The sequence below is a fragment of the Prinia subflava genome, chromosome Z (assembly GCF_021018805.1).
Source record: "Prinia subflava isolate CZ2003 ecotype Zambia chromosome Z, Cam_Psub_1.2, whole genome shotgun sequence".
NCBI lineage: Eukaryota > Metazoa > Chordata > Aves > Passeriformes > Cisticolidae > Prinia > Prinia subflava.
This window is the reverse complement of record NC_086283.1, coordinates 16,122,608-16,194,696: the sequence shown is the minus strand read 5'-3', so window position 1 is coordinate 16,194,696 and position 72,089 is coordinate 16,122,608.

Here is a 72,089-nt window from a genome sequence, read left to right as displayed (position 1 = left end):
GCCTTAAGCAGCAACAAACTCACAGTGATCTGCTCCTCTGAAAGGCAGCATGAGTCGTGTTCAGATGCAGAGAAGCAGGGGGACTTGCTCATGCTGTTTCTTGATACACTGAGACCAGGGACAGGGAATTCTGACCTTTACAAAGGAAAGTGAGGGTGGATTCTCAATACCAGCAAAGCAGTGGTGATCAAGATTCAAAGTTGAGTCTAATAAAACCCAAGGCCCTTGAAACTATGCACAAGGAAGGAAGGAAAAGCTGAGAAGGACAGGGGACCCTGAGTCTGAAATGGTGACATCTCTGCCAGAGGTGACATCTCTCCCGTATTCCTATAAGAGTTTATATTATGGGACCAAAATTGGGTGGCAATTGCTTCAGCTCTTCTGAAAAAAGATCTGATAGGGAGCACATGAGGTTTTCGTCACCATTTCACGAATTCAGCCCTTAGAATGTCCAGACAGGAACAGGCAGTGCAGAAAGATGTGGGTAATGGGTGACGGGTTGCCATTCCAGAGAAGACTTGGAGTGAGACCACAAACTTGTTCCTGGAATTAGCTCTCAAACCGTGATTGCTTCTGCTTTGACCTCAAGTCTATCTGTGGGTCCCACTAACCCAGCTTTGACTTCCCAGTCCAACTCCATTCATTCCCTGGAACTCACAGAAATTTATCTAAAATCCAGTTGTGGAGCAGAAGCATCTCACAATGAGACAGGCAAATCTTTGGTACAGGGTCACACTGAGTTCCAGACTCAAAGAGAATATGAAGCTTTCACAGGAACCTGAGTCAGAGCCTTTGCTCTACTTTGGTACTACTCAGTAGTAGCAGGGAGTTTGGGAAAGGGCAGGAAAATCTTGTTTAAGTCATAAACTATTCCCTCAGTACAGCAATGAAGTGTGTTCTCTGAGAATATAGGCAGGGTCTCTTTAAATAACCTCTGCAGTGGATCAAATTAGTTGTCAGGCAGCTGGACTAGAACTTTATTGTGGGTCCCTTCCAACCTATTCTATTCTATTCTATTCTATTCTATTCTATTCTATTCTATTCTATTCTATTCTATTCTATTCTATTCTATTCTATTCTATTCTATTCTATTCTATTCTATTCTATTCTATTCAAATTCAAGACCCAGGTGAGGCATTGTCCTAGCTAAACAACATGTCCAAATACAGCAATGTGTTACTGTTAGGCATTTGGATTTCAAACTCCAATCTGAAATAAAGATGTGGACAACAAAAAAGTAGAGTGAAACTAGCAATCCAAATCTTTGGCTCTGGACCATTTGCATAATCAAGAAGGATGAGTTGGAACTACTCTATTTATTGTAACAGGTTATTTGGAAAAATATGCTAAAATATCAGGCCTCCAACAATAGCTGCATTTTCAGCAGAGCTGGGGGGGGATAATCTGTGCTGTATGTAAAGTACATGGGTAGATTTTGAGATCAGATGGCTTTGTAAGTACTAGCTGCTACTATTTTTATAGCTTGGATAAACCATCATCATGTCACTTTTTTAACTCCATTGTGCCATCAGTTTTTCTGAACAATCCCAGAAGCTCATTTTCAGTACTAGAAGTTGCTTGCCATTGTATCTGACTTTACCTGAAAGTGCAAAAGTCAGGGCATCACTGAGCGTATGAAAGTCACCTGAGGTTTCACCTGAATGCCAAATATACACAAACAGGCTGCTCACAGACCAACAGGCAGGCTGAATTGCTGGCAACATCCCCCTGCTTTGTTAGCAGCCGATGGTTGTTTCCGTGCTGGAGAACTATACAACTTTCTTCTGCAAGTTCCAGCTTCCCTGGGAGGCCTGGGCTGAAAAGTTCAGCTGCTTTCACTTGGTTAAATGAACCAGAAAGGAAGCTGGAATGCTCAAGAGAGCCGTGTGGCACAGCTAAACCCAGTCCACACTGCCTGAGCATTGTCTATACCAGCGTTCCAGCAGTTTCAGCATTAGCTGAATCAGTGGGGATGAATTTAGTAATTTCCTTGGGCTCTTGTGAACTGTAAAATCAAAAATAGGGACTGAAGCAGCCAAGGGTACTGTAGACTTTCTGCATCTGTCTGGTGCAGGCCTGAAAAATTACTTCAACTGAGAAATTATAAGGTTATCTACCACAGAATTTTTGTGCAGTAGAAAATAAGGGGCATATTACTGTTGTCTTTAGAAGCATCCACCAATTTCAGGAGAGGAGGATCAGGTCTAGTTAATACCTCTGTGGTTGTGTTGTGAGTAGAGTCAAGTAGTCTTCATATCTCACTTGAGCTGAAACAATCCCATTTAATTCCTGAGAAGATCTTCCAACATGTAAACAACAAAGAAAATGCTAGTTGGATATGCTAATCCATTCTTCCACATGGATTAGACCACACGTACGAGTAAACTTTCTGGAGAGACCAGCGAGAGGGAGTGTTTAGTCATAAGATAATTATTTGAGTATTCTGCAATTTTCAGGCATTTCAGGTTCCTTCTCCCATCATACTTATGAATAATAATAAAGAACATATTTTCCATTATCTTCCCATGTCTTTGCTATAAAAGAAAAATTGCAGATATTCTCACCACTCTACCACAGATCTAGAATTGGTGAAAAACTGAGAGGCAAGACTGAGGAAGCAGTGACTGGACTCCTGATCCATCTAGGCATTGTGCATCCTCTCCATTGTCAGCTGAACCTGAGGTACAAACCAAGCACTGTTGTTCTCAGAGAGATCCAGCCTCACTTACAATGTCATTCCTATGGATTTCCATCATGCCTAGAAGTAATATAACCTTCATCAGGAAGGTCTCACAAAGTTACTTTAGTACACTACTGACTAAGCCATGTCAGTTCCTACTCTCTTTTGTCTCTAAGAGTTAGTTCCTAATGAAAGCTTAAAGTATATGGTAGTGTTAATTCTTTTCTTTTTCTTGCTCTCCCTGACCAGCATTTGCCACTATGTACTTCACTTGATCAATATCATGTGTAAAGGTATATCATGAATAAATTTTTCCATAAGAGACAAAAGGTTATTTGTTTAAGCATGCAAAATTCAGATGCACACAGTTATTCGACCTCATGTAAGACATAGAGCTGTTAAACCCAATTCCATATAATGGCTGATGTAATTTGACAGGGTTCTGGTTCATTACAAAGATCAGCCTTTCAAATTCACTTCTCCAGCTCTGCTCAAACCATGACATTCTCATTAAGTAAATGCAGAGCCTTCTCTCCTAGTTCTCATTAACGATAACAATAATGAAGAGCATTCCCCTTAGAATTAACTCCAGCAACATCACTGGGCATGGAACTGAAACTAAGTGACCAAACTCTCATCAATATCTCCAGCACAGGTGATTAGGTGGGTTGGTGGTATAGAACAGCCATTCCTTGGCATACTAATCCAACACAAGCTATTTCTGTATGAAAAGTCTGGATCACATTTAATATGAGGAGATCTCAGATAAAACCAACACATTAGGAATGGCAGAAGTTTACCCATTAAACACCAACTCACACTGTTACCCAGACTTTTTCACTTGATGGTAACACAGATTTTATAATTTAGAAAGATCAAAGCACAGCATCTCCTAAGGGGTTTACTTTTGTCTGTAAATTTTATCCTAGTTATAGAACAACTACAAAATAAATCTGGTCATATTTGCCATTTGCAACAGATAACCATTTTTAGTCATCTTTAAATATAACATCACAAAAAACTGGAACCAGAAGAGACAAAAAAGGAAGGCTAGAAAAATAGATTAATTAAAAAATGAAAAATAGATTAATCAAAAAATATAAAATAGTATTTTCCCAGAGTAAAAAGCAAATGCTGTAAGCTATAAATTTAATCATAGAGTCTAATATTGATACCTAACTGATGGAGGAAATTAATATTATAGGCAGACATTTAATAAGGAAGAAGTTCTCTCAGCATAATAAATAGCCAAGTATTTGTAAATCTCCGGTCACAAGTTACACAATAAACAAAAAACAACAAAAGAGAAAAGGATATTAGTTACCATCTGAGAGAAAAGGAGTCACTGTAACTCATCCTTGAAAGTGTATATGTGAAATTTAATAAGCAACTGCTTTTCTAGCTATCTGCATTTTAAACAAACCTAAAAAAGATAGGCATGGATGCATATTTTTGCATGCATAAAATATTTGGATGTAAATGTGGTTGTTGAATAAACAGTAATACTCTAAATGTCTTTGTTTCTCTCTGTTACTGGGTGCTTTGATTTTAGAGGGTTTTCTCTGAAAAATTCAAATGCTCTTCTCTATATGAACTCAGGAAATTTTAAAACACAGGTTAAGTGTGTGATGGCAAAATTGCAAGATTATTGATGGATTTCTGTGCCTGTTTGCTGCCATGTGAAGTTCTAGCGTAAAAGCCAGTAAGTGCAATGATATGCAGCTCCTCATGCATTTCAAATACTATAAGAAAGACTGATATTGTTTTCAAATAGGGATAATGAGACACAGGAAGAAGAAAACAATTCTCTAAGGTTTCCCGTCAGCCTGTACAGAGATGGGCACAAAAGGCTGGCAGGCTTCCTGAATCTCCAATTATGCTCAACCTTGGCTGCTTCCAAAATCCCCAAATCAGTCTATTTTTTGAGCTGCAACTTTTCTCCAGTAGAAGCAAAGCAGACACTAACTGGCTTTGATGATATGCTCTGACCATGTGTAGAGCTTTTTAACCTGATGGCTTTTGTCCTGACAGGAGCAGCCACGCTCACTCCCCTGATTTAACAGAGATCTCTATGACTTTTCAAAATGAAGGAGATCTGACCTGATATTTAAGTTTAGCTTAGCACAGAATGAGGATCCAAGCACGGGCAGTGCTGACCAGAGGAAAGCCCATGGTAGGATATCTGGCTTAAATGAAGCATGATAAATTCAGGCTGCAAAACACAGAATCATAGAATGGTTTGGGTTGGAAGGCATCTAAAAGACCAGCTGGTTTCAACCTCCACCACCATGGGCAGGGACACCTCCCCATGGATCAGGATGCTCAAAGTGCCATCCAACCTGGCCTTGAACGCTTCTAGGAAAGAGGCATCCACAACTTCTCTGGGCAGCCTGTTCCAGGGTCTCACCACCACCACAGTAAATTTCTTCCTAATATCTAGTCTAAACCTACTTTCTTTGGGCCAGTGGCCTCTGTGCTCTCCACCACTCAAACCACACCTTCCTCAGCAAAGCCTGACTGGCTCCCACCTGCTGCAAATCTAGCCTGGGCATCTGCCAGCCTAGAGATGTAACCCCTATTGAAAATCTTATGCTGACAGACTGTGTAGACTTGTCCCTTCACTTTGAAACAATGAAAACAAACTGTATTTTTCACAGAGAGAACCATCCATTAATGTTTCATTGTTCCTTGATCTCCACAGTGCTCCAGACTTACTGGAGAACTGGCATTTGACAGCAAAGCCTCTGAAGAGATAGAAGCTGACCACTGATCATCATGGACAAGCAAGCTGAACAACTTGCCAAGTTATTAGTTGTAATGATGGTGATTCCAATTAGGGAAAAGGCAATCACTGTTACAAATTCCCTGCCAATTTCCGTCATTTCTGTCACTGTGGTAAACGGGCCTTAAAGAGGACTTTTACATCTTCAGCTGGAAGCGCAGAGCTGAATCCAGCAGAAGGCAGTTGCAGCAATGCTCTGCAGCAATGCTCTGCTACTTAACTCAGACAAGAGGGAAAAAAGAGAAATTGATTCTTCTCAGCAGAGAGGGGTGATTAGTCTAATGAGGGATGTACAGCTGTGGGTATCAGATACAAGTAATGGCCTCCCTCCGACATGGAAAGCGTGCCTGCAATTCTCTCCATCTCCCGGTATGAAAAGGTTCTACAAGGAATGACTCTGGGATAATTGAGCAACAGACCACCTTTAAATTATCCCCCAGTCCTGTTTTCACCATAAAACCCTGTGACATTTGAATCTGTTGCAGATCTGGCCCTTTTTGCTAGGCACTGTAGGGAAAGCGGTCCAAGACTTTTTCACCCCAAAGAACATGCAGCTTCAAAAAATGAGAAAAAAGCATGAGAAAAGACAGGCGCAATAGACAAATGAGGGCATACATGTGGACAGAGAAAGGGAAATTGGTAAAATGTGAATGAGTCTAGTGGATCTCATCCTGTAGGCTGGTTGGAAAAGTTGTTACTCTTCACAATAATTTTGCACAATACTGAGCACAAGTGGTGTTGAAGCCATTCAAGCTGTAATGTTAATACCACTATTAATGAAATTAAATTAATATCACTATTAATAAAATTAGTAAAAACAGTCTCGAAAAATAGAATACTGCATAGTAACTCCAACTGGATTACATGTTAACTTTTATATTTTGGCTAGCATATAGCCCAAGGATTCATCCAGTTCCACAAGCCACTGGATTTTCCTGTATCCTTTCAGAAACTATTTATTTTCAGAGGCATACAGAGCATTTTTCTGGCAGTTTTTATGAGTATGTGGACCTTTCTGCTGCAAATTTCCCCTGAAGTTCTCCAGCAGTTGGCCAACATGGTCCTGTATGAGTGTTTAAGGAGAAGTGAAGAACAGAGAAAATACAATTTTTGTGTAGTGCTGAGAGATGTTTAATGAAATACATTGCTTCTTAAAAAGGCTAGTGCTGGCTGCTATAAAGACAGGACGAAAAAGTCCTATAAAAATTCATGGAGTACCCTGCCTATAAAGTGATGTTTCCTTCTGTCTCCAGATTACTTATAGACAATTTAAACTGTTTTCAGCAGGTTGAAGTCTACTTATTATTTTTGTGCCCTATCTGCAATCATTGTGAATATATTAAACTCTCACAAAACATCAAATCCTAATGGTTTTGGTTCAATCATTTCTTTTGTAAAGTTGACGGTCACTCTGCATGCTTTTAATATGAACCTTCCCACAAAGACATTAAAACGGAGCTGATTCTGCCCCATGATGTGGCACAGACTACATGACCTTCCATTCTGAGGGGTGAAATCTCCGCCTTGCTGAAATTGATGTCAAATGAAAGCAAGAGCTGGTCCACTGAGCTCAGCTCTTTCCTGACTCTCTTCAACAAGGCTTTCATGTAGGCTCTTTTATTTTTTTCTTAGTAGATACTAACTTCTCTACTTCTCAAAGAAAGCTGAGGCTTTCAGGGTACGGAAAACTGGATCTTCCCCTCCGGTTTCAACAAACACTAACTTTGACCTGCTTACTGTTGTTTACTTCTCCATGAACTCTGTGGCCATGTCAAATTCACCTGCAAGATTCGAAAGTGTTTTGTTTGTAGACAGGAAGTAGCATTCTTCAGTTGAGCTCTTTTTTCCTAACTTCTGAGAATGTCAAATATGAGAGATCTTTCCCTTAGTGGAAGAAAAGGACAAAGGAATGAGAAAACCAGCAAGCCAAAGGGAGAGACAGCACACTTAAATAAATGAACAAGATACTCTGTAACAGACTGCAGCCCCTGCTTCACAAGCTCACTGCTGAGTGAGATTAGTGGGATCCACTAATTTGACCTAGCCTGGGGGAAGCAAAAGGGTCTCATTCAGCACAACACGCTAGGAGAAAGGCAGATTAAATGCTGAAAAACTGGAGTGGAAAATTTCCATTCTCCCTATGATGGAATCCTTCATACTCTGTTCTTCAGAATAACCATTCATCTGTATCTCACGCTCTGTCTGGACCAAGGCAGGAATGAGTCTCCAGTGAATGGAGATCCTGACGGCAAAAATTACCACATGATCACGATTTAAGCCCATGCATTGAGTTCTCTGCATTTTCCAAAGTCCTGTAACTCAGCAGATCCCAGCAGCCTGACTCCTGAGCTAGGTGGGTTTAAGGACAAAATCATGTCCATAATCTGTTGGTTTTTTTTTTTTGGGGGGGGGATGTTTGTTTGGTTTTTTTTGGTTTTTTTGTTTTTCGTTTTTGTTTGTTTGTTTGTTTTTTGTTTTGGTTTGGGGGTTTTTGGGGGTTTTTGGTTTGGTTTGGTTTGGGTTTTTTTGGGTTTTTTGGTTTGGGTTGGGAGTTTTTTTGTTTTTTGTTTCATCCTTTGTAATGACCTTCAGGCATTCTGTTCCCATAGTGCTTGAGACTGTCTTGGGGCACAAAGAGAGGATGTTTGCAGTGGAAGGAATTTAAATCTAAAATTGCTTTCCATTGAAAACTGACAGAGTTGAAATCTCTTGGTGTGGGAGATGTTCCAAAAGCCATTCTTTCGCAGGAACACTTGTAAGACATTGGTATTTGAGGAAGATAAAGCTATTTTCTCATATGCAGCTCAGCTTTGTTAGCATGACAGTAAAGCCAGAAGAAGCAAAATCCAAGAGAAAAACACAGTTATGTTAATACTCTTTAAAAAAAAAATCACATACAATCTTACAGTTTATTCCTTAGTATTCATGGGATAAATCACTACAGATTTGTTTGATGAGAGTAGACAGGATGCTAGCTACTGTTTGAATAGTCCTACAGTAAACTGTTATTAAAAGAAAATCGCAGAAGAAAAAAATCAAAATCTCATAAACTAATTCAATAGATTTATTCAAGGAGAAGGAAAGGGCCTTGATCTCAAAAATATTTAAGGATGCATTCTTAAGCCTGCTGAGCATTCAGCCTCAGAAAGCTGCTCTAAATATTCCTCTATTGATTCTTATACAATACATCGAAATTTTAATGACCTTGCCAGCAAAGGACTTTCTTTCTCAGACGTCATTGACATAAGTACTGAACTAGGAGTGCTTGCAAAGGAGTCAGGCTGAAATATGCTGGTTACCAAGGAAATGCCAGTACTCCCCATTTCCCACTGTTTTTCCAGGATGAACTGGGAAAAAAGACTGACAACCACCTCACTGCAACATCCTTTAAGGTAGATGTAGAGAGCAATAACGTCTCTCCAATACGTTTGCAGAAAAAAAAAAAAACCCAAACAAAATATTTAAATGCTCCAAAAGGTGAGGAAGCAACATACCTTGGATAGAAGAATTTAAAAAAAAAGTGCAGCAAGTTTACCTTAAGATCAGGCAAATGTTGTTTTCTGTAATAAGGGAGTATCCTTGCAAGCAGCTCAATTATCTCCTGCTTTAGTGAAGTTTTGGGTGGCTGTAACTCAGATCTGTGGAAATCAATGGGATCACAGAAACAGTAAAGTTGAGAAGCACAATGACTGATGTTACTGCAGTTCTAGAAAACTACTCTTCTTCACATCTTGGAGATTTGGCATGGAAAAGAAAGATTCTAATTCCACGATGTAAAAGGCAGCATTGCCTTTCTAAAGTTTATGGTCTCATATTGCTGTTGCATCTAAATATATAGAAGGGAAAATTCAGATAAGGTTCAGAAGCAAACGTGCTGTATTGAACAGACTGGTAAATGCCCTGTATTTCACCAGTGAAATCTATATTTCCAGCCCTCGAAAGAATTCCTATTGATTCCTTTGGCTCTCACGCTGTGTGTGTTGTGGGTGGTTAGTATGTGGAAAGCCAGGTATGCACAACAAAGTGAAGCGGGCATTTTGTTCATTTTGCAAAAAGTGCCCACTCCTGAATAGTCTCTGGCTGTGTGGGTTGACACCATCAGGCTGCTGGAACAACCACAGACTTCTGGCTAGAATGCAAAAAGAAATTTATTTCCACTACCTTGCTAATTGGGGGATCCCCAAAGAATGCCTGGGCAGCGGTACAAAATTAGAGATGTAGGCCCATTAAACTCAGTCCATGCTAAAGAATTACTGGCCTGCTATTCACACAGGCTTATTAAGAATTATTCCCAGCTGCAAGGTCACCTGAGCAATATATAATCCTCCTCCCCACTCTTCTGTTTTTTAACCCAGCCCCTCAGGTACATGTTACAATGGGGAGGACCACAGAAATCCTCACATCACAACTTGAACAGGAACTTTTCTTCCCCCTTTATTAGCAATTTCACCACTATGTCCGAGGGAATAATTAAAAAAAGGATTGAATCTATGTATTTCATACCTGAACATATAAGCCTTAAATCTCACCCATGGATTTATCTTAAGTTTCAAAAGAAAACACAAGTAAGTTGCAATGAAGAACTTATTTAAGATGCCACTGGAGGTCTTTAGGGATGCATGTCTCATAAATAAGGTGCCCAGTACCCCTACACTTCTTACTCTTAAGAATAGACTACAGGCTCATTTGTTTCAATCATTCCCTAACTTAATCTGTTACTTTTTGATTCCGTTCGACCTTTTACTGCCTAATTCCTTCACTCCATAAGCGCAGGAGGTGCACGGTTAATGTGAATGGCAAACATAGCAAAAATAGCAACCCTAATAAGAAAACTCTAATATGAAAGAGCTGTAATGAAAAACTGCGATGGCTCTACCCCTTGGAATCAGACTTTTCAACACCACATACAAAATATGTGACTTTAGACCATGTGCTGCAGGGACCCAAATCCCTGTGCTCAAATCTGCCCCTCTTGTTTCTTCGGTTGTGAAGAGTAAACTCAGCTCCTGGCTTCCCCTTTCCATCTTCCTGTGAAGCAGCCCTGCTGCTGTCGTGAATTATTTCTTACTGCCCGGAGTGCCTGGGAAAAAGGACTGATTCACCACAGTGCATTAGAGGAGTAATTAGACGCAACCCAATACTTGGCTCTGGGCAGCAGCTACACTGCCAAAATATCCCCCAGCAACACTGCTTAAAGGACAGCGTAAAACAAACGAGACAGTGAGTGAACAAGAGAAAAGTGAAGATGTAGACTTTAAGAGAGTGCTGGGAAGAGGGTCAAGTATCCCTCTAATCAATAGCTACATAGAGCAGGAGACTAATGGCACAGCAGGAGGAAACCAAGGCAGTTGAATCAGCATGAAGGATTAAATGTGCTGTGCTGAACATCTCCGGTGCCTGTGCCATGGCTGATCCCCAAGGTAACAATCAGCCTAGAGCTGACCATGCAAAAGAAAGGACCTGACTTCTCAGTGTGACAGCGTGGGGTCAGGGCCACCTGCCTTGCACTTCCTGGCAGTTTGGAAAAATAATTCAACTGAGACAGAGAAAAGAAAAGAATGCCAAGCTGATTTTCTGCTCCCCTTTCCTTTCTGGTATGAGGGGGTTTGTCCACTGGTTCAAGGAAAATACACCAAAGAGCTGAGGGAAAACCAAAGGTTTTGTTTGCAGAGGTTGCTACAGTTTGTGGGATTTGTAATTAAGCTTTTTTTTTCCCTCCCTTTTTTTTAATGTCACTCTCAAAAGTGCATCCAACATTAGAAACAAGGCCCTTCAATGAAGTTCAGCATCTTTTGTCTGAAAACTGAAATGTACCTTTTCAGCAAAGAAAGTCTTGAGTATCTTAATACAATAATACAAAACCCACTGTGTTTCACAAATACAGATCAAACATGATGGGCCAGCTAAAATTTTACACAACTGCCCAACCCTGCGTTACTTCAGCTCTTGATCTGCCTTCCCTCAGAATACTCCACTAGAAAGGGATGTATGCCCTCAGCAGGCTATCATGTCTGCTAGTCCTGCCTACTCCTTAATTAACCTCCTCCTGGGATCCTTATTCACATCTCTGACACACTGAAGGATCTGACAAAGAATAAGGGAAAATATCAAGTTCTGAGTAACCACTTGATTTGCCTCAGTAACAATGTTCTTGCTCAGTGCCCTCTTATGTCTCAATCTGCGAAGATCGTAAATTACAGCTACAGTTGATAAGGGGATGAATTACAAAATAGTGTACTTAAGGCTTTATCTTTACATACTTATTCAAAGTAAGTAAATGGGATGTCTACAAAGAATTCAAACTAAGATTCTTCTGCATAGACTGCTTGAATATTTAAAATTCCAGAAAATATCTCTGGGTACTCTTTTGTTTTTGCCTTTCCTTCAACAGATTTCACGTCTTGCTGGGCATTAAATCCTACCTTCTCCTGACAGGGCAGATATTAACTGTGCATTAAGAACTGGTCTCCTGCTGCATTCCAGTGAGATTTTTTACTTGGAGTAGATAACACAGATCTTTACTTCCTTTGTCTCTTTTCCATGCTTGAATAAACAGGTAAGCAATTAATGGTGATGATTGGAAGTCATCAGTGGTGTCTGAGTTAAAGCTGAAAGGAGCTGTTCTTGTTTTTAGTGCTTCAAGCTCTTGGCATACTTGAACATAACTGCATCGAGTACCTTCAGATCATATTTTCAAGGATTTGCTTACAATTACGGCAGCTAGAGAAACCTCATGTCAAACAAAAATATATAACACAACAAAATATTTGGAAAACCAAGGAACTGACTCTTTAAACACACATGTTCCCTTTACAAGCTGTATAAAAGGCACTTTCTAGTAAAATTCAAGTATGAGAACCATCCAACCATGTACAACTATTTTCATTATGTATACTTTTTTTTTTCTTTTTAATTATTTTCTTAAATGATATACAAAACTTTTAATTGTATGGGATAGTTCACTAGCATTTTCTCATCTTCTTAGGGAAGGTCTCAGTCTGGAGAACTCCTTTCATTCAATCCTTATGAAAACGCTTTGACACAGAGTCAAACCACAAAAATGAGAAGTCATATTAAGGCATCACTACTTATGTCAGAAGACGTAAGTGAACTCTTTAATCTGAAAGAACTTCATGATCTTATAAGAGACCAAGTTCTACACAGAGAGCTTACTTTAATTAACTTTGCTTGGTTAGAAGGAATAATCTAGGTGGCTAAAGTAAAAAATATAAATCCTAAGGCAAGTTTTATGTTGTGTCTGTCAGCTTGCATAAATTCCGTCTCTGTGTGAGGTCTTGCTTTAAAGACAGTCAGTTATAAAAAATAAATTGACTTGATGTGACGTGTTAAAAGATATTGCTTTTTCATTTTTTACATTAAACAAATTTAGAAATCATACCATATAAAAAGGTGGTAAATATGTCTAGACTAAAGGTCGTATTTTCCAATGAGAGGCTCCTTTTTCATGCTTATAATCACAAAATGCATCCCACTTAGAAGAGGCTTCATAAAGAATCCCAAATGACATTACAGATCCTCACTTTTTCTTGACCTATCCAGAGGATCACAGCACTGGAAGGAGCACTGTGGGCAGTATACTACTGTGTCTCTGAAGCATCCTATTTAGAATGTTGAAATAAACACCTTGAATTTTCAGCAGGGCTGCACATGTGGAAGTACACAACTTGGGGACTTGAGCAAGTTCTCCTGCTTGCATCTTGCAACCTGTGTAATGTTTTATCTGAATTGCATTTTGACCATGTATCCCAAGGCCAACCTAAATAGGACATTTGCTCATTTTGGTTAAAAATTGAGTGGCAGGTTAATACACTGCATTTCACTACTTTAAAAATTTGGGTCTGGCGATCTTAAGCTTTCTGCCCTCACCATTTGGAGGTTTGACTCTATGAATTCTGCTTTCATGCAGGGCCTGTTTTATAAAATTTTAAATTCTCTAATTTGAACACCACCCAGCATCTCTGGTATAAAGAAGAACACAAAATCAGTGTACTGGAGAGAATTAAAAAAAGTAATTTTATCATCTCACTTTTTATGAAATATATCAAAAAGAAGTGGTACTGAATGCAGAGATCTCTTTTTCCTTTGCAGCAGCTCTTAGGCATCCATTTAAAGCCCTTTACAAGCTTTTATAGGAGAAAGTTTCAAAAAGGACCTGGCAGACCAGGACAGAACTGCAGACAGGAAAAACTGCAGAAATGTTTGAATTTCTAAGAGTCTTCTAAAGCAAAGTTTGAGAGTTCAATTACATTACTGAAGTGGACAGAGGCCCTACTGTCACTCAAAAAACTTGGAGTTGGAATGGCTTTTTTCTTGCTATCCATGTGTCCTGGGAGTGCTGGGAAACTCTTCTTCCCCAGGCTGGTGTGCACCTGATGATGTGCTGAATGAGGACCAGTGCTGCAAGTCCCTTCTAGGTTCTCCTTGTGCAATTTTTCAAACCATTTGGATACAAGGGAAAATGTATTCTCCCTCATTTTAGCCATGTAAAAAATGAAGCATCTCATCTAAGCTGCTACTCTAACTTCTCCAATATCATAACATGGGTGTCAATCCACCCTCACTGCACTAGGCCAGTGTATGTCTGCAACGTGAAAGACTGATCAACAATGTAGCAGACTTCCCCGTATTACTCATTGTTTGTTTGCTTGCTTGCTTGTTCTCCCGTAACCTCATTAAATGTGACATTTTACAGAAAAAAAAAAAAGTTTATTTGATCACATTGAATGTGGAACTGTGTCATCAATTTTTGAACTTAATAGTCCTTAAACCATAAAATAATCATGTGCATCTCTGCATTCTGTCACTGCCTTTGCTGCTGGATATATAAAACCTATCAGGTTTTTTTTTGGATGCTTTCAGCTTTATGACCTAGAGTTGCAAATTACCAGTAAAAATGTATGAGACATGAGATATTTTAACTTTTATTTTTCTCTTCCATATCTGAGGTATTTTCCCACTCAAGAAACTCAGTGGAAGAAATAAATGAGACATGAATCTGGCAACAAGACCCAATACTAATTCTCACAGGGAGGATCTTGATTTTTTTTTCTTTCTGCCATGCTCAAGAGTCAACAAAAATAACAATATATTCTCTAGTAAAAACATTACTTTCCCATCTAAACTTCTACTATTTCTTTCAGCAAAAGAAAAAGGAGTTACAGAACTATACCAAACCCTCATCCACAAACTGAACGTCCGCTTGCAGGTCCCCACAGCACAATCTGCACTCAAAGCTGTATTTGTTGCACATCCCCAGCTGGAGATGTAATAGTCAGACATTTATGAAAAGCAAATGTGGCAATAAATATTTCAGGTGGAGAAAAGTGCAAGGGCATTCCCTTGTCTCATTCTTGGCTTATAACTGACCACAGTATCACAGACTACAATGTTGAGCTTGCCCCTGATGCTTGCATATTAGCACCATAAAAGATATCTGGATAAAGTGTTTGTAGGTTTATTTGAAACATTAATGCTGATGCCTGACAGCATTATCTGTACTGTTTATATGACTATAAAATAGCTTTATAGTGATACAATTAGAAATGCTGAATTTAGATAGCATAAATGGTAGTACTGATTGTACCACTATAAACTTATCTTTATAGTGACATAAATGAGCAATATTTGTGTCATCATGTTTTATGACATCAGGTAATCTCATGCCTAAGAGGATAACACAAGGTCTTGCACACTTTAGTTTCACATCTAAAGTACAATGCAAAAAAACATTCTCATTCACTCTTAGAACATCAGCTCTACATTAATTCTCATTTACTTTAAGATGCAGGGACAAGTTTTCTTCTTCATCTATAAAACAACTGCAAGAACCCCTTTTCCAAACCTATGTTCCTACAGCATTGCTGGGTTATGAGTGGTCTCAGTGATGGGGCGAGTAGATGAGGGCTGATAGATGTCACAAGCCAGGGTAAACTCTTTGCTTAGACTTCTTTAATTGTCTCCCTCCTTCGCTATTTCACTCCATGCGTTTTATCCCAAAGGGAGACATGGTAAATGAAAGACTGATCAGCCGCAAAACAAGTTTTAATTAATTTCACAGTTTTGTCTTATTTGATTCATAGCTGACATAAAAATGCCTTTGAAAGACTGCTTGCCTGCTGTTCCCAGAGTAGCACCCACCAGCAAAAGGCAGGAAAAAAGATTTCTGATTTTACATTGTTTTCTTTGAAAAATGATTTGTGACTAGTCATTACTGGAGTGGATATCTGTGCTGAGTTAAGGTTTTATGCACATTGCTTAACGATGCAGTGGAAATGTCCTCTTTTGGGCTTTTTATATAAATTGCATTTGTAACACAGAAGTCATAATCTACAGAATTCATGACACCAACTCCTTCTCTGTTCCTTCCCCTTCGGCTACAGTTAGCTTCACAGGAAAACACCTCAGGAATTTCATCTACTACCCCGATTCTCCATTACATCTTTACTCCTGGACTCTGCATTTTTGCCCATGTAGATAATGTCACTCAAGCCTTCAGGAGGAATCCCAATTCCTCAGTTAACAATGAACTTGGTATCGTAAACACAGATCTCCATGTAAGAAGACTTCATTATGTAGGCAGCACCCTATAGCAGCCTGAACACCAGTGTAGTCTAAAAGCTGAACAATCCTGGGACTAAAAACCTAGGAGCAAAAAGCACATCTTCTTTTGTTCTTTCTTTCAACTTCAGTGCAACTCCATCATACATCCATACTCTTTTCTTGAAAAAAAAAATGGTACAACCGTAGTATGCTGGTGGCAAAATACACAAAGGCAACCTCTAAGAAGCCCTGAGGGAATTTACTCACCCATTTATAAGCCTGGGGCTCTAATTTATTTATACCACTCTGTTCTGTGTAACCAGTGCACTGCACAGTATTTAAGACTGTGCCGTGGGTTCACTCAGTCTCTCCTCTTTCAGCATTAAGGACAAGGACATATGATTACAGTTAGGAAGATGGGATCAAATACAGCATCACATACAAAACAAAAAATGTTTTCTTCTACTCAAAAATGAGGAATTCCACAGTGGTACCATAGGGGCACTCTGAATTTAATGAAGAAAGACCTGCTTTCTTCATTACCTTACCTTCTGAAATACCCTGGATTCTTTTGGGTTTGCCCAGAGCCATTTCATTACAGTTTCCTGCCAGTTCTTTGGCTATTTTGTACAGCAACAAGAACCACTAGTGGAGATGCCTGTATTTTGGAAGCAGTTAAGATTTTTGTCAACACATAGAGAACTAAAAGATGACTTCTAGTATCATGAACTGATTCAATGGACATGCCAAAACCTGAAAAGAACTTCCTGAAATTATGAGGACACTTTGTTCTCCTCATCCAGCTCACGCATGGTGCACCTTTATGTAACTTTAGCATCCTGAGAACATCTTTTCACTGTTCCAATCTTCTCCAACACATTGCATGAAAAAGGATCAAAAAAGGGACTTATCCATGTTAACTACAAGGAAAAAGAGTGAGATGGCAGAGCAACCATACAGATGGAGGCTGACAGAAATGATATGGCATCTTCACTGGTCCAGTTTCTAAAAATTCCCTTCTGCTGATCATTAAAGAAGATTTAATTATGTAGTTCTATATGGCCATCTCCGGAGGTCTTACCAATCCAGCACTGTTGTTAAAAACAATTTCAGATCCTCATGGACTGACCAACCAGGAGAGTCCTTCCTCATTCTCACACAGATTAATTTGGGCAATCAATCCTACCTGATGTTCCCTACACAGCAATATCTCACACTGCTCTTTGATTTTTCCCTTCATGCTTCTTGTAGGAAATAACCAGGAAGGTCACATAAAGCTGACTGATATTACCACGTATCTGTCATGCACACAGCTCTCAAATGTGGAGCAAGTTCCTTCTGAATCTCATTACTAGGAAAATATATGAAGTCTGAAGAAAAGGTAATTTTTTGAGGTCTATTATCTTCAAGGTCCTTTAGGCTAGCTTAGGGAGAAAGAGCATGGCCATGATGAAAGACTGAGCAAATCCTAGGTTAAGTAGAACAAAACAAAATCAAATCTCCTATCTGAATTAGACATTGGAGACACTCATCACGTGTGTAAACAAAATGTAAATAACTTTTAAGATAACCCTTTTTAACATTTGTGAGGCGTCTTGGCAATTTTTGTGGAAAGCAGCTTCACCTTGTAACATTCAAGTATGATCAGTGGCACTTTTCATGCAATACACTATGCATTCCATGAAAAGGAAATTTCGTCCAGTTGCTAATATTCCCTGACATATGTAATTCTGGAAACTCCACTTTTAGGAGTATGCTGGTCACATATTCAATGTTTTTGTGGTGGTCTCTGAATTTATTCTTCTTTTTATGAGAGCTATTAAAAGCTTTTAAATATTTTTTGTCTGCTGGAGGGTAATTAATTATCTGTGCTTCCAAACTAATCAAGTATATTAGTCTTTCTAGAACACTTAGGCAAACCATACAGAGGTAACTGGGGAAATCCAGATGGTTGCTGCCACACTAACATGCACTTTACTGATAATGGCTACCCAGATTTCCAGAGCTTCTCAGTATATTCTCATTACACTAATATGGTTCCATTACGCAAATAATAGTGAGAATTAATTGCTTCTAATTGAAGTTGGTGATATTAAATCAAATTAGTGTCCACAGCATAGTACAAACTGTGAACAACACTGGCTCTGTTACAGCAACTAAATAGAAACTAAATACAAGTGTTCAAAATTGCATCCTTTAGTGATCTTCTGTGAGTTAAATTCTGGGCATTAAAGAAGAATGATGTTTTACAAGAACATCCCTTAGGAGCTTCGCCATCTCCCCTACATAACATGAGCTGAACCAAATTAACCCAAATTTTGAAGATTCAGGTAAGGGTGAAAGAACCAGTATGCACAATTCATGCTGCTGAAAGATGTCTGATAACATCCATGATGGCAAGAAAGCTTGTCTTTTTTCCCTCCTAGGGTAAAACTTTCAAAACATGTTAAATACCTGAGAAAGACATCCAATGACATCTGTAAAATAGCAAAGTCTTGATATATCTGTTCTTTTCAAGCCCCATTTCCACTGCTGCTAACTGCAGAACTTCAAATGGGGTAAGTATCTCTGGCTAGAGTGTCCAGAGAAGCTCCAGTGATCTCAGTGGATAGTTTGGCAATTCTTTTTATTTCTGCTGTCCTAAGATGGAATTTATGACTCTCACACATGACAATGACCACAATGATTTTTTAGTTACTTAGAGTGACACTGACACAGCTGAACTGATATAAAAAATGATTTTAACCTGGACTTAACTACTGAGAATCAAGCTTACTTTTACTATCTGCTGTAGTTTCAAGCAGGTGTGTTCATCACTTTCCATGACTTTGCCACTTCTCCTGAGTTGTCAAAAATGAGCCCCCACCCTAAACATGTGATGGCAGAGCTGTGGTTAATTACTTACAGTGCCTTTCAGTGGCTCATCCCATAATGACCCATTTGGGTGCGATAAAAGTGATGTAGACACTTGTCTTTCAGGTGATAAAATAGAGAAAGCTCTGAAGGCTCAACCCTGAATAGATAAATTTAAAAGGAGGGGTTGGGTTTTTTTGAAAGAGGGGTAAAATTTATTTCTTCTGAACTTCTACCCCAAGCTGGAGCAATTATGTGGAAAAATACTGGTAAATATCTTGTCAAGGTTAGCTCCATTACCTATGGGGAGACTTCAAATATCCACCTGTATCCTAGGGAAATTCCACTAAATCTGCTGAATGTTATTTCTGCCCTGAGGAAATCCTCCAAGCATTGCATTGAACTAAATATTGATAACCTGACCTGCTGCTTGCAGAAATTTCTTTGTTGATAGCAATCAAATAGAAACTGTGCAATATTAAGGGCTTACTCTGACCAAGCTCAGGACACTTCCAGGTGTGGAAGGCAGCCCCCACAGAGCACTAATAGCACAGACAAGTGAAAAGAACAGACCTTGGGTTTAATTCTGATTTTCCAGTCATAAAACCACATGAAAAACAAAAAAGACCAGATGAGCTGCCCAGATGTTACCTAAACCATCCTTTGGCCAAGACCAAGGCTATATCAATCATTTGTACTGATGTCACAAAGAAACTGATAGGAAGAAATCTATTGAGTAAGCACACAGCATCAGATTGTCAAATAGATGCCACAACCATCCCTTTGCTCTTGGGTAACAGAGCTGGATGAAGGGCAGCTTAGGGTACAAAGAAGCTTTGGGACTGAGGTTTTGTGTCCCAAGTTGGGCAAATTCTCTGTCCCAGCGAAGTCACACATTACTCTTGAAAAGAAATGAACAAATGGTCAAAGAAATAAAATGGCTGGACCTCATTGTTTAAAGGATTTTTTCCTATTTAATTTTATTCAGTTTCATGGTATTAGGTTTGTTAATTTTGCTACAGCTGCTGACTTTCTAAAGTGATTTTGTTAGACGTCAAGGCTACACTAGCACCTGAAATGCTATTAAACACAGCTGTGAGTTTTTCTATGCCTGAAATATCTCCTAAAATTCCAATAGTTTGGCAGTGTGGTGAGCATGGAAAGACATTCACACCTGATTTCCCTGTGGTCAATTAAGGTGTTTTTCTGTGTGTGCAAAATATCAACATCTTATAATATTTATGTGTAAAGTAGACAAAGATGTTTCATATTGAGCTGCTGGAAATGTCCTGAAGTATATCTTTAAATATTGATGTTTCCCAGTGTAGCCCTTAGACATTCTGTTTGCAGTGACATTTCCGCTTGCTATAATTTTGCTGTAATTAAACCCCTCTATTTTTTTCCCCCTAGATAATTTGTGCATATAGACAACTGCATTTTTCTGTTACAACTAATTTCGTATTTCACCAGCTTCTCTTATGAGCAGGAAGAATTCAAAGTTACTTAGCACATTTTAAGCAATTTTTTCTTCTGTTTGTAATTATACATTGCACCTGCTTAAAATCCAGTGGAAAAAATGACTAGACATAAAAAAGAACATAAGAGTCATACTTCAAACTGATGTGCAGAACACACTATTCACAGAGGTAGAAACTGTTCACTTCGCATCCCAGTCACCTGTTGTGCCCAAGGACCAAATTGCCAATATGAACCGAGGTTATTTTTCCAAAATCGAGATTGGCAGATGTTAATGTATCTCACAAAATTAGTTTGATTTCAGATTCTGGAACTTCAGGAACTCCAAAAAATTACACAATCTTAACTTTGAAAGCTGAATTAGAAGTGCTGTAAGTAGGGGTGAGTTTGAAACCTTCGTTAAACTCCACTTGAGATACAAGTTAAGATATTCAAGACTCATTGTTCTAGTCTTCTCAAAGAACGTACTGTATAAGATATATTGAGCACAGTATTTTAATCTGTAATGTAATGAATGGTACTTCAATATGTGGTGTATAGCCAAAAGCAGTTCGTCAGAACTTTCATTTGTCCTGAGAGGCTGGTCAAATCAGTACTCTTGCAAACACTGCTAGGGTGTGGGTCTGACTGCACAGACATTTTTCCTTTCTGATACTTGACTGTGTTGCCCTTCTCTGCAAACAGCACACAGAGCCTATAAATCAAGCCCTTCTCATCTTCTCTCTTTTTCCTTTGAGCTGTAAATTTTTGCAAGACTAGGTAAAGTCACTGCTCACTTGCCCCTTGGTCCAAGAGAGAAATAATTTCCATTCATGCAAGTCCACACCAGTGTAACAGCTTATACATCTTCTTTCTGTCTCAAAGTACCATGAAAGATGACTCCTCCAGCACTGACATCGACCTCCTTATCAGGCATTACAGGCAGTTGCTGCACCTCAAGTGCAGTTATCTCAGAGATATAACAGGAGATATGGTACACAAAAGAAGTGGGCTGTCAGGATTTTGTGCTGAGTTAAAAGAAAAGAACTACTTAAAAAGTCTTACATGCTAAAATGCACTCATACATTTTTATCCCCAAGAGGGCATGGTTTTGTAGTCAGCCATTTTTTAAGCCATTTTAAAATGGTAGGTGTGACAAGAGCTAACCCTGAGAACAAATGTGCCAGCTATGCTACCATGAGTCATGACTGGCTTCATTTTCTTAGTCAATTTAGGCATATTTCACAGACATTATCAATGGCTTTTGATAAACATGAGATGGAAATGTATACATTATCTCTACATCCTGGATAGCAGTTAATGGCCACAATATTTCGGAACAATGGAGTTTCCTTATAATTTTGGCAACAAAATCCATGTATTTCCTTAAAACCCCTCTGGTTTTCAAAATCTCCACCTGGCCATCAAAAAGAATCACACAACCCAGAAATATCTTGAAAACATCATACCTGAAGTGAAAACCAACAAGTCCTATGAAGAAAGGCTGAGACAGTTTGGGTTGTTCAGTCTGCAGAACAGAAGGCTCTGGAGCCTCCTTGTTGTGTCCATTCAATACTTAAAGGGAGCTTATAAGAAATACAGACATTTACCAGGGCCTGTAGTGACAGAACAAGGAGCAATGGACTTAAACTGAAAGAGAGCAGGTTTACATTGGCTGTAACATGGAAATTATCTACAAGACACTGGTGAGATACTGGAAGAGGTTGCCCAGGGTAGCTGTGGATGTTCTATCATTGAAAATCGAGGGTCTGGCAACTTTGGTCATGCATGCATTATACCACACATATTTTTCTTTATTTGCATCCCTAGGGGTGTGCAAATTAATATATTAATGCTGCTTAGGGACAGTCTCTGCAACTTTGGGTCATAATTCACAGCTGACAAAAGATGTAGAATAAACACTTTGGTCCTCCTCCACGAACTGAGGCAACAGTAATGGCTGATGAGAAATCTCATAATTTGTGAGCTGTTTCAAGCGTTTAACTTCTCAGTTTGCAATAAAAAAAAATCTTCTTTGGATTTAAAATATGTTTAAATACTTTCACATAAGAAGTTTAATAATTATATATTTAGCAGTTTTACATAATTTGTTATTACCAAGGCTAAAGGACAGATTTGCTAAAGAAGCATTTTAGCAAGTATTATAGATGAAAAAGACAAGGCAGAGAGAAAAAAATACTTGCAAAAACATCAATAAGAAGTTGTACCACCCAGCTTAGTGGTTTACTTATTTATTTCTGGTGATGCATTGAAATAATCAGCACAATTTAATCTCACTTGGGCACAACATTTTTACACATGGATCCATGTCCTTTTATTCATTACTGTACATTTTCTTTATAATTTCTGCTATCATTTGCAGGGTGTAAACAGCTTCTAATGCTTCCTTTCTGCACTGCACTTGAACAATAGCTTAAGTAATCAAGTAGAAAATTAATGAGAAGCAAAAGCTTATTTATAATTACACTGAGACCAAATTGCTATTTAAAGTATGAACGGTGCATGAACTGTTATTCTACAAATCTCCTCTAATTCCTCACAGATGCTAATTAGAGTTTGTCATACCCATATCCCAGAACTGCTTGTTTTCTAAACTAACCCTAAAATTAGACTTTCCTTTGTAACCTACTTATCAGCTAGAAAACTTTCTCTGCCATTTTTGATCCCTGTGGAGCAATGGTTTAATTCACATGCTAAAAACTATGCATGTGCTTAAAGTGTCTTAACTCCTCCTGTACCTGCTGATTTGGGCAGGATTTTAACAGTGTCCAATGTCCACTATTAAGGATGTCAGTTGAGATATATGTTAAAACTTCAGCAAATGTGGGCATTATATGAGTAACAGCAAGCAGATAACACAGAGCTGCAAGTAATGTGTGCTCGGGCATTATATATTAGTGAGAAGACTGCTCTAATGGGCAAAGGATTCTTTTCAAAGGTCAAATTGCTTTTAAAAACCTGTATTTAGGACTGTTCAGAGGGAGAAAAAATGGAATAGTTGAATTCACTTGTCCATACTGCTTCTTCTCCCACTTAGCCTTCTCTATGTTCCTGCCATTTTCTCCTTACTCTTAAAAGGGATCAAAAAAGATAAATTCCAGATGCCAGATTTGTTTCTGGATGATCTGAGGGCTGATTTATTCAAACAGAAGATGATGTAATATAGTGCTGATGCATTACAGAATGTATCCAATGATATGCAGTGTGTTCCCAGGAAAGAAACAAAGCCTGTGCTTTGAAATGGATGCAAATGATCAGTCATTTAGAGTCTGGGTAATGGCATTCTAAATAGGATGCTATGAAAAGAAGAGTGAGAGTCAAAAATGCCAGACCAGAAGAGCCAGACCAGACATCAATAATCAATAATTGTCAAGAGGACAAGCCCTATCTGTAGAGAGAATATCAATAATACTTCAGGCTCACACCTAAAGGCAGAGCCCTAGTAGATCAAGAGCTAAAATAACGTGCGTCTACACTAATATGGTTCTAAGCACGTAATCTGATTTATTTTGTGAGATAGTGAGTTAAATACAGACAGAATAGTTTACAAGAACAAGTGCATTCTGATAAGCAGTGAGAATACAGAAATATGTAAGCTATTGTAGTTTAAAGTAGCCACTGTGTCTTCCCAATAACTGTTCTATGTTAGTAACACTACTACTTTAATACATTCTCAGTAGTAGATAAGTTTATCTGCTACTACGTATGCTAAACGTACTGAGGCCTGCTAGACCAGGCCTGAGGCCTGGTCTGAGGCCTAGTTTAAAGCCCAAGTGTGGATAGCTCTACCTTATGATACAAGCTATCTTCCTACACACACCATCCTCTCATACAGGGCACTGCAAACATTTTCTGAACACTATTTTGCACATATCTGCTATGAGGTAACAGAGTTTTATTTTGGGTAGAACTCCTCAGGCAAGTCTTGACAATAGCAACCAATGCTAGGTTCAAAATGTCTAAGGGTCCTTTTAAGGAAAATCACACAAGAAACAGCTCAAGGCCATAGTCAGAAACTATTTGATATCACCTCTGAGAAGTATAAAATAACTTTCTTTGAACCCTCTAACAGGTATTTCTTTCCCAATTGCAAAGCTGCCTGAGTCCAAAATGTGGCAAGCACATGTCAAAGCAAAAACTCAAGATAGGAGACCACTCCTAACCACTGCTGTTGTTCACACAATCCCAGTGGTGACTACTTTGCTGGTCATTACTGTCCCTTCTGAAGTGCTGCTCCCATTTGGGTTAGAGAACTACTGAGATATCCAGCTGCAAAGTAATCCTTTACTTGTCTGAAGTTTTCCTCAAAGTTATTCTCCTCCTGAGGGACTACCTTCTGGAGCTCACTTTGACTGCGTTGGTATGGCTGTACTAAAGAACTCAGAAACACCATGTAAAAATACACACTTACAATTATGTCCTTTCTTAAAAATAATGTTTATTCTTCTTTCACCTTCATTTGTTTCTACTCTGCTTCACTCAATACAAAGAGATTTTCCCCCTACCCTTTATGCAAATCGTTTTTCCTTTCATTTTTCATCTACATGACATTTCCAGAAATGTCTCCTAAACAACTTTACTATCTCTCTCATTTTTTTGTCTTTTTTGCCTTTTTTTTTGTAGCTTGCATCTGATTACATCTTACAATGCGTATATGCTTTAAGAATTCTATTTTGATAAACAGAAATATTTCTCAGATTTTAATATGTACACAAGGACAGTCAAACACATTCAGTGTGATTTTGTGGTCTTCATTATCACATGTAAAGGAACACATTTTTCAAACATGCTCCATACATCTGGCCTCAAATGATCAAGTCTCTCCATGAGAAAGATGAGACATTTGAAAGCAGCAATAAAATAGTAATTTCCACTCTGTCTGTCATGCAGTTGATGTGTCTTTGATAATGTGAAGCCAAAAGAACCTGAAAACTCATAATTCTGCACATAATCTTTTAGTATTCTTGAAGGATCATCCAGGTAATACGTCATTTTAAGAAAAGCCATAAAACTGTGCAGAGTATTACATTTTTCCTTCTGGGACAATATTGTACAGTACTTTCCCCCCTCTCTCGCCTCTCGATTAAAGCATCTCGCCTCCTAGGAATGGTGACAATAATTATATCTGCCTCAAGAGGTTGTCTCACCCCCTTATGGTGATAGCCTTGTCTATTCAGCAATGCCTTTAATTACTGGAAATTTCAGTCTATCTCACATTGAGTTAAACTCCTAAACTCCAAGAGAAAAAAAAGTGTAAACCGAAGGCTGAAGGCAGCAATGGAGCCCACTTTGGTCAGAGCTGCACTACCAGAGAGTGGCTACATGTGGAGCCCAGCTCCAAGTGGAAACTTGTTGGGTTTGCCTGTTTGGTTTGGAAGAAATGAGGTGAGTAGAGCCTTACTCAGGTCCCCATCAGGCTGAGTTCCCATTGAGGTCCAAGTATAGAGCCACAGCACCACAGAATGGCCTAGGTTGGAAAGGACCTTAAAGATCATCCAGTACCACTCCCACTACCATGGGCAGAAACTCCTCCCACTAGACCAGGTTGCTCAGGATTCCACCCAACATGACCTTAACCACTTCCAGAGATGCAGCATGAACAGATTTTCTGGGCAACCTGTTCCAGTGCTTCACCACCCTCACAGCAAAGAATTTTTTCCAAATATCTAACCTAAACTTACTCTTTTTCAGTCTGAAGCCGTTCCCCCATGTCTTACCACTGCATGCCCTCGTAACAATTCCTTCTCCTTCTTCCTTGTAGGCACCCTGATGTATTGGAAGGTCACAATTAGGTCCCCCCAAAGCCTTCTCTTCTCCAGACTCAACAAACTAAATTCTCTCAGCCTTTTGGGAGAGAGGTTCCATTCCTCAAATCATGTTGGTGTCTCTCCTCTGGACTTGCTCTGACAGGTCCTTTCTGTGCTGGGGAGCCCAGAGCTGGATGCAGACCTGCAGGTGGGGTCTAACCAGAGCAGCACAGAGGGGCAGAAAGAACTTTATCAATACCATGAGAAGCTCTGAAGCAGATTCCACTGAAGGTGACATATGGCATCTGACATGAAAGTTGAAATAAGTGCCAGGTTGTTTGTAGTGGTACGGTTTGTATTCGTTTAATGTCTGTATGAGTTGTATAAGTTCTCTGTAATGGTTGGTTCCATGTACCCCTGTTCTATCCGATAAGTGCTTTGCCCCTGGAAATCCCCTGCCTTCTGTTAACTGTCAATCCCTTTCCCCTCCTCGCTTGGAGCCTGCCTGTCACCTCGGGGCCCTGCTTTAGGACTAGAAAGTTCTGTGGAGGGTGTTGTGTGATAGGCTAGGTCCAGGGAGTCCCTCCCTCTTTACCCTGAGATTGGTCCCTGTGTCTGCCCCTTACTCCCTAGTTAATGCCAAGGCTGAATCCCATTGGTCATTCCCTTCTTACCACCCCCCCCCCCGTACCACCCCCCAATAAAACAGGCTGTCACAGGGCTGAGATTGGCTTAGGCTGACCAGTCTCTATGTGGTGAGGACGTCCTGGTTGGTTCTCAGTAAAATCCCTTTGGATCTACTCTGCTGGCTCCTCTCTTCATTCCTCTGCCACTGTCTGCTATCCTCCAACCGTGTCCTCAAAGCGCTTTGGAACCAAGACCTATGGGATTGGCTGGCTTGTGCTGCTCACATGGCTGTACCCACTGCATGCCGTGGTGCCTGAGCTAGCCCAGCAAGCAGAACAGTGTTCCTATAGGCACTGCGACAGTTGTTTGCCTGGAAATCTCTGTCAGCCAGTGTGACAGACAAAAAGCCAGCAGAGAAGTCTGGCAGATTCTTAGCAAACATTCGCAACTTGAAGCCATCGTGTTCAGACCAACATCTGCCCTTTCCTTAATGCCACAGAGCACAAGAACTCTTTACCTGTCAGGTCACTGCAGTAGTACTGGCAAACATGCTGCTGACTCCCAAGAACAAAGGAATTAAAGTGAGTGCTCCCTAAGAGACAAGAGAGGAGTATTGATACAAATTCCATTGAGCACACCAAAATGACCCACTCAGAAGTGTCCTGTAGAGGTTTCTGTTCTATATCAATATAGTCTCTTCTCCTCAGGCCTCTGGATCATTTCTTGCTCTTCTTCCCATATGTATTCATCCCATCTTAGACTTTATCTAAAGCCCAAGAATGCAGCCAGCTGAAGTTTGCCAAGCAGCTCAGCCTGGTTTTAAATTCACATCAGGGCAATTGTGCCACTTCTGTATCACTCTGTGTCATGCAGAAGACATATGTAAGGGCCTGCTTACAGTACTATTATCATCTGTACTCTCTGGTAATGGAGGTAATTCAAATTTCAGTCTGCCACTGATAAAAATTCAACCCATCTTTCCGGGTTATTAATGACAAAGAGACCTAAATGTAATTTTACTACTTTACAAAAGCTGTCATCACATTCAAATTTACCTAAAAAAAATTATTGTAGACTGTCTCTTACATCTTGACACTAAAATTTGCCCATTCTAATTGCCACTGCTTCATAAATAAAAAATAAAAATTTTCTCATATAACTTATAGTCAAGTGACTGCTTTTTAAGAGTAAGTTTAAATTTTTTAAATTATTTATCTTGCTTACTAATGTAAATGCCATTTTAAGTATTAATACACTTTAATAATTAACCAACTGATATAACCATGTATTATGCAAAAAACCCCTTTACTTCTCCACCCATGTATAAAAATAACCTCTTCTGGACCTGGAGAAGTGGGACATACATCCTTGTGTGAATGAGCAAAGGGTGAAAAGCTTAATAAGAGACTCTTTTAACAGTCTGTGCTATTAAGACTGTAAGTGAACTTAATGATGCTTAAAGATCCTTTCGAGGTCTCATTTCTCCACCCGGAAGAGAGAGGATGCTATCGTGCCATACTTATAGCTCAGCAGGATAATTATACCTTTTTAGGACTGACCATTTTAAACACTGAGCTTTGGTCACCACATGTTGATTAAATGTCTGGCAGGGCACTGTTAGTAAACCCTGTTCAGGACACTCTGCAATAAAAGGAGGTAATTTGAATTATCTACATGACATCCCTCCAGTGGGTGTGTATTAGCCCAGAGAAAACCTCAGTGATACTTCACACAACAGCATCTGTCAAAACATTGAGAGTGAATTAGCCACGCTATCGTGCTTAGCATGGAATCCATTCTCTTTCTAATTCATTAAGCTTAGCATCTATTTTCAGGGTAAATTATCAGAAACAAATCAGGACTTGCCTGGAGTTGTGTAGTGGTCTGATCTGTCTGATAAACACTGGCTTGCAAACAACCTGCAGCCTGTCCTCTTTGACAAGGTGTTTACTCACCAGTTGCAGAGCCACTCGTAAGATGTGAAGTCATGCTGTGCTGGTCCTGTCTCCTGACAAGGTGACTCAAGTGTTATTCACAAGGAATTCACGCAGCAGTTTGAACTTGGATGATTTTTGGAGGAGAGAGGTATTTGATGAAGGAAAAGGATCTGAGGTATGTACAGCACAGCCAGAATATTTTGGGAATGACTAAACAAGTGTGTAATGTAGTTTTGATGATTTTAAGTATCCAGATGTCTTCAGAAGTCTGCAGATGGATTTCAAGAAGACCTGAAGACTCTGAAGAGGGTGTTTGCAGTCCTTCAGAATGTGAATGGCAGAATTAATAATCACCTGTTTGTGTTTAGGAGAACTATGTGACATGTATTTCACACTAATATTTATTAGAATTGACGTAGACAATGTCAGGTTGTATAAATAATCCAATATTTTAATTTTTTTTTCCAAGTTTTCATGCAGCTATGCACAGAATATTTCTCAAGGCATCTTTTTTTTTTCCATGACATACTGGATTGTATTCAAGTGTTCTTCTAAGTGAAATGCCAAACAAACTAACAAAAATAGCCAAAGTAACACACTTGTGCACCTTTCTCAAGTGTGACACTTTATCTCTTCTCACATTTAAAAATCTTTCCTGTCTCTTCAAAGGCACTATTTGATCAAATACCTATGAGCAAACATATTTATTAAGACGGTCTTCCAGATAAGATGGCCTAGAGTGAAAGCTCAATGGGGAGAGCATTAGATTGTCACCATTAGTTTTCAGAATAAATTACAAAAGAGAAATTGAGGTAATTTACAATTTCATGGATTGCACAGCAAAGCTGTAACTACCAGAAAAACACTGAAGTCCTCCTTAATAGGAGGAAAGACAATAAAACCTGTCTCTAGCTGAAAAGAAAATTGCTCCCACTTGGATTCTAGGGAACTAGCCTCACCCTTTACCTCAACTTCTGTTATTCTTCAAATCTTTCATCTAGTATGTGCCTCAGCTCCTTGGCTATCATGTGTGCACATTACTCCTTTCTTTGCAAAGAGTTTACACTTACTCAGTTCTTAAACGCTAAACTGGTGAAGAGCATACGGATACCTAGTCAGACTGCAATCCTTTTGCTCATGATACAGAGAAATCCCAGTGGAAGGAGCAGGTTCTTGAAAAATACATTCAGAAAAACACGCTTACATTTTATTTTTGTATCATGGAATCAGTAGCAGCAAACCATTTCCCAGTGTAACTATGGTGAAGCATACAAACACATAAACACAGCAAAGCACTAATACAGCTTTGAGGACATTGGCTCATATCAAGTTGTACCTTAATTTGCAAAGAGCCCCACTTGTCAGATAACGGCTACTAGTAGAATCAAGTATTACTTGTCATGACTAAGGATGGCAGAACTGGTCCCGAAGATTGTCAAAATTGTTAAAAATTACCTCTTCAAATAACTTTGCAAGCCCTCAGAGTATGCTATCATGTAATTTTATGGTCTTTTGGTTAATCCTAGACTTAATGGTCAATTATTGAGTCTTCAAAGCACTGTTTGCAATCAAGCACGGGTTTTTGCCTGTTTCAGCAAATTGTATGAAAGCACACTGCAGTCTGAAGGATCAATTCCTGTGTTACAGGTACTATAAATACATGTGGATATATGTAATACTCAGATACCCAAACTCAGAGGCATTAAGCTGAAGAGTTGTTGGCATCTCAAGGGAAAAAAACATTTTATTTAGAGACCCTTTATATAAATTATGATTTTCTTCTTCATTCGTTATTGCTAGAAACATTTTCATGAAAACAGGATCCATATTCTTCGGAGTTAATTTGCTGCTTCTGCAGCTGCCTTCTCTTCACCTGCTTTGTACCTTTCACTTGGTGCTGTATATTTAGATTGGAGGTTAATATTAAAAGATTTCCTGTTCCTGCTGGGAGTAGATCTACTACAGGGGAAAGAGGAGTGCCACAATTCTCCTAATGTTATCTGAGAAAAGTCATAGAAGAGAGATAGAAAATAATGTCTCTGTGCTGCATTCTCCCAAAACACTGGTTTTCAGTTTCACATAAACCCAGACAGCTTCAAATAGGTTTTAATGACAATATCTATTTGCAATCTGATAGGGAGAAATGGAATGACTTTACAATTCATGTTTCACTTTATCCAGAAGTCAGGGTTGCAAGGTTAGGCCTCACATCATAGTGTAACACCTCATTTTCTCTCACTCCTCATTAAATGTTTATTTGTGAAATAAAATTGCCAGAGGTTATGTGATTCAATAAGCTTATGCTTCACCTGTACACAGTGTGTTTTGGTCACAGAAGAAGGAATCATTCTCAGTTGTAATCCCAACTCTTGTAAATAGTGAACATGTACATTCATGTAGCAAAATATGCAGATATAAGAATTTATCCTTATAGTGCAGAGGTCAAACTTTACATTTTATTGACCCACAAATACAAACTGCTACCCAGGTGTGAGTTGTATATTATATGGTATATTCTCAGGCTTTAGTAGGATGTGGTATCAAGCAATCTAAATTTGACCATAGAAAAAAATACTATAAGGTAATATTCAAGATTCTGTCTGATTTTCAATATATCAAAGAGAAGGCAGTCCTACATGTGTTCATGTAAGGTCGAACATCACAAAGCCATCAGCTGATGGCTGGATAAAACAATCTGAGGGGAAAAGATTATTGAATGAAAGATTATTGAGACAGGTTTGTGAACTCAGCTACAATGATACATACCACCAGTTTGCATAAAAGGGTGGAGGAGATCACTTTGTCTTCAACGCAGATGAATTTATCATGAGCAATGAAGACTTTCAATCAAAGATGAACAAAGTCTCTAGTAGTTTTTCTCATCACACACCTACACAAGTTCTTCACAAATTTTTATTCTGTTGATGTTGGGCAACTAGAAAGCAGAGAGTGTGTACTGTTTTCTAGGATCACTATGGAATTTTTAAAATCCACATCTATCTTTTCTTTAACATGAGCACAGTTTATTTTTCTTTGGTGCTACACTTCATCTATTTTATCAAACAGCAGATTGGTGAGCACAATATTATATAATGCCTATAAATTTTTTTCTGACACGGAGAAATGTATGATCAAAAGTTATAAAATACCAAATGGATGATAAGCCCTATAATTTACTTGATAAAAGCTGACTCCACAGGAGATATTTTAATGAATGTAATGACAGCATATTCCGAGGGAAAAGCTTTAAAATGCTCAGATCACATTCAGTCTGTAAATCCTGTCCAGACATAAAAAGCAAATTGATTACTATAAGATGATCATTGCACTTAATCTCCACATTCAAGAAGCTTTATAATTGCCAGGAAAAAGTTGGAAAGATATATTGAAAAGCAGCTATCTGTAACTGCAAACATTGATATTTTGTGATTTAGCAGTGCAGGTCTCATTGCAGTTTAGAAGTTTGTGCTCTGGTCTCTCAGCCCTGTTTCCCCAGAAGGAGAGTTGTCCATCATCTAACCGTACTCACAGATATTTCTAATTGTCATCATGCATATTAATTCATCTCTCTCCTCAGGCAGGGATTTTTTGTAGACTTTTTGTAGAACTATCTTCCAAAAACATATACATACGAGTGTGTGTCTTGTCTACCTTCACATTCAAACCATGCCAGAAAGGGAGTAACATCTACATTTAAGACTGGGACAAGTAGTTATAGATTGGCCATAAGTCTGTTATACAGACCTATCACAAGATCATGACAAACACCATGCTGAATTAGCATGGATTAAACTTCTTGTTTAAAATCTCATTAGGATTCACTAGAGATTAACTATGAAAAAGGCTTCAGCTGCAACACAGGCTTCTATTAAAAATGCCCACATTCATTTCCTGGTTAATAAGGTAAACATGTTTGAAGTAAAGAGTGTGACATATATTCGAGTTGCTTGAGATTTCAAGCAATCGTGGTTGGAGTAAGTCTGTACCATTTAGAGAACACTTCAGCAGTCTGTTAGTGAATGCATGGGATAAAACATTAGTGGCAAAGTATTTGTTCAGTGGGTAAATATGTGGATTGCTAGGACAGGAACTCTTGAACACGGTAAGTTTGAACATCAGATATCTTAGTGAAAGCTGTCTGCCACTACTGTAAATGGTCCAACAAAGCATTCAGAAATGAAGCAACTAGACAGAAGAAAAGGTGACATAATTTTGTATATATTTCTGAGTTCAGTTCCAGATCTTTAGAGAAGTAAGGCTGATTGAATATGTTCCTTTCCATGTGAGTCCTTTGAATGCTCTCATTCTTCGTACCAGCAAGGACATAATCTCTTGTCCCTCTTACTTCAGAATCAGTGCGACTACATATTGCAAACTGACACAAGGCTAGGACATTTGCTGGTGAGTCATTTAGGTTTTTATGGGATGCCATGTAAATATTTTCTTTGATGTAGGCAGTACAGGTAAAGAGTATGTGCTCTTTTGTGCATCAGAGCTAGTGATTGGCAAAGATACTTTGGATGTATTAGCACAGAAAATGTGGGTTCACAAATAAAAGGTAAATGTTGTGACAAATCTGTGTGTTTAAATTTCCCATAAGTAAAATAATTCTGTTTGCAATGGAACAAGATTATAATCATTGAGTAAAATTGAGAAGTTATGGGCAAGAAAGCCAGGAAAAAACACTCCTGCTTTTCCTTGAAATCAATATAAAGGCAAAGAGAGGAAAGTACGGTTTGATTTTCTGCCATACTATTTTCATACATCACTTGAGCAACTCATTTTATTTGATCCTTTTGACACTTAACTTATTACTCTAACTTTTATTTAAATTAAGCTGCTTCTAGACTGCTTTCGTTTAGGCAATCCAAAGCAAGACATTTGGCAAAACCTTTGATAAGTTCTCTGTTAACAAAATCACTGTTGATGCTGGAATGAAGCTAACAAGCAGGGCAAAGCTGAGAGGTTCTCATCACATCTGAGAATGCTGTAATTAACTTCCTCAGCCACACACAGTGGTAGTAGCTTGGATCCAGGAAAACCCCATGTACCTATCAGCCTGTTTTGTCCTGTTAGGACCTTGGATTTCTTTAGAAAAGACAGTGACTTATCAAAGGCCAGGTCTTGACTATGTGGTCTGACCACTGAGAAAACAGAATATGACTTTTGGTAATACCCATATAAAACTGAGACTTTGTTCGAGCCCTCCCTGTCTTTTCTCCTGCTGAGCCACCAGGTAACATTGTGGGCCGTGGCAGGGCCCGGTTTAGGCCCGCTCTGCCTTGGGTGGCCGGACTGGGCCCGGCTGGGTCTCTGGGAGCCGCTGCCGCGGGGAGCAGCCCAGCTTGGACGGCTGAGCTCCTTTTCTCCCCGGCTGAGCCCTTTTTCTCCTGGCTGCCACAGGGAGCAGCCCGGGCTGCCGGCTGAGCCCCTTCTCTCCCGGCTGCTGCAGGGCAGACGGGAGGCTCTGGCTGGGCAGGCCTGGCCGTGTGCTGGAGGCCGTGGCAGAGGGGCCAGGCCATGGTCGGGCCCAGGAGCAGCCGGCAATGAGGAAAAGGAGCCTGCACACTCTGAGGACAACCCCGAGCTGAGCTACATTGGATCAGATCGAGGGGTGGATAAGAAGGCATCCACCTGCCTCCTGTTACAAATGCCAATACAATATTCCAATTAAAAGAATAATTTGGTTTATTATTAAAGATCGAATTACAGAATTTCGATAAACCCACCAACAGCAGAGACACTTGACAGTCTTTTTCCCAGGAAAATGCCAAGGGTGAACCGTGACATACAGAACCTGGCAGTCTGCTATCTCCCCCAACGGTTCACAAATTTGCCTGGTTCGGGGCTTGGTTTTTATACAGTTTATTCTGCCCTCGCCAATATTTCCCCATATTTCCTGTTATAAATGCCAATCAGATATTCCAATTTTAAACAATAATTTGGTTTATTAATAACAAATCAAATCACAGAATTTTGATAACCCACCAACAGCGGAGAAACTTGACAGAGTTTTCCCAGGAAATGTCAAGGGTGAACCGTGAGATACAGGGTCTGGCAGCCTGCTATCTCCCCCAACGGTTCACAAATCAGCCTGGTTCGGGGCTTGGTTCTTATACACTTTATTCAGCCCCTGGCAATATTTCCCCATATTTCCCATTGTTTCCCAACCAACTATACAAATTCGGGACTTTCCCCAACCAAGCAGAAAAGAGTTCCTCTCTCAGTTCCTCTCTCTGTTCAAATGTTAATGTCCAATTTCTATAGGTCCTTGTAGTTGATGAGTGGTCAAGATATCAAAGATGTGGCTTGATGGTCCGTGGAGGTGGCACCCAAGGTGTGAGTTGCTGGTGCCAGCTTATCTCCAGGGTCCCCACCCGGTGCTTGGGACAGCTGCAAGCTTTCCCGGAAAACTCTTTTGTTCTTTTCTGAATGGAGGCGCCGGCTGTCTCAGGGTGGTCAGTTTCACCATCTGATGCAAAATCTCTTTAAAACATAAACTTTTACCTGATATCACTTTATACAATTTTATAAATTTCCAATTTATCATAAGAGCATGAATTAACCATTCCATGTTTATAACATTTCCCTTTGTTTCCCGACTAGCTATACAAATTCAAGAGTTCTTTTCTCAGTTCATATGTTAATGTCCAATTTCTATAGATCCTTTTGGTTGATGAATGATCAAGATATGGATGATATTGCTTGATAGTCTGTGAGGGTGTCAACCAAGGTGTGAGTTGCTGGACCACCTTATCTTGATGAGTCTCCTCCTGGTACTTGAGAAGGCTGCAAGCTTTCCTGTAAATTCTTTGCTCCTTTCTGAATGGTGGCGCCTGCTTTTTCAGGGCAGATAGTTTCACCATCTGCTACAAGGTCTCCTAAAACATATACTTTACCCAATACACATTTATACAATTTTATAGTTTTTCAATTAACCATAAGAACATGAATTAATCATTTCACATTTTTCACACTCCTCTACTGGCATGGCTTTGAGATCTTTGCAGCTGCTGCCAGGCAAGACCACTGAGCACCGCAGACCTGGGCAAGCTTTAACTCTTTTCTGCCAGCAAATGGAACGCCCAGAGCACCAGCCCTTCCTGAAGTGAGAACAGACAAAGTAATGGAACTATGAAGAGACATAGCATGAAACTTTAAGTCAGTGAAGAGTGAGTGAAAAGACTATTTGGAACAAAGGAGAAGGAGTGGCCTGATTTGGCTGGATGTCTCTAGTAAACTATGGATAATGGCCTATTGTTTTCTTGCAACGTATGAATGCTGTTGGGGAGGATGTAACGCTCTAGTTAAGGAAAAGGAGATTTTTAGTTTTTGAGATGAAGATGAGTTTGGAAATAGAAGAGAATCTTTGTTTTATACTAGAAGAGGCATCCTTTAACAGTCCCCCTAATAAGCAGAGATGGCCCATATGCAGTGTTGGGAAAGCTGCTGTTGGGAAGGACCTCACAAAGGCAGGTTTCTGGGCAGCTGTCTTTGTGAGAGATGAGACCCACAAGACAACTTTTATGTTGTTAGTGGAGAAATTTCCATAGAAGTTTCTAAGAGAGACTCCTTTTCTAAAAGAACTGATGAAAGATTATTTTTGAATGGTAAAACTGGCTGAAATTATAAGTTTTTTTCTCTTTATGTTGCATGTGAGAAAGTAAACCACTGGGGGGGAGTGCTTTGGAAGCTTTAATTTTAATTTTTTTTTCTTTTCCCTCTTTCTTTTGGTGTGTGTTAATAAATCTATTTTTTAATCTTTAAGTTGAGCCTGTTTTGCCATTTCTCCTAATCTTACTTTCACAATAAAAAATACATAAACCACTATACTAAAATTTAACAAATAAAGTTCAGCGAATGTGAAACTTCTACCTAATTTGGTGTTTCCGCCTGGTTATGAATTTAAAACCATTACACAGCCTTTTCATCTAGGTCCGGTTCACTAAGATGAATGTGAGTTTCTATAGGTTTCCATTCCATCTGGACAGTTTATAAAAATGGCTGGTTAATTCTCGTATAAGCCACAAACTAGTGAATTCACTGAAGCTTCTAAAACCAGCCTCAAAATAGTTTCCAGTTCCAAAAATTTAAAAAGATTACTGAAAGAAATTACAGGGGTTTGGCTTTGGAGATCAGATAGAATTGAAGAATGGTCTCTCTGGGCATTAAATAATCTGAAGCAAACCAGCACTTTTTTTTAACAGACTTTGAAACCAGCACCTTGATTGGAAAATTCCAGGGGAAGATCTTACCTTTTAAGGGGGTACATGGAACTTCCACATTAATTTGACTTAAGTTGTGATTTTGTTATAAGAGTCAATATATGAAGTCTGACACACAGCTGAGTGGCGAGGTGAACAGACAATTGGTTTGGGGTTTTTTTGGTTGGTTTGTTTTCACTCAGGGTTAAAGGCCTGTGCAAAACAACCAGCACACTGAATAGTAATTCCTGTCAACCCTACTGGAATTTGATGCTGTTTATGCTCCCTCTTGCATGGCTCTAAGCAACAATCCAGGAGTTAAAAAAACAAAATTTGAAAGTGTGGCCAGCCATCAATAGAGAAAACTCTCCTAAGAGAAAGTATTAATTTCCCTTTAATGGCAGATAAAAACCATTTCCTGCCCTTCCCCCCAGATATAGATGACGTTTCCAAGGAAACCGGTTCTGGAAACACCTTCATATTATCACTCTGTACTGTGATATTCTTACACTTTGGTGCATATTTAAGGCTTTGTAGCATTATGGCTGAAAGCAAGGGTCTGTCTCACTCCCTCATAAACATCCAGCTCCATCCCAATACTCTCCCATCATGACAAGGATGAGAGGTCATACAAGTGGAATGGAACACCTCTCCTCTAAGGAAAGGCAAAGAGAGAGTTGGGGTTCAGCCTGGAGAAGAGAAGGCCCCAGGAATAACTTACTACAGCCTAAAGGAACTTAGGGGCAGATTTTTTAACGGTCTCTTCAGGGATAGGACAGGGAAGAATGGTTTTAAACTAGAACAAAATAGATTCAAAATAGATACTTAAGGAAGAACTTTTTTACAATAAGGGTGTTGCAAGACTGGAACAGGTTGCTCAGAAAGATTATAGTTGACTCACCCCTGGAAATATTCAGTGTTATGTTAGGCTCTGATCAAACAGATCAAGTTGATGATGTCCCTGCTTGTAGCAGGAGGTTGGACTAGAGGACCTTTAAATGCCCCTTCAAACCCAAAATATCCTATGATTTCCTGAAAAGGGATAGTTCCCTGCCAAAAGGAGCAGGGAGAAGAGGAAACTGGAAACACAGCAACAGGAGGATGAAAGACAGCCATGGAGATACACATGAAGATATCGCCTCCCAACATTGTTGTTGTTTCATTTTGCATAACTTTATAATCATGACATGTCTTTCATGCATGATGACATGGCTCCATGTATCATCATGACAGCAAAATCCTTGAAATTAGAGGAATCCGTGAACCAATAGGGCACAGTTTCTACATTGGCTGCAGAGCAGTGAACCCCTACCTTAATATTGGGGCCATGCTGATGTAGACTATGGTAAGGGAATTATGTTACTGTCCCATATTTCCAACATGGGGGTTGGTATGAGGAATACCTAAAGTTTCTTCATCAAAATAATTGAGCTGTAAACTTGATGTAGTATTGAAAGATCAGTGAGGTTTTTATCTGTGCCTTAAAGCTGATCACTTTTCAATAGCATGACAAAGTACGGCTAATACTTTACAAATCAATTTATAAACAGCACTTCTGCTATTTTTATTAAAGTATTATTTCAAGCATCCTTAGGATTACATTAGCATTTTCAGAGGGCACATTTCCAAGTATCTTCAGAAACTGCTTTACAGCCATTATGCATTTTATATTATTTACAGCCATTATTTATTTTATTAAATAATTTGTCTGCACTTTACATATTTTTTATGCAACTAGCTTGTAAAATCTATCACTTGCTCTCTTCGTACTGCTGTGATGTCTCTGCAGAGTGATGTTGCCTCTGAAGTCGTGTAAGAGAGGACATATTGCTGCCTGTGGCATACCTACTGCCACTGAAAAAGGTGAAGAAAGAAAGCAGGATGAGTACGATCCCGAGGTGCATCTGAGGTCTTACTTTATTTTCATTGAGAAAGTTGCTGAGAACAGAGAAAACCTTCACATCAGCAAAACAGCAGCAGATAATAATAGGCAAATGGGCCAGGCTTGCTGAACTTGAAAGGTACTGCTGTGTAGGAACTAGGTAAGAAATCCTTATGTTATCTATATTTTGTTCCAGGTACATTTTCCATGACTTCTTAGAATATACACTAAATTCTGGGTAACTTACAGAACTCCATATGACATTCAGGTTTGGGTAAAAAAGTGGTTTGGAAATATCTTTGGCAAAGACAGGAAATTTGACACTTCAGGCTAGAGGCTGAAGAATAAGCACTTTTATTCATTTATTTTCTATTTTTTAATTGTATTGTGTCTCTGCAGAATAGCTTTGATTTATGAGAACGTGCTTATGGGCATGAAAAGGATCTAGATCTGAATCCTTTTTATGACGCAATTCATTTATGGAACTGAAATCAGGATGGTGAGCAGAAAAGAATTATTTTGAGGTCAGGATGACAGTGTGTTCTTGAAATCAACAGATATATCAATGAAGTAGATTTTCATCACAAGTAAGAACTCAGAAAACATAAGGCCCATATTGATTGCCTTAGATTTCAAAACCTGAAAACAGCCAAGATATGCAAGGTCTGTCTCCAGCAAGAAGTAAGCTCCTTGTCAGGCCTTGTAGGGATTCGTCCCCATGATGTTTCCACCAACCATGAGGAGGCAGCAGCAGGGTCCCTGCTCCATGGTGAGCTGATTTCTACTCATTATTTCTACTCAACATGGGGACATTATTCTTTCCAGACTCTGAAGAAGGACAGTGAAAATGTTTTTTCTTCAGTGTTCGTTCATACAGCGTTTGACTCAAGCCTAGCTTTTTGTTTTTTATTATTGTTCAGTGTTTTATTTATAACAGCAATAATTAGCTGAGATCATGTAATTGCAGCTTCTTAAAACTACTTAGTGCTTCTACATCACAACTTCCCACACCGTGGAGGCATCCATGGTGATGATATAAATCTTTTACTGCATTGAAAAGTGCAGCTATTTCACTTCTCATCAGCTTGCCATCTGTGAACAGGGGGCAGAGGGAGCTGACAGTAGCACAAAGCCTGTCTGTTCCCTCAGAGAGCACTCACAAACCATTTCAGAGTGTCACGGTACATAGTTTGTCATCTCAGTTGTTGTCCTGCTCCTAACTCTGCCTGTCATGATCCCCCCGGATGACTCACTCCTGCAACACAGCAAGATGCTTGCACAGTGAAATGAGAATTCCCCTTGAAAAGGTGTTTTCCGTTTACTTTTAAGTTAGTCTCCTGGATGCTGAGAAAGGGAACTGGTAGCACCTCCTGTGCTTCAGTGGCACGTCACAGCTGATCTGCAGGCCACTCTTGCAGATAGCATGCTGTCCATTGCAGCTGCTGCCCTCATTGCCTGTACAGGGTCACCCCTTCCATAGCGAGCTCTGTTCAACATTGCTGACCTTGTGGTAAGGCAAAGAAGCAGGGACACCTCTGGGACAGGGGACAATGGTGTCTGCAAAACACAAAGAATCACAGAATTGTCACATTTTGGGTTGGAAGGGAACTTTATGGGCCATCTAGTCCTGCAATGAGCAGGTACATGGTTAACTGGATTCGGTAGCTCAGAACCCTGTCCAACATAACATTGAATGTTTCCAGGGATTAGTTATCTACAACCTTTCTGGACAACCTGTTCCAGTTTTGCAATGCATTCATTGCAAAAAAAATCTTCCTTGTATATAGGTCTGAACCTATTCTCTTTTAGTTTAAAATTCTTCCTTGTCCTATCCCTACAGGCTCTCTGTCTTTACTTAGGGTTTCCTTGGCTCAGGAAACATCCCTGTACACCACAATTATCTGCTGTGCTGAGGAATGCACCTTACTAATGTAAGGATGGCCCATCTTCCCTTTTTCCTGGAACTGGCTCAGATTTACCTGTCCTCAAGGACGCCCATTCCCTCCTAATACCTTTGGGGAATTTTTTGTTTTGTTTTGTTTTGGTTTTTTTTTGTTTTGTTTTTGGTTTTTTTTTGGCTTTTCATATGTTTGTTCAATAAAGGCATCTACATGATCCTGTAACTGTTGCAGTTATAAATCAGTTTCCAATTTGACAAAACTGCAGGGATGGTCAGAAGTACCATCCTATGTAATGATTGTCAATAATGTGCCAAATATATGTAATAAATTAGAAGCATGTGAAACCATAGCAAAGATTCATTTTTATGAGGATAATTTGTGATCATAGTTACAAAATAATTACTTTTCCATATGAACATAACAAGAGTAATCCTTTCTTCATGTCACTGGGAGTGTAAAACCACTTGATTTGATTTTCCCTTGGTACTCAGTTGCTTCATTTGGTACTCAGCCTTGCAAGCCTGCTTCAATATCCAAAAGCAGAACTGGGCCTGTGCATTGTGTGATAGTCAGCACTCTTGTATGGCCTGTGACTCCTGTGAGAGGCAAACCAATAACCCAGAGTACAGCATTCCCACTAGGATGCAATAAAATCTACTTAACTAAACCATCACAGCATATTAGCTTTACTTAGTTATTAGAAGTGAAGAGTTTCCTAATCAAAAATGATCAGAATAAAGAGGAGGCTGAGTAAAGTCTGTGATCCATAGCCATTTTGCCATCTGCATGAGAAAGTATCTCAAAATAGAAGTATTTATTAATTTTAATTTTGCAAAGCAAGGTATTTAGTAGTTATATGTTATGGGGAAAAAGGAAAATTTATATTTTGTTATGAAATAACATTTGCTACCAGGCACTTTCAGTGCATTTTCTTTTTCTTATTTGAAAAGAAAGTAAATATAATAGATTTGGATAAAAGTGAATATGAAAGTGAAGGAAACATGGTGAAAAAATGGATTTTCCCAAATAAGAAACATTAGTCAGGCTATGATTTTTTTTGTCCTCGGGATGAAATGCAGGAACTGTAATTTTTTTTTCATAAACTCTTTGCTAGGTTACAACTTAATAATTTCAAATATTTCATTTTAAACCACAGCATTTTGATTTGACCTTTTTATTCTTTGAAACAAAAGTGACTGAGCATCACAGGAGGAAAGTAAGTGCAAATATTAAAAAAAAAAATTTCTATTTTCATTCTGAAAATGTCAAAGAGGATCTTTAGTCAACTTCTAAAGGCTTTCCAATCTTTCAAAAAATTAAAACTTTTTCAAAAAACCTGACCCATTACCATGCAACACATCATAATTTCTCAATAAGAAAAGCAAAGCTTATTATAAAAAGAAATTCCCAGTCAGCAGTTGAAAGTGAAGCAGTCAATAAAAAGCAATAAATCAGGGATTATGAGACTGTAATTTAACTGTTAGTATAAAGTAAAATAATGGATGAGTTGAGATCAGCTGTTTGTAAATGTTTGGTTTACAAGTGAAATAATTTTATTTTTGTTGCTCATGTTTTAAAAATGCTGTACATACCATAACAGAAGGAGCCAAAGGTGAACTTCTGGCTCCAAAGAAGAGTTCCTAAGCAAGGTGGTACCAGTTGATAATAGGATCCAAAGCTTGTGCAGTTACCTCCAGCTGGACCCTGTGCCACTGATTGCCACGCTCTGGGATCTGCTGGTCAGTCAGCTCTCAGTCCACCTCGCTTCCCACTCATCCATTCCACACTTCCTGAGCTTGCCTGTGAGGATGTTGTGAGACAGTGTTGAAAGCCTTGCTGAAGTCGAGTTAGACAATATTCACTGCTCTGCCCTTTTTGGAGTCCATGTTTCCATGGATCCTCCGCAGAGAGTGAGAAGTACAGAGATAGAATTAAAACCTGTAGAAAAATTAGCATATATAAAAGCTTTAAATGCATAAAGTAGAAATCTAACCCTCAGCTTTAAGTTTTACATGCCCTAAGTCCTAGTTGTTAGTGTACAAGGATAGAGCTTTACACCTAGTGATAGAGTATAGACACAACAAAAATAGAGTACTGCTTATAATTTTTAGTATGAATTTTATGTACAACCTACATTTTACGTACAACCTACTAGGTTCTACCTTATGCTAGTAAGATAGAGTTTTACGTTAATAGATATGCTATGTGCGTAGTTTTTGACGCTGTTTTTCGTAGTTTTACGAACTTTAGAATTGTACTTAGATTGGCTAGTGTATAGATAAAAAATATGAATATCCATTTTGTAATTTGGCATAAAAAGCCTCTGGGTCAGTCAGTCGGGGGTCGAGTGATCAATCCGATCTATCGATCCAACCTCCACCTCCTGCAGCCTGAGGAAGGAGCCCTGCCAGGGAGCCGAAAGGGATTCTAAAGGTACCATCTATTGTAGCCTGGGATCTGGGCCCTGGGGTCCCATCCCTTCCCCCTTCGAGGGCTCGGGACCCCGGGACCCCTCCTTGTCCCTGCGGCCCTGCGTTCGGGAACTCTGCCGAGTTCGGGACCCCCCCACTACCACTGTGATCCCCACGGCCGGGACCCCTGTCTGGGATCTGTGATCTTGTGATCCTTTTCTGTTATTGTGACCCCACGGTTGGAAAACCCTGCTTGGGGTCAGATGGGAGGCTGATTTACCTAGAGGCTGTAATGTCAGATTTATGCTTGCTTATAGTCTTACTAGAGTTTTGCTTGTTAGGAATTCTATGCTTTGTTTGCTGTTTCATTAGAGTTTTGTGTGTTAAGATTTCTATGCTTTGGCTGTTATTTTATTTGGACTTTGCTTGTTTATGTTTATAATTGATTGTATTGTAAGACCGCTCTTAGAACTCTCGCACCTTCAGATACATGCTTCATAAATAAACCACTCTGCTTAGATACTAAAATGATATAAGACATTTAGAGAGTATATACTCGTAAAATGACCTCAGCATGCCCTCATCCATGCAGGTAGCTTGTTCATCATTGAAGGCAACCAGGTTGGTCAGGCATCACTTACTTTTCATGGATTCATGCTTACTGCCCTGAGCACATTCTTGTCATCCATGTGGACAGAGATGGCTGCCAGAATAAGGTGCTTCATCACCTTTGCAGGGATTGAGGTGAGGCTGACTGGCTGCTGCTCATTCCCTGGGTCCTCCTTCTTGCCCTTTTTTGAAGACATGAGTGACATTTCCTTTCTTCCAACCCTCAGGCATCTCTTCTGATTGCCACCAGCCTTTCAAGATGATCATGAACTATTTTGCCATGGTGTCCATCAGCTCAGCACTCGTGGATGCATCCTGCCAGGTGCCATGGACTTGTGGATGCTGAGTTTGCCTATGTATTCTCTAACCCAGTCTTCCCTGACCAAGAAAAGGTTCCTACAGCCTAGCTGCACACAAACATGATGGAAGATTTAGCCAGCAGAACAGAGTGTGAAAACAAATGCCTCAAGGGGAACACAGGCTACATGATCAAAAAGTTTGCATGTTCTGTGCTTCATTATTGTGAGGAAATTTAAAATAACTGAACAGTTCATGCAGTAGCTGAGCAGTTCATGCATTAGTTCACACGGAATACATGCACAGCCATGAGCAATTTATTGTCAAAATCAGTTCAGTGGTGCACAAGAAAATGGGCTTGAAGGAGCTTGCCAGACAGCTGGGTTTTATAAAAGTGATTGAAACACATAGGGAGGAATGGAAAAGTCAGCAAAGTAATGGGAGAAGAAGGAAATTAATATGCAACTGGAAGAAAGAAGAACAAAAGGGAAAGCATTATTACAGAAGCAAAATACACTGGAAAAGTCATTGTCTATGGAAAAATTGGAGCTTTCCATTAAAACTCAGAAGCTGTGAATTTTGAGATCATTGCTAATTCCAGACAACGTTTAGGAGAAGGTTTTTTTGTTACAATTCATGTTAGTCTGGGATAATTTTCAGAGTTTACTAGAAACAGCTGATACTATAGTTAGTGAAACTGACAAAGAGATTCAAAACAAGAGTCTGAGGATTCAGATTACATTTTGTCCCTTGATAGTTAAATTTTTTTGCTAATTGAAATCACCCAAGAGGCAGCAAAATTCCATTTAAGCTCCATTTCCTACAACCTCAGCACTACGATCTCAGGGATGGCACCAGCCTTAGGGAGTAACAACTCCTAGAACGCACATATGTCCTGTAGAGTTGTGTTAGGCTACAAGTCAAAAGTCTTCCTTTCTCTATGCATCACGTGCCCATGGTGAATGCTAAAAGAAGCAAGAAAATGAGAGAATGAGGGGGAATTACCTAATTAATGAGTCTATAGTCTGGTAGGCAGGGCAATTACTTTCCAGAAGGAAGGAGATCCTGGGTTCTTGTGCTCCCTCAGATAATTTCTGTGCAGCCTGTATGGATCTTTACTGAGTGATACCCAGAAGTAAAAACAAGAGAACCTGGCCCTTTTAGCATGTGAGTGTCTGTGGGGTTCTGACACTTAGTGTGCTATGTATTTTTTGCAGCAAACTGTCCCAGTGATTCATTACAACACAAGCAGAAATCATTTAAGGATAGAACTAAGGTGCTTCAATTTGCACAGAGCTATTAAAACTACAAGTATTGAAATAAAGCTACCCACCCCCAGATATTTCACAAGAAATTCTGAGACTCTGCTCCTGAATTCCTAAAGAAGTAAGGTACTGATTTTTTTTTATATCCACTTTGGAATTTACATAATTTAAAAGTAAATAAATACACAATTAAGAAATTAAGAAATAAAATTCCTAGCAGTTATAAGACACTTCATATTCCTCAAAGCACTCTAGGTTCATTAAATACATTACCTAATTAATTCCTCCACAAGACAGTCTAAGAGACTTCACTTCATGCTGTGCACTGAGAAACTGTTGCTTGATTTAAGGTTTATGTTTACTGCTCTTCACTTTTATCATTTTGTCACCAAACAAAACCAATTCTTTGATGATTTTAACTTTGCATGTTTTTTTGCTCACATAACTATTACTTAAATACTACTGATATCAGCCACCTTAAAGTCAGAAAAGCTACTAATATAGTTTACAGTTATATTTTTTGCAGATATTGTTATAAGTTGACTTGTTGTGCATATAAAAATGATGTTTACAGGGATCAGCCCTCCAGGATAGCCTCTCACCTCATCAGTACAATCCAAACGATAAAAAGACACTCTGCCTTTTCTATCTTTTAAAATGCTTAGCACATATCTGTGATAGTCCATATATGAGACTGACCCAAAACCTCTGCAGCTGGGTCTTGCAGCAACGCACAAACTGGAGATTTTTTAAAAAAATTATTTTGCTGTTTTTTTAAAGGCAAATTTGGAGTTTTTTCGGAATGCAATGGTACAGTGTTGCTAGATAACATCAAGGAGACTCCCTTTCCCACAAAATGCTGGACCCCATGATCCTTCGAATTCCTTTTTTGGCTGGATTGTTTTACAGTTTTGTGAAACCTACCTGACATTAAAGAGATTTAAAAGGAACAAAGATTTTACTGCCAGAATGTCAGGATGAGATTAAGGCACTTCTGCAGAGTCTTTAGCATTTTGAATACAAAAATAAAGCTGTATACAAAGACTGCTCCCGATTCCACCGTTAATAAAGTTTATTCTATAATGTGTTGACATTCTGAATAGATATATGGAAAAGAAAAAAAAAAATACATCTTCTTCAAGATTTTTTTTCCTCAGGAATATTGTCTCTCAGGGAAGTAAGCACTGAGCATCCTTTTATGGATCATTCAGATGGGGCACTAAAGATGCTGAAGATGTAAGTGTCAACTGCAGTTTGCAGATGCTGAGTATTTTCAGGGGTAAATATTCTAATTTCTTTTGCAATTCAACATTTCTTTTGAAAAAGAATGTGAACAATGAAACAAAGGTGTGAGAAAAAAAGCAAAGATGTATGAATTGAGAGTAGATCAACCACTATGTGGTCCAGTCACCGTGTAAAGCTGACTTTTAAAAGACTAGAGGACACTGAGGGCAGATTTAGGAAAGCAAACAGATGAAATCCACTCCCATATGTGGCACTATCATAGACAAAGAAGAACTCATATGTGACCTGTGGGACACTTATGTCAGCTATGAGTTCCCTGAGACGGTCAGAATTTCACTCTTGATCAAGTGTCCCATTTTTGGCATTTCATTAGTAAATGCTTCATGTCTTCTTAATCAGGAATTCTGGAGTTTTATTCCAGTGTTTGTTAAGGATATGAGAAACTCTTTAAAACACACTTATTAGAATGAAAGTTGCTTTTTTATTACCAACACATAAAATGCAGAAAATTAAAAAAAAATCAATATTTCTTACTATATAAATTACAGTTATATCTTTAGAAAGGCAACAAAATAGCAGCAGAAAAGCAAATCTAACCAGAAATTAGGACTTTGGGGTTGAAAGTACTTTTTTCCAAGGCATCCAGATTCTGACATGGAGCAGTAAAACTGGTATGAAAATTTAATTAGAATTGAGTATCAAAGGATAAAATTAGAATAAAATTGATTTCAAGAGATAAACTTCTAAATTATTTCTAGTGGGAATTACGGGGTGGAGCAACTATGGAAAAAAAAGACTTATTTAAAAATGGAAATTATGTACTTCCTAATTGGAATTCTTAAGTCTTGAGCTTATGATAAAAAAAATACAATTGAAGTTTTAGTTCAGAAACAAATTTTAAAAATAAGTTCTTTTCTAGTATAGGGGGTTTTTATTATTATTTTTAATTTTATAAAAAAATGTGACCTGTGGTTTTAAACCTTTGACTCTTTAAAGGAAGTTGCTTGGTACAGAAGATAATCTCTTTCAATGCCATGAATATTTATTTTCATTTCTCTCATGCAAGCACCAGCAGTTACCAAATAGACTTACTGTTAACAAAGCACCTTTTTTCAGGCCTACAATTCATTAATTTGGGATACCAGCTCCCACAAGCTGTATCACATATTTCCAAACCCGACTCTGTCTCTTACACAGTGTGGTTTTCTGTCCAAGGCTATCTGAACGAAGGCTGTTGTTCCATCCTATTGCTCAGCAGTAGTGTAAACCCATATGTGGGTCTATTTCTGCAGCATGTCCCAAGTCAACCCAAGTTCAATTCAGAGGTAACCAGTAATGGATCCCAGTCAGTTCTAATGTGTGGAATGTGGTGCTGCAGGAGGTGCTGTGCATGTGCATTAGTCAGCCCTACCACAGGAGACCTGATCTTGATGGCAAAGGCAGAGCAAGCAGCGGGGAGCAAAAGGATCTTCAACTCAGAGAGCTTAATTTGCATTAGCCTGCATAATTAGCATGCTAAACAACTGCATGGCTCACTCAGAATCAGGCTGCTCTTTTAATCCCTCTCCTAACTCAGTTCAGCACAAGTGATGCAAGATAACAAAAACATTGCTTCTTTTAAATCTGGCATTTTGACAGAAGGAGGATGGGCAATGGCTACACCTGCATTTGTGCTCAGTTATCCCAGGGTAAGGGGCACCACAAACACTGGAGAAGGGGTAGCAGTGAACAGCTGGGCAGGTTGTCAGGGCTTGTAGTTATTGTAACTTATTGACAGCTGGAACACAATCTCTACTGTGACTACAATAAGTGGTCACAGCTAAATTATATTTCTTTGGGCAGCAAGAGGCAATGGAAAAATTTAACTAGAATGGGTCAAGTCAAACATTTTACTTGCTCTGTAGTCAATTTCTGATAAAAGTTAGTAGGGAAGAATACCAGAACTAAGCAAGTATACAGCAATATTTTCCCAGAAAACCCTCCCAGTCTTCAACAATTTGTAATTAAAAGACTTCTGGACATAAATCTGCTGACTTTGCACCTAAGAACCACTGATGTGTTTTTCCTCTACAAAAATCATGAGCTGCTTTTAGCAACCTTGTAAGATTTTGGCATCCTCAACACAGTGGCAACAGTACAAAACTTAACTAGTTCCGTGAAGAAACTTCTCTTTCTGTCCTCATCATCCCCTCCTCCCCAAATTTAATTTGTTGCAACTGTGCTCTTATGACAGAAGCGACAGTGCACAACTCACTTTGTATTCACCTGGCATGCCTGATTTTAGAGACTCCAGTCATGTCACCCCGAGTCATGTCTTTTCAAAGCTGAGGAGTCAAAACTTCTTCATCCAGAAAACTACAGTGATGCTTCCAGATTTCTGATCACCTTTTACTGTATCAATTGAGGGAAAAAAAGAAAAAGGCAGAGGAAGGAACCACACACCACATTGAAAATGTAAGTTGGTAATTTATAACAGCATAAAGATGTTTTCCATTTTTCTTCTCTATTTCTTTCCTAGTAATTCCCAACATTTTTTTTTAATTATTTTTATTTTTATTTATTATTATTGTGGTGGTGGTGGTGGTGGTAGTGGTAGTAGTAATAGTAATATCATGAATGTAATGTATGTAGCTACTTGCTCAAATCAGCCAAATGGCCTCTAAACAATTTTTTAAGTCACAGTGGTAAAGTTTGTCTGAATCCAATGGCAAGGACGTTAACCACAGAAAACCACAAATAATAAAAGTTGTTTCTGATTAGCCCAGGAAATTTTATATCCCTGCAGATGGTGAGCTGTAGACAAAATAAAGAGCACTGTGAGCAGCTACCTTCTAGAAGGAGTCCTATAGGCTATATCCTACATGAATATGTTTGTAGAAAGTCTTGTGTATCTGCAAGGTCCTGCAAAGGAATAAAGATGCTCCTCAATCTCCTGTGTGGGCCATGAGCCTTATGGGTGACAGAAACCTGGAAGCTGGCTCTCATGGCTGTTGTTTTCTTTGGAAGGGCACAGAGTCAGAAAAGGGATGATAGCAGCCATGCTTCACACTGACAGCTGGCTGAGCAAAGGGCAGACACAGAAAAGGGACTGGGCAGAGAGTCACCTCACAGACAATAGAAGAAAATCTATGCAAGGATTTTCACATAAATATTCCTTCACAAAAGTATCCTCCCATGATTGCTAACTTAACAGAGTGATAGATCTGAGAGTCCTTTGCCATCCTTGAAACACACTAAATGTGTCTTTGCATTTGTATCTTGGCCAGAAAATATAGGCCTGACCCTGATGCTGAGAAACAGCAGGAAGGAACAGAAAATAAAGATGGAATCCCTATTCCCTAATATCTGAGTGTTAGAGATTTTCATTTATGCTAGAGAAACACTTTTTCCCTGGTCTTGGACTCATCTCTTAGTAGTGGAAAGCAGACCCAAACCAGTATAAAGTTTCCTTCATGGGCAATGCAGAAAGTCTCAATAACTAGCCCAGGCCAAAGTGCTAACTATGAGAGGGTTACATTTAGATGAGATGACTTCTGGAAGGGTCTTAGTTTTTCAGTGGGAAGGTTTATATAGCTATGGCAATATTTTTTTAAACACTTGCTTTGATCACACTGCAGATCTTCCCTAAAACCTGTGTCACCCAGAAATTCAGCAGAAGGTGGGTACTTGATTTCAATGGCGCTTTCAGGAGACTATGACCCCTGTTCTTACCATGTGCCAGGCTGGAAAGATGAAAAGCAATAACTGTAGTGTAATAAAGCAATGAAAATACAATTTAATTGACAGAATTTGCATTTAAATGAAGTTTTGAAATAAAAACATGTAAGAACCTTACGGATGCAATATTTGTTACCCCTTATGATGGCAATTTCTTAATGTTTCACTGTATTTCCTTGACCCACAGGCATTTGCAAATGGCTGCAAAAATTTAGGCTCATTTAAAGACTGTAAACCCTCTTAAACTTTGTGCCATAAAGATTGTTTTAGCTTTTTGCAATTGGTGTGAAAAATGTTTGACTACTAACTTTGGCAGCAAAGATCCTATTAGTGGGACCCATATAGTCCACTGCTAATAAAGACTTGGGATTGTGGAATTGACAGGAAGGTGTACTTTGAGTTAAAAATGGATAAATAGATGGGTCTTATACCAGCAGTAAAGAATGAAGAAAAACACATGCATATTCATAGTTATGAGCACAGGCAATTAATTGGTTGCAGCTGGTAAGTAAACATGTGGATACCATATTCAAAGAATTGTTAAATCCCTAAAAAAAAAAAAAAAAAAAAGTTAAAACCCAAATCAAAGTGGAAAAAAAATTAAAAAGCTGTGATAAATAATGCAGTTTAGTTTTAAGTATAGCACACAATTCTAGCCTGCAAGGAATCCCAAAACTTACAGTTTAGATTAGGCCTGAAATAGAATAAGTGAAGGAACAGCACCAGGAACACAGAGATGGAAAACCTAAGAAAGGCATAAATTGACATATTCTATCATGAAAAAGCTGGAAGAAAAGCCTCTCAAGGGGACAAGGGCTTCATTTTTTAATAATGCATGCTAGTGTGAATAAGGAAAAGGAACTGAAATGCTGTGAAATCAATGTAATTAAAATATCTTGCCCAGGGGTTGAGGAGAATATCATTGAGGAGAAAGTTGTATTCTTTTTATACAGCAATGCATGCATGTGCTTATGTGTCATCAATATCACTCCTTTTTATACCATGCAAATAGTTTCCATCATCATTTGCCCAGCATTCTGTCTCTCTGGTGTATAGTGACAGCAGTGGGAAGAAGTAGGAGAGACAGGAAACTGTATAAGGTTAAAGTCCTGAGAAAAAATTGAACTAGTATTATTTTTTCAGCCCCAAATACCAGATAAAGCATATGGAAAATCCTTTAGGGTGTGCCCAGCTCTACACTGAAGAGACAAACCAGGCACAAAATGTGTTAAAAAACAGAGCCAAAAAAAACCCCCACAAAGGCACATGAAACCATCTGAATCCTCCAGTCTGTGTATAGGGCTGGGAGATTACTAGAGGTGTGAGTCATGCAGCTATACTTGCCCTCTTGTAGTCAGTCCTTTATCTCGTCAAATAATCCATCAGAATTCAGGCTGCCTGCCCAACAGCTACATCAGCAGAGATCAGTCAATCAACCCCCTCAATGGTGCTTTCTGTCAAATTGCATTATTTTGTTGGGCACCACACCAATGTGGTGTGATGCGGTCCTCCTTTGGCAGATGATGCTGAGGATAACAGCAACGGAGTCCAAGCTACTTTCAACTTTAGCAGTGTTAAGGTGTTGACAGCTGGTAAGTCACAGGTAAGTGAATGATGTTACATGTATGAAAGTGTTCTGGATTTGGCTGAGGTAGAGTTAGTTTCCATCCCAGAAAATAGTGAGCAATTTAAGACTTGCTGTAGCCCAAGGCTGTACTTTCCTGAGGAAGTTAGTAGGATGAACCAGAGATGCTGCAGATTCACTGATTTCCTTGCATGGCAGCTTCCTGGACATAAACTCCCTAAATTAAGACAAATCTGTTTCAGGATTTCTCAAGGGTATTCTCAAAATTATGACCGGGAAGCTTTTGCTTTAATTTCAATTAAATAGAAGGTAAGATATTGATTCCTCCATCCTCAGGAATTAATATTTGTGCTGTTCAAGGTACTGAATCTCTTACGTGAGTTTAAAATGCCAAGCAAAGCAGAGAAACCATTAATAACATGAATATAAAAGCAATCTAATGGATTCATTATAATCTACATACACACATAAAAATTGATTATAATCTACCACTTCTCATCCTGAAGCACATATTTTGGTTTATAGCACCTCATTAATTTTAATTGTAAACCTAGGAAATAATCTCTTTTTCTCCCTCCTAGTATACAGAATGGGAAAATGTGACTGATACATTTGTCATTTTGTTTCAAGTTGTTAACTTTCCCTTCAAATACAAGCCTGTACAGAGTTTATGAGGCATTGAGCAAGTTTTTAAAGCCCAGTAGAAAATGAGAGATTCTTTAATAAAAAATAAATAAATAAATAAATAAATAAATAAAAAAAAAAAAAAAAAAAAAAAAAAAAAAAAAAAAAGATAAAGGACTATCAAAGGAGGATCATAAGCTATTCATCCCTACAGCTCAGGTTGAAACAGGTCTGTCATTCTCTTATATATATATATATTCTGGTAATATATCCATGAATTCACAAACAAAAATTGTGTTTTAAATTACAGTTGCAATTACTGTATGGCTTGTATTTGGCTTGCATTTTCTGAGTCTTCTAAATATTCCAAGACTTACTAACAACAATAAAGGAGAACAGAGAAGAAAAAGCCCAACAATTGTCATTTATATCTTATCTTTTGTCCTTATTATGTTAATGTACTGTAGGAATTGAACCACAGCAGACTTAGAGTGTATCAGCACTGACAACTGCACAATCTGTTTTTAATAAGAGCAAATACTGCAAGATGAACTGTCCTTCATTATTTGACAGAATTCCTGTGCTTGGAGAAACAGAAATTGAAATAATTTTATTTTAAACTACAGTGCATAGTTCTAGCTTTGTAGTGCAGAATAGTACTGTATCCCTATCATATATCCTGCTGTAGTGTTTTTCACTATGTTATGGTTTTTCATGCCATAGTCACCCAGTTCCAAACAGCATTTTCTTCTAGCTCATTTGGTTCTGTGCTTAATATAAGTTTCAGAATTATGACCTATGCTCTATGCTGCATGAGCACCCCAGCTAGGACACTGATATCTTTCAGGAGTCTATCTATAAAATTATTCAGTCTATAAAAAAGTATTGAGAGGAAAGATTTCTTTTGCATTTTTTCATCATCTCGGACTTGTTAGACAGAAATACGTTAAATTTCAGTGGATTATTTAACCTGTAGTCCTAGTGTATAACACTGTCTTATGAACTTAACCCAAATTATCCTTCATTTATTTTAATTTTTTTTTTCAACTGAACTGAGGTAGTTCATCAACAGTGAACCCTGAGCCATCCAGACTGACTGTGTGGAGTCTTTGGCCAGCATCTGCTGCATTCAGTATTGTTTAACAAGCACTATCATCTAAGAAATACATTCTGCAGAGTACTACCCTCTAAACATTATAAATGTGTAAAAGCATCCAGGAACAGATAAAGCCTCAGAGGTCATAAAGACTTGCATTTTGCAGGAATTAAAGGTGTATAAATACTGTGTGCTGGGAGAAAAGTAATACATCACACACAAAATACAGCCCGAAATAAAGAAAATAAAACCCTGCTGACCATTTGGTCTGACCAAAATGGTTTTTTATCTACCTCATTATTAGTATTATGTGAGTGCATGACTCACAAAAGCGTAGTGTAAATCTTCTTTTGATTCAAACTTATCACTAGCTGTGTCTGTTTCTACATGATTACCTGAAATTTGGGGAAAAAATGGCACAGAAGCCCACTGAGAACAGCAGAGAAAACAACAATTTTTTTTCCACTTTCTAGTGTCTGTAAGAAAACATTTCCTCTTCAAAATAAACACTCCTTTTTTAATATATACTGAATTTGTTAAACCAGTAAGTCACTTTTTAAATTTGTTTCTTCTTTTGGACTCCTGCTGCTAGGTACTTAATCCCACATTCCTGTACTTCTTTTCAGAATAACCATTCATCTAAACCAGTGTTTACTTGTGACTAAAGCAAAGCAAGAAAAAAAGGATGGACTTTTAAAATGTTTAGAAATACCAGTGTGTCAAATTCTTAATACTTTTCAGTACACACTTTGTGTCTTGGCAAATTTAATCCAAAGTGCATTTTTAGAGGTGTTTAGAAGACTATGGAGACAAGAGAGTTTGCATGATTTATATCCGAAAAATAGCTTTGTTTCTTTTGTGACTCCAGAATAGTAAGCAACTGCTGCTCCTATGCACGGATATGCCTATTTACTTTATCTGAGATTGTGGAGAATGCAATCCACATTGCAGCTCCTCTGGAAAAATGATTCCTAATTTTTTGCACTTGTCATTCAGAGTCTGGAGATACTTTTATTAGAAGTCCACAGCCAATGGAAGCATTCATGTGTAACCAGAAGAGTGCACAATACAGGGAAATATACTTTTTTCAAACTGGGCTCCTGGACAAAATCTGTGCACAGGAATACCCATTAAAAAACACATAACGGTTCTCTGCCATAAATCAAATCAGTCTGAGTTTGCAGAATTCACTTCAGCATCCATTAGGCAAAGGAAAGACCCGACCAATTGCACTTTATCTACTAGACAGCCTCAGGTTGGCAAGAGAACAAGCAGAGATGGGTTCAGAACATCCAGAAGTACACAGCAAAGGCTGCCATTAGCCCAGACATCAACTGCTGCTGCGTGAATCCCTGCTAGTATCATCTAGCATCTGGTGGATCCTTTAACACCTGCAAGCTCCATGAGAGTATTCAGCTCTTGTTGCTACCACCAGATCGCACTGCAAAGCATTCACCTTTGCAGACATAAAACCAAAAAGGCTGTGCAGAAATACTGTCTAGACAAAGCACAAATGCCCAAATATCGAGGGATGGGTTTTGTTTGGGGGTGTTTTTTTTTGGTTTTTTTTGGTTTTTTGTGGGTTTTTTTTGGTTCATAGAGGAAAAGAACGCAAATGAAAAATAATTGACAAATGTGGAAAAAAAAAGCTAAAATAAATATTTTCAATACAGAAAAAAATTAGGCAACAGTCAGCCTCTTTTTTATTGCCTATGCATGATATAGAAGAATATTGAGAGACAGCCCAGTGTGTTTGTGTTCCCTGTAGTCCAGGCTGCTCAGGAAAGCATAGCATCAGCCAGGAACTTACAGCTATTGATACAAAGTCAGACAGGTGTATTGACTCCTTGGATTGTCTATAAAAATGGAAATTTATCAGGAGGCATTTTTTAAACACACTACACCCCATGAATTATTTAGCAGCTGCCTAACCCTGCTCAGTACTGCAACTCTGGCAACAGTCCCTGCAAGCAGAAAACTTTGCTTGCACTTGACAGAAGTATTGCAATCTCATAAATTAATTAGGAGCAATCTAGCAGCCTGACATTTGCCTGCTGCACTCTGTAGTGGTTTTATATCTAAGACGAGCTCACAACTAACATTGAACTGTGCTGCCACAAGAGTTGTGTTGAGAAATGGTCCAGTCTCACTTTAGTAGGATTAGTTTGGTTTTTTACTGCATTTTGGTGCTGTTTCTATATTCGTTAATTAACACGAGCAGGCAGATAGGTACAGCATTTTCAAGCAAGAAGTGAAAAAGATAATGTCAGAACAAACAGGACTCATTACTCCAAGGTACTTAGTCGTCAGTTGCCATGGTCATACAGCCAAACTGAAAGCAGCCAGAGCATTGCTAGGGGTGCTCAGCAGCTAGTAGGATGAAAACCTGCAATCTATTGCAAAAGCAAATACATAATATGTATATATATTTACAGAAAAGAGTATTATAATATAAAAAAGTAAGGAACATTTATACATGCAGAGCAAGACACTTCTCAAAATCCCATAGGTCAGTGCTTGCCTGGATACAGCTATGATATTGACTGGATGTTGAATCCCTCTTTTATCACATCTGCTACTTGATAAACAAGAAGAGAAGAAGCAAAGGAGCTGACCCTTTGCTCTTATGCCACAATAAATCCCACTTTCTTTCAGAACAAGCACAACAGGCATGTCTCTCATTTTTAGCACATCATGCTGTCACCTTCTCAAAAAGTATCTTTGCATCCCTCTAAGTTGCACCACCCAGTTATTTTCCAAAATAGATGTGAAGCCCTCCTAAAGCCAAATCCAGGCCACGTGCTGCAAGCACACTGATAAACTCAGCTCTCCCACATCCTGTACTGAGCTGCTCCATGCCCATACAAGCAGAGATTTCTCAGCCATCTCCAAGCACAGGCAGCCCACGTTTTGTGCTGTAACAGTGCAGCCCCCAGTCCACTTTGAGAAACAACAGTTGTCAGTTTAAATGGTTTGGTTTGATCAAATCAGTGCAAAATAGAAGCCATCATTAATGAATCCTTTACCTCCCCCTCTGTTTCAGTGATTAGATATAAAGCTTTCAGGGCATTACTAGAACCCATATTTCCTTCAAATCTTTAGACAGTTAATCTGGGGGTTGCGATTTTTGAGAAGAGACTGATTGCAGCTTTTTCAAAATCACAGACAAAGCATTTTTCCCATGTTCTTGAAATATCAGTAAGATGGGGCAATGTTAGAAACACAACAGTTCCTTTTTTACAAACCTGTATGGCTAAAAATATTCAGAAAACTTACTGAATATTAATGGAGTGAGAAAATATCCTTTTGTTTATATTAAAGAGTCCCTCAGCACATAAAATACTGTGTTAGCAAGCATTGCTATGGGAAAAGGAAGAGCTCAGAGTGTTCTGAGTTCAGTTCATTCACTTTCACAGATTCTGCCTTCCCAGGAGACACACAGGAAAAAACAGATATAGTAGGAAAAGAGGAAAGACTGAAAAAGCTATTCACTTGTGCTTGCTCCCAATTTAAAGAAATGCATGAGTGGAAAATCAGCCTCTGCCTCCTCCTCTTCCACAAGGAAAGAGACCTCATTCCTGACACTCCCACGTGATTATGAAGTGGAGATGGATCCTAACTTTGTCAAGTGTTGAACACATCACACAATAAACAAAAAGACACTTCAGAAGTTGAGAGACAGAAGTACCTCACCACATGTCCATGATGCCCTGTAGTAATTTGGATCTGCAACACCTGGCATGACATGGCACTGACCACACTCTGAAATATTTTGTGAGGATCCAACCAGAAAGGAAATATTTCACTATGATTCAGTGACTCAGAGACACTGTTCAAAGATGTTTCTGCATTAACGTGCTGTAATTCAATGTCTTCTTCAGGTTAATAATCTGTGAGGATCTTCTATGTTTTTCCTGACCACTAGGAAAAGGAGCAGGGCTACAAATTTAAGTAGAACAGATCTTGAAAATCACATAGGGCTTTTCAGGTAAGTGAAATTCATAGAAAATAGGTCAAGTCTTAAGGCAGTTGTCTAAAAGTCCCTTAATCAATCTAAAGATCTCCATTCAAATTGGCTTGATTTAGGACAATTAAAATTTTGGTTGACTTGATGTGAAAAAGGAGGCAGTTTAGGGCTTTTATATGTCCAGATGTGTGGCTTCAAGTTCAAGGTATTGCTGCAGAAGGAATTCCTTGCTCTTGATATGAACATAGTGAGCATGGGAAAGCTCTTTGGGCTCACCAGTTTGGGGATGCTTTGGAAATATCTGGGATTTTGTTATAATTTAGATTTGCTACTTCATCAAAAGAGGAACTGATATTCTTACTTATGAGCTGGAAATTAATCATTTAGTACAGTAAAGTTATTTTTTCCAAGACTATAAGAGATTCAGTTTTCGTGGCTGTTTTATTTGTTATGCCCAAAGGCACACCATCATTCACCTGTGGCAGTCTTACATACCCCCTGTGAAGATCATTTACAGCTGAAACTCTTGGAAATGCTTCCTGGTCTATTTTACAGCAAATATAAATCATCTATTCAAACAGATTCCAAATAAAATGGAAATAAACTCTTAAATAAGATCTCTAAATATGTCCTGTGTTTGTTTTTTGCCTTTACAGCCTTCTGCTCACCATGTAGTTTGTGATGTATTGTATATTTCAGGCTCTTTTTTTAAAAATGTTTCTTACTAACTGAAAAGTTATCCCAGATCCCAACTCTTGTCCAGTTACTGTTACCTTCTCTTCCATCTCTGAAACTTCATCAATGCTATCAAGCAACAAGGCTAACTTGTTATGTAATATTCAGATAAAGTGAAATTAAATATTTCAACTCTTTATTTCTGTAGCAGTGTTTAAGATCCAGGGATTTTGAAAAAACAGAAGGGAGCATAAATCCTTGAGTCCTAAAATCTGTTTTGCTGAGTCAATGCATGTTTTTCCCCTGGCAGTCTTTAGAGACACACTAGTCTGAAGTGTTTCTACTGCACTATGACTCCACACCAGATTCCTTAGCAGAAAGCATGAGTTCAATGACCTATATCAGTTTATATCATAAGATGATCCTGCCTAGTGAAATCACATAGTATTTCTCATTGGTTTCCTAGAAGCATTAGAAAGGTACAAAATGCAGAGTGCATCTCCCCAGTTTTTCATTTTTTAACTGGGACAAGGAGGGGAGAGCTCATTTCTTTGTTCTCTTGATAGACAGTACAACTCTTTCCAGTTCATCACCCTTTCCTGATACATATGAATGCCTGCAAGAAACACCCATTTTTCCACCATTTTGCACTCCTTTCTCTCAGCTTCTCTGTGTAGCACATTGAAGTGATAATATACAGTCATAAAATGACCCTCACCTGAAACTTCCTGCAGTATTATCAACCACATGCCCTATCATCAGCTGCTCTCATAGTTCACTTACAAGAGTTTGCAGTTTGATCCCTGCAAAGTGCAATTCTTGAATTGCCTCGCTGCTTTTCCTGTGCTTTAGAACAAAACCCAAGCCCAAATGAAGAGATTGCACAAAGCCTGTGGAAGGACACAGTATACACCAGTCCTTTTGTACAAATACAGGTGAGAAGGTGAATAATAGAGCTAAGTGGTTAAGACTATGATTAAGAAGGGTTGGAAAACAGTGGGAGAGGGAAAATTCAGAGAGCAGTAGGTTAAAAGTTCAGCTCATAAACAGAAATTGCAATTTACAAATAGACAACAAAGTTTTTGTGGTTTAGATATTCTCTAAATCTTTGAGACCCATGGGATCTTTTGAGGTTCAATTTCATTGTCAATGCAGGCTGTAATCCTTGAGTGAAGAATCTACAAATAACTAACCTTCTCAAACTGTCAGGACTTGTAGCAGGATTTGCTGAGGCAGGACTGTAAGATAAATATTCCTTTGACAGTCAGCATTGCAATGTGTTCAGAAAAATCATTGTGATTTTCCACATACAGCACAGAGACCACAAAAAAATGGTTGTCAACTTTTCCTTCAAACTTCCTTCAAACATTCCAACCCTACAATTGCAAGTGTACCCTAATATTCAAAGTAGAGACAAATGATGACATTGTTCATCTCTTCAAAGTCTCTATTTCTGCACTCAAACTACAAATATATACTTATAATGACTTAAAGTAATATGTCATTCTCTTTCTTATACCCGCTTATAAAAATCTATAATTTAATCATTTAAATATAACCCCTTTCCACTTCACAGGCTGTAATTGCTTTCCACTTTCTTGACCTGGTTATTCCACTGTAAAACTACATATCTACCTTCAGTATTTGACAATGTCTGTTGGCATCGGGGACTTTCACACACTCTTCCTCTGGGACAGGTGGGGTTGGCACTCAGTTGTGACCTGCAGTGGTGCACAGAATGCATCAACCACGATGGTCTTCATGGGCCTGCATGGTCCTCAGTCCCACAGGTTGGTATGGAGGATGTCCCCTCCCAGCCTCAAGATGAAGCAGCTGGGAGTCCCGTGGGATTACACAGGTGTCTATTCCTGTAACCCTGCTACGTCTGATGTTGCTCCATGAGATACTCATCCAAGCCGAGGTATCCATCAAAAGACATCATTGAAAAACAAATAAATCCTTGAATTCAAAATCCGTGAATACAAAAGATATTTGTAAAAAGTGTTTTCTTTCCCAGATTCATCAAGACAGAGCCAGATTCTCAGCTAAATGTAGATGACATGAATGTAGACCACAGATACAAAGACTTCCATGTAAATTGGGCTATTTTGCTCTTAAATAGCAAAGTTTTATCTTTGCTATTTAAGCAAATTTAAGTGCACAAACCACAGAATTTTGCTTAATCATACAATCACAGAATTTCTGAAGTTGGGAAAGATGTCTAGGATCATCAAGTTCAATCATTAACATAGCACCACTACCATGTTCACCACTAAACCATATCTCCAAGTTATATATCTACGCTTGTTTTTTTAACATTTCCGGGGATGGTGATCCAAACACTTCCCTGGACAAGTGATTCCAGTGCCTGATCATCCTTTCAGTGAAGAAATTTTTCCAATAATGCAATCTAAACCTCCACTGGTGCAACTTGAGTCCATTTCCTCTTGTCTTATCACTTATTATACAGGAAAGGACAGCAACCCCCACCTCACTGCAGCCTCCTGTCAGGTAGCTGTAGAGGACAATTAAGTCACCCTTCAGTGTCCCTGAGCTGCTCCTTGTAAGACTTGTGCTTGTGACCCTTCGCCAGATCTGTTGTCCTTCTCTGGACATGCTACAGGACCTCAATGTCCTTCTTGCAGTGAAGAGGCTCAAAACTGAAGAGAGTATTTGCAGTGAAGCCTCATCAGTGCTGATGACCCACACCCCAAGATCCCTTTCCAGCAGGCAGCTTTCCAGCCACTCTTCCCCAAGCCTGTAGCACTGCATGAGGTTGTTGTGATGCAAGTGCAGGACCCAAAATGTCACCCAGCTGAATCTCATACAATTGGCCTCAGAGCACCAGCCCAGCCTGTCCTGATCTCTCAGTAGTGCCTACCCCAAGCAGATCAACACTGACAGGAGAGTGAATTTTTGCTGTTGTTGGAGCTCAACATACTATGGGTGATACATTTCATATATATTTCATATGTATGAAAGAAATACAGTCATGCTTTTCCATGTATGTCTATATGCCCATACTTATCTATCAATCTCTAACCATGATCTTCTCAAGCAGGGCAGGTATATAAAGGTGAAGGATGATTTGTATCATCAGCCCTAATGCCCTGAGTACTACACAATACGTGTTCTATTATCACTGCATCACAGAAACCACCTTATCTTCCTGTCTGTGTTTTCTGACTCCATCTATTGCTGGTTTGAACTTTTCCTATAGCTACTATTTCTCTTTATAGAGTTTACCTGTAATGGGCTAAATTCCTTCATCCTTCCAATCAATTTAGAATGGTGTACCAGTACCCTCTTTTAATTGTTATATATCCTCTTTGCTCTCAACCTTGGAGTATGTGTTAGTATTAAATACATAATAAATACATACTGGGAATGTATCCCAGCATTAATAAATTTAATTCAGAAACAATCAAAAACAGTATTGGAAACACCGCCCCACATCTTTATGAAAACCATTCTGTCACTACAGAAGGGATTCAGGTTGAACAGCTTATAAACAACATGAATATTTAATGTTACTTGGGAAATAAATAATTTTCTCCAACAAAAAAAAGAGTACTCGACACCCCTGCTCCTACATGCAAGTCTGCTACAAATAGTCTCTCATTAGTATGGAATATATTGTCTTGGAACTCTACAGCCATACGGACTTGGTGTAATCTGCATATTTATTGAGGGTGTACTTGATCCCCTCCTCCAGATCATTGATAAGGACTTTACTGATTATTATTTATGATTATTTATTATAGATATGGATAAGGGTATTAAACAGACTTGGCTCCAAACTGATTCCTCAGGACCCCCACTGGTGACTGGCTGTCAGCTGGATTTGACTCCACTCACACCACTCTCTGGGCCCAGCATCCAGCCAGTTTTTTAACCCAGCAAAGAGCACACACAGGCCATGAGGAGCCAGTTTCTCCAGGAGAATGCAGTGGGAGACAGTGTCAGGGGCAGTGTGAGAAGTCCAGGTAAACAATATCCACAGCCTCATCCCTTTAGTGGGTCACCTTGTCTTAGAAGGATATCAAGTTGGTCAAGCAGGACCTGCCTTCCATAAACACTGTCTGGGCCTGATCCCATGGCTGTCCTGTACATCCTGTGACAGCACTCAAGATCCCAGCTCTAAGATCAGGATGACAGGCCCGTTGTTCCTTGATTCTCCTTCTGGCCCTTCTTGTAGCTAGGTGTCAGATTTACTAATCTCCAGTCACCTTGGACCTCCTCAGTTGGCCAGGATTGCTGATAAATTAATAGCTGAACCTTCCTGAATATTACAAATAACTTGAAGAAAAGTCATGCTGAGTGCTTAGGGCTAAGTGTAACTGATGTGTTTTATTTTTATATGTCTCAAGATAGAATGCTTGGTTTACTATACAGCTTTGTTATTGAATAGTTCCCTTCAACATTTTTTTCCACCCTCCAGCAACATATGTAAATTCCACTAGAAATTAGCTTTGCATTAAAGGTATTATTATATTGTGCCATATTTCACTATTTCATAGAAAGTACAATCAAGTTTCCTATCCCAGAGCACATCACAGATTGCACAGGAATCAAAACCCCAGTGTCTATGTAGTGTCAAAATATGTCTCACCATGAAAAAGACAGGCTGTATTCTGACACAAGATAATTTAGTATAAACAGTGTGACAGATGGAAGGTATATTTGAACTGGTGCAAATTACATAATTTCCTTTATAAGTTAGAAATCCATTTCCATTTGGGAAATTTTCGGTGGAGAAAAAACACAAGCTGAGCTCTTAGCTTAGTATCAGTACAGGGAAATATTTAACCCAGTGGAAATGTTTGGATAGGAAAGGAAGTATAGCAGCCAGAAACAGAGCAGAGAAATCTTTTCCAACAACTGTAAAAACGTTCAGATGTAAGGAATGCCATCATCCCAGCTTGCTCTCATGGAGCAACTCTACCGACTTGTACAGGGACAGGAGAGAAAAACAAATCAAGAAGCTTTCAACACTTGAGAGCTTCTGGGAAATGCAAGCTGACTCTGTTCTGCCTATCAAAATAATTTGCCATTATAGCACATAATTAGGTAAGAACAAACACACATGCATCCACATCCTGCTTTGGAAAACATTTCTTGGGTGTTTTATGCTAAGCACTAAATACAAATATATTAATTCCATATAGCACAAAGAGGTTACCATGAGGGATTAAGGAGGGCTGGAGTGTGTGAAAGGACACGCTCCTGGAGAGTGTGAGGGCTCAGGTGCCACTCCCCCTCAACCTCGGCACTGCACCAGGGGGGGAAAAAGCCTTCCTAGACAAACAAGCAGAGCAGAGCAGGCTAACCTCTGAGCTGGAGGAGCCAGTCTCAGGATAAAGGTTCAGCACAAATTGATGTATGCATTGCTCATAATTCCTGACACCAAGCTGTGGACAACTGTCTGAAGGTATTTTTTGGATAAATATAAAAACCTCAGAAACAACAGGAAAAACCTCAGAAGCAACAGGGATTTATAGGGAAATAAGAACCACTGAACGATCCTCACGTCAGATAGGTTGCTGTTTCAGTATTCCCAGTGCTATTATTTTAAGGTAAACAACTATGTGAATAACTGAGTCATATGTTTGCATAGGGAGACCAAAGGAATATTTTTAGAATGCAATCTCTCTTTTAGGTTAACTGAAGACATATTTTATTATTTAATCTCTTAATCTTAAAGAATTCTTTGGGAAAAATACATCAGGTTTCCATAGATCTTACTTGATTTTTTTTTTTTAATTAAATCCCCTGGACCAAGAAAGATAGAAAGAAACTCTTAAATGAAAGGTAAATACAGAAACTCTGCACAGGGTCAAACTGAGAAAAGATCATAAAAAAAGGAAGGAACAACACTCCCTTTCCTCATACAAATACATCCAAACCCAACTGCTTTGAAATCAAAATGAAGGAGAGGTAGTTATATTACACTGCTGAGTAGAAATCAGGTTATTTTTCAGGTGTACCCTAACAAGAAACTGCATCATGTAATTATTTATTCTGGGTGTATTTCAGTCCTTGAATATACTTCCATTGTGCTGCCAATCAGTAGGTATGTCAAGCGTGGAGAAAGAAAACCTGTACCAATCATTAACAGTAATTAACAAATCTGGATTGTGGGCCATCTGGGCTGGCAAAACTTGCTATGCAGACTGCACAGAACGGGGTCAAGAAACTGTGTGAATTTAATGTATTTCATCTTGTCAAAGTGGTCTCGACAATACAACAGAACATTGTATTTACGGCTCTCAAATACTGATGATAGCAGTGATTTTTTTTTTCCACAATAATATTTGTATCCATGGAGCAAACACCTTTTTGCCTTGTTTTGTAAGTAGGCTGTGACCTGTGTTTACATAGCTCCAATACCTCTCTTTACAATGAGCCAAAGCAAGTGGCAGGTGACACAGTGAAGGCACCTCTGTGTTTTGATTAATGTATAATGATGCACCGGCTATTTCTCACTCCTCCTGACTTCTCACAGTAACCACCTTAGAAGTATCCTTCAGACACAAAAAGATTAAAAAAAAATTAAAATAACTTTATTTCTGAAGACTTTGGATATTTAGTGAGGTATTTAAAAGATCTGTGCTTAAAAATCGCCACAGAGGTGGCAGAAGTTTTCCACAGCGCATAGCACAGGGCAGCTTCCCTACATTCCTTCTTTAAACACAGTTCAGGAGCTAGGCCATCATGAGGTTGTTCCAACTTCTTTTATCAACTTAAAAATAAAATCAATGTCTTCTAAGGAAAGCTAGGCATTGTCTTGCTCTTGTTGCATGAACACATGCTATTAAACTTACATATTTTTATTCTGACATTTAAGCTGGTGTAACTAGGGAACTTACTGTTCACATATTCACTGTTAAGGCTCATCAAAGTTATATGCTGCTGCAATTTTCTTTGACTGAATACTTCATTGTTGCTGATACAGGATTTATACTTTTGAAAATTATAGGTCTATATAAGTATCATTGTTAAGAACTACATAATGTACTCGCTGTACCAAATCCTAACCTTTAAGATAAAATTTTTTGAAAAAGCAAGACAGAAAAAAAAATACAATTTGTGCAAAGGAAGAGAATTATTTTGTACAAGTTTAATTGGTTTATAGAGTTGAAGTACTTCTGTGTTTTCTTAAGATCTAAAATTTTTATTGCTACTTTTTTTTCCATTGGAGCTCATTCTTGCCTTTTTAGTTGACAAATCTTACATTTTTATAAATGGTGAGCTGATAAAACATGCTTCATATATTAGACATCTGGAATTGTATTTAATCAGAGCAGGAGGGTGTCCTTGTATTCCTAGCTTGGATAGATGGATTATATTCCTCAAAACCAAAAAAGAGATAAGAATGAAGCAGAATTTTTTCAGCCTTGCTCGTTTCATTGAGAGTTGATTGGTGGAGGGCTGTAACTGAGGGTAAACCTCTTCATTCACCCTGAGTTAATTTTTTTTCTTTTAACTGGTAGATTTAATGGAAGTCTTGTCATCCCTTGTTTCTTCGCTCCCCCTCCCCACAGTATACACTAAGATCTTTCCTAATAAGGAATTTTAGTTTTGAGATTACAATTTTCCTCTTTGGCAAGGGATGGTGCATGCTGCAGAAGGAACTCAGAACATTATTAATTGCATTTGTCCTTTCATTCCCTTCAGTACCTTAAGACAAATATTTCTGATCATGGTTTGAAGGGCTACTCTTAAAAATATGGGACTAGAAATTATATGCAAATATGTACAAGGTTCAGTTGCTAATTTCTTTGGGGAAATCCATTCTTTATGCTTCACATGTCATGCAAACTGCCAAGCCTGAAGTACCTAATTTGTGTGTTCTTTAATGGCATTTACACCAGTATCTGAGATAGATTGAACAAATGTTTCTACTTGAATATTCACTATAAAGCATTGACAGCAAATAAACAAAGCAGTTGATTATTTTTATTATTGTCTGTTGCATTTGCAGTTGATTTCACAATTCTATTTATTACATCCATTAGTCTTTGTCTTTATTTCATGGCAGGCAATGGTGCTGAAATAAGGAAGTAGATGACATAAAAAAGCGCACTTCCCCATGTTCAGTGAAACATGAGAAATACATGTTCAATCTTTTTAAACAAAATGGAACAATGTCTCGAGGCTCATGGAAGCAGCAGCTTCCAAGTAAAAAGTGATCTCTGACACTGTCTATATCAGACAAAGTTAAACCATGAAAGCAATTAATGGCTTTTAGAGAATACTTATTTGCTGGTTTATCTCTGTGGATCTTCTATTTTCAGGACAATCACATGCAATGCTTTTTTCTCAACAATATAAATCTTCTTTAAGCTATGCGTATGACAGTTCATTAGTGCTAATTAAATCCCCAATATAATTTTCAAGTACTGATGTAAAAGATGCAGAGGTCAAGGAACATTTGGCTACCATCCCTCCTGTCTACAGTCCTTTGACTTCATGTTTAAGTAAGACTTTAAATTGCAGTTGATGGAAGAACAGCTTCTGTCTATTCCCTCTCCAGATCTTTCTCAGCTCTCTCAATTAGCTCAATTTACCTCCTGGCAACTTTGTAAATGTAAAAAAGTCCTGACAAATGAGATCAAATTGGAAGGCCAGAGTTTGAGAGCAGTTCGTTGATGTGATATTTGAGAATTTATTAGAATTTTGTAGAATATCTCAAGTTAGAAAACACTCATAAGGGTCATCAAGCCCAACTCCCTCCTGCTCACAGGATTGCCTAAAACTAAACCATATGACTAAGACAGTCATCCAGACCCAATCTTGAACAATGAGTTGCTGGCTTTCCTTAATTCAATTTCCTGAAGCCCATATAAAACAGTATATTGTAGTTCTGGGGAGAATATTCTTCAGGAAACTATGTTTCTTTCCACCTATTTATCACTAGAACAAGAGCAGAAATTATTAAAAGCACATTCTTTTGATGATCTTCCCATCAACATACTTTATTAAAAGGAACTGCATCCCATCAGAACTCCTGGACTTATGGATATCAAGTTTGCCTAGGGATTCTCTAACCCAATTCTCCTTCACCAAGGAAAAAATATTCCTTTGTGTGGACCTTCTCCCTGGTCTCCTGGGTCAGGGATGCCTGAGGCCTGGCCTTGGTGACTAAGACTGAAGCAAAGAAGGCCTCAGGTATGGCAGCCTTTTCTGCAACACCTGTTGCAGGGTGTCCATTTCATTCAGTAGCAGGCATACATTTTCCCCATCTTGTACTCCTTGACATCCTTGGCTAGGTTTAATTCCAGACTGGCCTTGGCTTCCTCATGGCCTAGCTGCACACTCTGACCACATTGTTATGTTCATCCCGGCTTCCACCTCACGTGTATATCCTGCTTATGTCTGAGTTTTGACAGGGGTTCTTTGTTCATTCATGCAGATCTCTTGCTCCTTTTGCCCAATTTCTCACTTACTGGGATGCACTACTTTTAGGCCTGGAAGAAGTAATCCCTGGGTATTAATCAACTCTCTAAGATCCCTCTTCCCTGCAGGGCCTGTTCCCTTGTGATTCTTCCAAGAAGATCCCTGAGGAGGCCAAAGTTAGCTCTCCTGAAGTCCATGGTTGCTGTCTTCTTGCTCTGCCTTCTCACAATACTGAGCTCCACAATCTTGTGGTCACTGTGGGCAGCTCAGTCTGTCTGCTCTGATCCTGTGCTCATGGTCACCAGTGCCCCCCAGGCTGCTTGTCACAGGGAGATACTGAACCTTTGAAAGACAAAACCCATTCAGCTGCATTATCTGCAGTGTGCACAGATATGCCATTTAATGATCAGGCATTTAGTGGTCACTCCCTGTTTGACAGAAAATCCTTTGGCTTTAGTGACTCTTTCAAGTGCTGTACTCCCAAGCACTAAAAGGGTAATTACTTCTGGAAGAGAGGGGAGGTCTTTTTTTTTTTTGATTATTGTAGCCACCTATGTTAGTATGAATTGTGATAAGAGAGAAGAAGACAAGGACAAGGAGAAGGAGAAGGAGAAGGAGGGAAGGGAAGGGAAGGGAAGGGAAGGGAAGGGAAGGGAAGGGAAGGGAAGGGAAGGGAAGGGAAGGGAAGGGAAGGGAAGGGAAGGGAAGGGAAGGGAAGGGAAGGGAAGGGAAGGGAAGGGAAGGGAAGGGAAGGGAAGGGAAGGGAAGGGAAGGGAAGGGAAGGGAAGGGAAGGGAAGGGAAGGGAAGGGAAGGGAAGGGAAGGGAAGGGAAGGGAAGGGAAGGGAAGGGAAGGGAAGGGAAGGGAAGGGAAGGGAAGGGAAGGGAAGGGAAGGGAAGGGAAGGGAAGGGAAGGGAAGGGAAGGGAAGGGAAGGGAAGGGAAGGGAAGGGAAGGGAAGGGAAGGGAAGGGAAGGGAAGGGAAGGGAAGGGAAGGGAAGGGAAGGGAAGGGAAGGGAAGGGAAGGGAAGGGAAGGGAAGGGAAGGGAAGGGAAGGGAAGGGAAGGGAAAAAAGAAAAAGAAAAATACATTACTATTCTTTTTGTGGCTGGGTGGCAAATAATGTGCACATAACAGTATCAAATCATTGTGACTGATAGTGCAGAATGATGTACTGCAGCCATTGAGCTATATAGTCAAACAAAAGAATGTGAAAACACCACCCTAAAATGTTGATTTCCTTCTAGAGAAATCTGTTTCACTTCCAGGAGCTTGGTTGTGGTTCTTTCCTGTTGTTTTTTGGTTGGTTTTGTTTGTTTGTTTCCTTTAGGTTATCTTGAAAGGATACTCCTAAATCTGGAAAACTTTTCATTTAAAGATTTGCAGACTGGAGACAAAAAAACTTTATATTTTCTCAAAATTCTCAAAACATTTTAAATCTTTTAGACATTTCTACATTCCCAGATCCAAGTATCAGATTCTGTTTTAAAAATGCAGAATTCTACCAAGAGTAATTTAGGAATTACTCTTGATAGAATGATTTCTCAGAAAATTTTGCAGTATTGAGTATGCATACAATATTATTTTTTGAAGTCTTTATCTGGGAGGACACCTTATAGAGTTTTTTTTCCTTGGTGCCTGTTAGGTTCCCAGTGGCACCATCCTATCCCAGATGAAAAAATGAGAATCCTCTGAAATGGCAATTGAAGAGAAGCAGCCACCACTCAGTACCCTTTACAGTATTGCAAAATGCCTGGTGTGAGCTTCTCCAAGATAAGAAATGTTTGGTTGTTTTTTTTTTTCCCTCAAAAAAATTTAAATGGGAGAAAAACAGAGAAAACTTAGAAATACGCTATTTCAGGAATTTATCTGAACATAATTTAAAACAGCTGGGGTGTCCATTTCCATATGTACAGAATGACTTCCAGGCTCAACAACTAAAAAACAGTAGTGGAGACACTTCTTAATGAAGACTTCTACATCTCAGATGACCTTCATAGCTGCACAATCTGGTCTAGCCAACATGCAGATATCAGTATAAGGTATAAAAGTATTATACTTTTACATATTCTTTATTTCCTTGCATTGTCTCTAACCATCCTTCATTCCTCTTCTAAGCATGCAAATGCTACCAGCTTAGATTCCTTTCCCTGCAGGTCAGTTGAGTCACATTCAGAGGCAGATATGTGTGTACAGTTAGTTAGACAATAAAAGGTTGTGAGTTTCCATTAGAGTTTAATGTGGGATGAGGGACAAGTTTAAATTAGATTATGTTATTCCTATTGTACTACTATATAGTAAACTCTGTACTTTGTATCTTCATTTATCTTAATTTTTAGCTTGATAAACAGACTTGTGCCAGCTCTTGTGGCATTCCTCCATTTCATTTGGGAACTGTCTTATCTCCAAGTATTTCAACTCGTTCTACCATTGATGTCTTTCCTCTTTTAAAGCTTATATATGAGGTCCCATATTTCACATAATTTCTTTATGGTGAATATAACTCTTTTTTATGGTTTTAAACTAGTTTTGGGGTTGTTTTTTAAATTATCTTTTCCTCTGTTACGGTGAAAGTTCCCTTAGAATCAATTATTCCAGCTACAAACATCTTGAATGTATATTCTCCTTATAAGTGTTCAGTTTCTCTGGTGAGACAAACCCCAGCAGATTAGATGACATAAAGACTTTGCAAACAGAAAGCAAGAAGCTAATTAAGAAGTAAAACTCTGCTGCTTTTCTTTGCTTGCTTTTAAAAGTGAAATATTCATCAAGTATTAACCATGTCATGGGGGAACTGAATAATCCTTCCTGCAGAGAGAAATAAGCTCTCTCATTAGTGATATCAAATCTTTTAAGATATCATCATTTCTGCAACAAACAACTTTCTCTCTTGCAGCTAGCTATCAGGTTCTGATTTACAAAGGGCCTACTACGAGGTATTTTATTCTAGTGCTTATCCTGGCTGCTGTGTCAAGGGCAGGAAAGATCTAATCCTATATACATTTCTTATTGTTAGTTTTGGGTGGGGGGGGGAGGGGGGTGGTTAACATCAATGCTTCCTTGCAGTTTATCTACCTTTTCTGGGAGACAGCTGTAACATACATGTTTTCTTCCAGGTTGCCATGACTGCTTGCAGTTTTTCCTATCATTAAGGGAAAACATTTGTTGATGGTTGACACTTGCTATGCATCTGTCTTCCTGTAGGATTTGCAGCACCAACACAGGTTGTGCCAACAGGTGTCTCTTGTGATTTGATCTCTTTACTATCATCTACCGGTACCTGGCAATTGTTTTGAACTGTTTGAATTGTCTAATTTGGTAGAAAATGGCAAGATTTTAGTAATCGCATTGCTCACTATTCATCCCAGAACTTCACAAGGGTTTGATTTCGTAAACTAGAAAGAAGCACTCTGATAATGATGCCTTCAATTTTCTTACAAGCCTGAAGCGATGGATCCAATACAGTGGGTAACAGAAGCCTGGTGGAGAATCTTTAAATCACCCACTGCCTTTGAGCAAGGGAAAAGAACGGACACTCTGGGAAAGGATGTATGATCAGATCCAGCAATCTGGCAAAGGATGGCCAGAATCTGGGTCTTTATGCAAGTTAGTAGGGATGTATAAAGTCTTCCCTCTAAAAGCAGGTGTAGGTTTGTCAGTTCTTCCATCTGACACCACAGAGGAGGGTGGGTTTGCCCTTGGGATTTTGTGCTTAATTTTGATAAAAAGGAGAAAGCCAGGAAGGACTTGGACATAAACTAAAACAAATTATAAGAAAATTAAAGATAGCTTTGTTATCCTTTGAGAAAGCAGGAGCTCCAAGACATTAATCTTGATGACAAGTTGGTTATGACATAAATCTGGAAGTGAAACTGTTGCTTTTTCTCTTCTCATTTTAAATCTCTAATTTTCAATACAGCTTTAGAAAACCCAGATTGTGTAACATATAGAAATATAGAAGATAAGAAAAAACAGACACATTATGCTGAGTATACACTAAGCATTAGCAAATGCTTAATGCTTAAAGCACAGACATTAGCAAAAGACTAAACTCACTGACTTAAAGCAGAGCAGACTGACTACACCAAGATTTTAAGGTGTGTGGGATCTTTATCCTAAACTAAGATTAGGAAATAGCAGTCAGTTTCAGGATTCTGCTGTACTAAATAAAAAAATTTTGAACAAGACTTTTGAAAACTTCTTCTCCCAAAGCATTTGTATTTGTTTCCTCCAGTGTGTGAGGCTCTCAGAAAACATTCAATGCATTGAACTTCCTGTAACATATAGCTAAGTTCCTGCTTAGTTTTAAGCCCTGCATGATTAGTGGCATCCTCCTTGGTTTGAACTGCTAGAGGAATTATTTTTGTTCAAGAGGTAGAACACAAGTCCAAGAATTTTACTGACACATTCATGCCTGTGTCTAAAGCTTTCGTTGAAGTTTAAAGACAATTAATGAGTTCCACACACCAGATTTCAAATGCCCACTGTACCATGTTGACTAATTCATTATTCCCAGAGAGCTGAATAAGAAAAAAAATTTCTGGATGCAAATT